A 72,089-nucleotide genomic window follows, 5' to 3' on the forward strand; every position below is an offset into this window, starting at 1 on the left:
CATTCTTAGGGGTTAAGGTATGGTCCCGGCTTCTCTATTAATTGTTAATAGTATCTATTTGATTGATTTACTATTTAAAGTTTGTATTCTTTTAAACAACAGCATATGCCTTAATAAAGAATGTCATATCTCGCAATCTCAAGTTGAAATGCAAAAATCTTTGTGAAAAGGATTGTTTTCTTAAGAAGGTCACATGGATTCGAGTCCTATGGTTTAGTTGAGTAAATGGATTATTATCTTGGTTAAATTAAGGTACAGGTACAACTTCTCCCTGCCTTGACGCTGCCCCGTCCTTGTGCTTGTGTAGCCGGACGACGGAGACGTTAGTAAGGCCCGGAGTTGGCCCATGGTATCCCTCATACCATTGGGAGAATGAGGTTTTCCGATTGAGGCGAGTGATTGTGATGCTGCCTAGTTCTGAGGGCCCAGGCTAGTGTGGTGAATTAGCCCACCCTAGTGCACAGACATCCCTCTGAGGGGCGGGAGGATCGAGCGATGGAGGCCTGAGAGGGCGACAGGCCGGCTTAAGTCCTCGCCAGCGGGCCGACGATGAGGTGTATGGTCCTGTAGGGTTTTGCCCAGCATGTAGAGGCTGGAAGGCCAAATTCTATAAGAGAGCCGGTATGGCTTGTATGAAATTGATCCATGTTTAAACTTTATTTTTATAAATCTTGTCTTTGACATTATTGTATGGTGGAAAAAGGCTGTTTTAACAAACCTTGTGAAAAGGGCCTTAATTAAGGAACATGTTTATTTATGTCAAACAGTGTGGTAGGATTAATTAGAAAACAAATTGACGCGTGAGTAGGGTAGAAAGTGGGAGGATGGAATGCCCCGACGGCACCATCCTACGGACGGGTGGACCCGATTAGTCGGGTAGCTTTCCAACATATTAAGTGAAAGCCCTACATTAGATAAATAGGTTCTCGGGCAATTCTATTCTAGAAGACTAGGCCAGCGGGGGCTGTGCCTTGCATGGATGAGGAAAAAAGCGTTGCCTCTAGAAATCAAGTCTTGTAGTTGCCCAATTTATGATGAATTACCCTATGGGTGATTTGATTTTTAGAAGACCACGCTCCCCCCTGCAGGATAGAACTAGGTCTTACCTATGAATCGTATCCTTGAATCTCTGCATGGCCAAGGTGTCGATGAGTAGGAAATTTTTCGCTAAGATAAGACTTAGTGGACTATCTTAAGTGTTTCCCCTATTTTTGGAAGGGGGAACCTTACAAGTGGTATCAGAGCCGATCTTAGTTCCTAGGATTTGTTTTTCAAAGGTTAACTATCAAGGGATTAAAACAAGTGATTATTTATCATAAGAGGACAAATCAATCATCTCTACTGGCCATAGAAGTGATCTGAATATCCTCACATGTTGAGACAATCATCCTATGAAATTGTGCTTGTATCTTGGGGGTGCATACGCAAGATATTTGTACAATAAATTTGAGAAATAAGATTGGAGAGAAAACCTTTTGTGAGGAAAACATAGGGTGATCAAATTAAGAAACTAGTGAGAGACTGAATGACTAGAAGGATAAACCGAAACTTTGTTTAGAGAAATTTTTAGGATATCTCATTAATTTGTATATTATAAATTATTAAGATTATAACTCCATTAAGATTTGAATAGTTGACATGTGAATGCCATCCATTGGATGCTTTACACTAGCACGATCATCCAAGATCTAGAACCCATCTTAGACAACATGGATCTCACATGTGTAATTCCTAGAGGATCATGCTCTTAGAGGTGTTAATCCCAAGATACTAGATGTGTAATTTTCAGAAAACTAATCATCTCAGATGTGTCAATCCCAAGGCACCAGATGTGTAATTCTCAAAAAAATGAAGATCTCACATATATTAATCGAGAGTACCTTTAGAAGTAGCGCTATTAAAAGTATTTGATAGTTTTGAATTTTTAATGGATATAATGAAAGAAGCAAGCTCACCCTTTCTCGCATTTAAAGATCGTCGTAAGAAATGCCAAATTAGTTGGAAGCCTTGTTGTCAATCTAACCCACTAGAACCAGAATCAATTTATGAGATGCCATGAAATTACACCTTCGTGAAAGGTTTTGTCCTCCAAGATTTCGAGAGGATAAAATGAATGAATTTTTGGAGCTAACCCAAGAAAGGAAGACCCTAAAAGAATACCACCAAACTTTTGTTAAACTTCTCCGATTTGCTCTAGAGATGGATGAGGTAACTCTTCTCCATCGATTCATTTGGAAGCTTAATCTATCTTTGAATAACCTCATCAAGAATATAAAACTATCCTCTATTTTAGCAGCCATAATTATAGCCAGAGACTGTGATAAAGTTTTTTGATATAGAAAGTGTCGAGAAGGACATGAGTCCTTCTCATGTTTAATCAAGAAGAGGTCTCCTAATTCAAGAGGAACATCAAGCCCACCCCTGGCTACAAGGAATCATGAGCTAGAGCAAAAATTAGGTCAAGAAATAGGGATAGCAGGGTTAAAGATAACCAAATTCAACAAGTATTTCTATGAGTAAATAGAAGAGGATTGGTGCAAGATTCATGTGAAGTAATGTGCATGATGAATAGAGGTATTCTACAAGACGATACTAAGATTATGAAATTGCTATCATAGGCTAGATTGCATAAAGGATTGATTCCCTTACGTTTCTCCATGATAATTTGTTAAGTACTATATTACATGGAGGTATAGAATAAGGAATTCGAAGGTTCATATCATATGAGAGGTATATGGATGCATGAAGTTAGGATAATAAGGCCAATTAACTTTAGAATAATAAAGATCTTTTGGAGGCACAACAAAACGAGCCAAGCACATGAAATAAAGGACTCTTTAAGAACAATGTTTAGATAAAAGAAGATTTTTACCTAGTAGTGGGGACACCACTTTGGATGAGACAGGAGGATTTACTTAGATACTACCCCAGCTCGCGAGATGAGGACATCTCGAATCTTTTAAGTGGGAGAGATTGTAAGATCCCCTCCCAAGCCATGTATGTATGTGTCTCTTTTAATATAAATTTCAATAAGGAAAGAGAGTGTAATTAGAGAAGAGTGAGACAACAAGGTTAGAAACATTAGGAAAGTGTTAGAATAAAAATATTAGCTCCAAAAATCCTAAAAGAAATAAGAACATAAGAATAGTTCTATTAAGAGATAAGTATCTCCAAAAATAGAATTTCGAGTTTAGGTGATAAGAGGTCATATTTAGAGTACTTTTACACATTTAGAGTCCATGCATACTAAAAATGTAGAAAAACAACATGTTTCTAAAGATGGCACGTTTATGGCTATATACAGACGTTTTTGTCCATTTTGCCCGTGCTAGCTGGTTGACCAGATGCTTTCCCGTTCTTTTGACTGGTTATATGACCATATTCTGAGTTTTAATCAGAGAGTTATGGCCGAAACAATTTGCTATTTCTGTCAGGGTCTCTACAAAGAGAAAACTGTGAGAAGGCAGCAAGTAGCCTCAAGGTAATCCTAGAGTTTAAGATGTATATATCCCTTCATTCTTATCTAATATCTTAGAAAAGAAGCTTAGATTGCTATGGTCTATCGGAGGAAGAGACCAAAACTCCATAGCTTTTCTTTTAGAGAAAGAATAGTATGCCATAGTCCTGTATAAGAGAAGGCTATTTTGCCATAGACCTTAGAAAGAGAGAAGAGTCACAGTACGAGTAAGAGGAGATAAAGCTTGGGGATGATTGGATGATTTCAATCATAAGACAAGGTATTAGAAGACTCTATTCTCATATGTCAAGTTCTAAAGCTCTTGTTAATGAGCAAAGGCAGCGATAAACGATAAATTTCTATAAGGTATATACATATTTTGTTTTTCAATTATATATCATTCTTAGGGATTGAGGTATGGCCCCGACTTCTCTATTAATTATTAATAGTGATCTATTTGATTGATTTACTATTTAAAGTTTGTATTCTTTTGAACAACAGCATATGCCTTAATAAAGAATGTCATATCTCGCAATCTCAAGTTGAAATGCAAAAATCTTTGTGAAAAGGATTGTTTTCTTAAGAAGGTCACATGGATTCTAGTCCTATGGTTTAGTTGAGTAAATAGATTGTTATCTTGGTTAAATTAAGGTACAGGTACAACTTCTCCCAGCCTTGACGATGTCTCGTTCTTGTGCTTGTGTAGCCGGACAGCGGAGACGTTAGTAAGGCCCGGAGTTGGCCCATGGTATCCCTCATACCATTGGGAGAATGAGGTTTGCCGATTGAGGCGAGTGATTGTGATGCTGCCTAGTTCTAAGGGCCCAGGCTAGTGCGGTGAATTAGCCTACCCTAGTGCACAGACATCCCTTTGAGGGGTAGGAGGATCGAGCGATGGAGCCTGAGAGGGCGACAGGCCGGCTTGAGTCCTCGCCATGAGGTGTATGGTCCCGTAGGGTTTTGCGTAGCATGTAGAGGTTGAAAGGCCGAATTCTAGATCATCGGCAGTATAAAGGAAAAGAATAAGAGAGCCGGTATGGCTTGTATGAAATTGATCCATGTTTAAACTTTGTTTTTATAAATCTTGTCTTTGGTATTATTGTATGGTGGAAAAAGGCTGTTTTAACAAACCTTGTGAAAAGGGCCTTAATTAAGGAACATGTTTATTTATGTCAAACAGTGTGGTAGGATTAATTAGAAAACAAATTGACGCGTGAGTAGGGTGGAAAGTGGGAGGATGGAATGCCCCGACGGCACCATCCTACGGACGGGTGGACCCGATTAGTCGGGTAGCTTTCCAACATATTAAGTGAAAGCCCTACGTTAGATAAATATTAAGTGAAAGCCCTACGTTAGATAAATAGGTTCTCGAGCAATTCTATTCTAGGCCAGCGGGGCGGCTGTGCCTTGCATATGGATGAGGAAAAAAGCGTTGCCTCTAGAAATCAAGTCTTGTAGTTGCCCAATTTATGATGAATTACCCTATGGGTGATTTGATTTTTAGAAGACCACGCTCCCCCTGCAGGATAGAACTAGGTCTTACCTATGAATCGTATCCTTGAATCTCTGCATGGCCAAGGTGTCGATGAGTAGGAAATTTTCCTCTAAGATAAGACTTAGTGGACTATCTTAAGTGTTTCCCCTATTTTTGGAAGGGGGAACCTTACATCTTGACTCTCCGTTGAAGACCAACCGGCCAACCAACGAGATCCAGTATCAAAATTTGATTCACAAACATCTTTCCTTTTAGTCCATCCGAATCTTCCTTGACGCACGCATGGGTGTCCTAGCAACCGCGAGCCCGTGCATCACCTAGTCAGAACCCTCTAGGATCCTCCTTAGATGTCCTAGCACTTCACTCAGGGACCGCTTCGTCGTGGTCCTCGCCCATCGTATCGAAAACGTACCATTTTATTCGTACCGAGGTTGGTCAAGACCTCGGCAGGCTTTGTCGCGAGCGACGTCCCTCGACGACTCCCCGCCAGCTGTTCCAACGAGCCTTCTCTTAGTAAAACACATGCCAGATGTTTCCTCCAACATTCTAGCATAAAACAATCCTTTAAATGAAAACAGAGGTTCTAATGCAAGTAAAATTCCCAGTTTGATATTGGTTCCACAAAACCTCTTTTTCCATAATTCTCAATTTCATAATGAGGATCCTTGATCTCTCATCAGGGTAATCTACCCATCATTTGACTGATTGTCCAACTAGATTCTTGGTGAGTTTGGTCAAAGAAAAACTAGTTTATTCAACGGTAGTCTATTCTTTGTATTTAGGAACTAGAATTGGTCACGAAGTTTTTGCTTGAATCAGATCGAGAGATAGACAAGTAGGTTTATTGTCCGGCCCTCTCGTAGTCTAACCAAATTCATTCGGTTTAGTTCTAGCAAGGATTCCTTCAGATAAACATCTAGTTTTAGGTAAATACGAATTTAGTGATTTAACCACATAAAATATCTAAAGATATTCTTTCTACCATTTAATTTCTTAACCTTAATACCCTAGGTAGAATTATGGTGGAAATTCATCTTTTGACACTAAAAATTAATTCAAATCCTTCTTTTCTTAAATATCATAAAAATTCTTCTTTTAACTAAATACCAATATCTATTTTTTTGAATAAACTTGAAATACCTCCTTTTCTCATTTAATGAGTGCAATCCAAATGTCATGGGAATTTCTCTTTTATCATAAATTAAATCTATCTAAAATTTCTCTTTAAATTAAATAAAATATTTAATATTCCAAATATACCAATAGTTCTTCTTTTTCCATTTAATGATTGAATTCCAAATATGATGGAAATTCCTCTTTCATCATTTAAATCTATTCATGCATAAAATAATTTTAACTAAAATTTCTCTTAAAAATTACATAAAAATATCCATTAATCCTAACATGACAATAATTCCACTTTTTCCATTTAAATGGTTGAATTCCAAATATGGTGGGAATTCCTCTTTCATCATTTAAATTTATTCATGCATAAAAATAAATTTAACTAAATTTTCTCTTAAAAATTAAATAAAAATATCCATTAATTCCATTATATTAGAAATTCCAATTTTCTCATTTAAATGATTGAATTACAAATATGGTGGAAATTCCTCTTTCATCATTTAAAATTAATTTATGTATAAAAATAAATTTAACTAAAGTTCTTCTTTAATCTTAAATAAAATATCCATTATTTTTATATTCTAATTTTCCTCTTTCTCCATTGGAATAAATGGATCTCCATTATCATGGGAATTTCTCTTTTATCATAAAAATAAAATTACTAGAAATTTCTTTTTTTCTCTAATTAACTATTTAGCATAAACATTAAAAATTAATTTTCCATGAATATGATAAGAATTATTCATTTAACCTAAGATGACTAATCCTAGAATATGGTAGGAAGTCCTCTTTTCACATTATGCATAAAAATGATTTATGTGTTAATTTTCAAAAATTTCACCATAGCTTCGTTTGCTATTACTGATAATTTTTAATAATTTTGAAAAGCATAAGGTTTAGTAATACAATATGATAGAATAACTATCATTTGGACTAATATCCAATTTATGGACTTAATCCCTAAGTTTATCATAATTTAAGTAACATAAATGCATTAAAAAGCCATTTCTTTGGCCTCTAATTTGACTAGCATAGAGTTTACTTTTAGAATTAAGAATTGCTCCATGAGAAGCATCATTTGAATATAGAATTGGTCATACGAATGACCATTCTTTGGGGGAGAGAGAGAGAGAGAGATATATATGCTTAAAAAAATATTTTAATTTAAGAATAAATGTAAATTTTATGTGATTAATCATTAAAATTCATTACAGAGCTTCATTTGCATTGAAGAACCATTCAATTGAATACTTCTCAAGCTTGAGAGGGGTTGAGAAGTGAAAAACATTTAGAAGATTAAGAAAAATCATAAAGTCACACCTTACCTCTTGTTTTGCTTGATTCTTTAGTCTTAGGAGAGGCCCCCAACCAATCAATTGGTTAGTATGTTGAGGAAGGCTCCAAAGAAGGTTGAAGAGAGAGAGAAGCTCCAATCTCTCCAAATTGTAGAGGATTTTTCGAGGATAATAGAAAATATGCTTATTGTAGAGTAATACTGGCATGGTCTAGTTCACATATGAGAATACAAAAGAATGAGCGTCTATTTATAGGTGAGGGAGGCCACTAACTGAGTCCAACTAAGTTCTAGAATTTTCCAGCTTCAGTTTGGCTGAATTTGGATAAGATTTGGACCAGTTTGGCTCCCTTTTTTATTTGGTTTGATCCAAGAGAGAGGAGAGATAAAAATATCTTAATATTTTTGAGTTTAAAACTCATTCACATGTGTAAAATAGGCACCTCCTTGAAGGCTCCCCCTTTCCTTACCAAGGTGTCAAAATGGTATGATTACTCCAAAATATCTCATTTTTTTAGTAATATTTCATAATTTTTAACTAATAAATCTTGTACTCAGTCAACTCTTCGTCTTATGTGGGCATTTACTCATTTTTGGGTATTTTCTTTTATTCGTTGGATTTATCTCATCCCAACACTTGGATTAATCTTATTGGTCCATAGGGACCTTAATTGGACCATAATCTAAAAATTTCAGAAAATCTTGACCCTTAGGCTAAGGTCTTTTAAATTATTTTTAATTGATTCCTAATGCACCTTGGAAAATTTATTTTGATTTTCTATTTCAAGGAAACATATTTTTGATATTTATAGACTTTATATATCCAAAAATATCTCAATATTGAATTACCACTCTCTAGAAATTTTTATCTCACTAGACAAAAACAAGGAAAAATAATATTTTCTTGTATTCTGAAATAGGGAATGATTACAGGGGATTGAAGTAAAAGCTTATTCATTATTCAGGCTGAGGAGGAATCTTACATCCTCTCCCACTTGAAAAACGCGAGATGTCCTCATCTTACAAAGTGGGGGTAATCTTTCGCCAACTCTTCTTCTTTCTCCTAGGTGGCGTCTTCTAGAGGGAAGAACTTTCACTTTACTAAAAATTCTCTGAGGACTCTGCTCCTGAGAATCTTCTCCCGAATGTCAAGGTTTTCCTTAGGTTGGAGTACCATCTGGCCTTAAGTCGGAGAAATCAATTGTTCATCATCAAGCACTTGAGTCGGGCTGGGTACATACTTCTTAAGCAAACTGACATGGAATACATTATGTACCTTGAGATGGGGAGGCAGAAGAAGTTTATAGGCTAGATCGCCCACTTTCTTAATAAGAGCATATGGCCCATAGTATCTAGGAGAGGGCTTCTTGTACTTCACTAAGGATAAAGAACTTTTTGGTCGTACTTGAATGAAGACCATATCTCATTCTTCAAACTCTCTCTCTCATCTCTTTTTATCTGCATACTACTTTTGCCTATCTTGGGCTACCTTTATATCTTTACGAATTGATTACATTTGCTGGTCCATGTCATCAAGCATTTGTTTGGACATTTCGACTCTGATCAATGGGTCAGACCAAGTCAACAGTGTAAGGCAATCTTGTCCATATAAAGCTTTGAAAGGACTCATCCCAATGCTTCGATGTGATAAGAAGCATTGTAAGCAAGTTCGACTAGATGCAAATGGCTTAACCACTTCTTGGGTTCCTTGCCATTCCACAACATGACCGAATGATATCTTCTATTACCTGATTCACTCTTTCAGTCTGGCCATCTGTTTTGGGGTGATAGGCTGTGCTGAGATCCAAGAAAGTTCCTACTGTTTCGAAGAATGCAGTTCAGAATTTCGATGTGAATTTGGGATCTCTGTCACTTACTATCCTCCTGGTGGGTAACCCATGCAATCTAAAGATCTCTTTAAGGAAAACTCTGGCAACATCCACTGCAGTGTATGTTTCTTTCACTGGAATCAGATGGGCAACTTTGGTTAGTCTGTCAACTACTACAAAAATAGAGTTGTAACCTGATTGCACTGAAGGTAATCCAGTGACAAAGTCCATACTGATACATTCTCGCTTTATTTGTGGAATGTCTAGAGGCTATAGTTTCCCTGGCATCTTGACTCTCTCTGCCTTGACTCTTTGACACATTAAGCATTTTCGCACATGATCAAGTATATCCTTTTTGAGTCCTAGCTAGAAGAAGATTTTCCATAGACATATAGGTTTTTATAAACACTAGATGTCCACCTATAAGGCTATCATGGGCTCCTCTCAAAATTCTTCCCTTTATTCCCTCATCATTGGGGATACATAGCTGATTATTATAATACATGCATCCTTCATGCAATTTGTACCCAAGAACTCGACTCATTTCTTGAGGAGTCTTGCTTTCTTGCATAATCAGAAGGTAGCAATAGGGGCAAAGAATTTGTCCTGTATGATTTTCTCCTTTGCTTCACTGATCAATGGATTTGACACCACTGTAATTGCAAGCAAGGAGGCTTTTCTGCTGAGCGCATCTACAACCACATTTGCTTTCCCTGGTTGATACTTAATTTCAAAATCAAATTCCTACAGGGTCTGCATCCATCTCCTTTGACGCATGTTAAGATCCCTTTGGGTGAAGATCCACTTCAGACTTTGATGATATGTCATCAAGGTGAACCTCTGTCCCAAAAGATAATGTCTCCACAACTTCAGAGCATACACTACTGAGAGTAACTCCAAGTCATGGATGGCATAATTTCTCTGATGTGTTCTGAGTTTTCTAGATTCATAGGCCACTGCATGACCTTCCTGCATAAGAGCACTGCCTAAGGCAAACCCATTGGCATCAGCAATAGCTACCTCAAAGGGTTTGGTAAAATCTGGCAATTTAAGGACAGGGCTGATTACTAAGGTTGTTTTTAGCTTGTCAAAGGAACTCTGACACATTGCAGTCCACTGAAAAAGTGTACTCTTCTTGAGAAGGTTAGTTAAAGGGGATGCTATCTAAGCATACTTAGGTATAAAGATCCTATACCATCTGGTTAATCCTAGGAATCCTCTAACTTCCTTTACTGTCTTGGGTTCCAGCCATTCTATGACTGCTTGGATCTTTGCGGGGTCAGGAGAAATCCCATCCTTTGACACTATGAATCCCAAGTATTCCACCTGGTCAACAGAGAAAGAACACTTGCCCTTTTTGTCAAAGAGTTGGTGTTTCCCTTAGAATTTCTAGGACCTTGTGCACATGATCTTCATGATTTGCAGCATTCTTTGAGTATACCAAGATATCATCAAAGAAGACAAGAACAAAATCATCCAAGTATTCTCTAAGAATATCCTGCATAAGACGATTAAATGTTGCCAGGGCATTAGTCAATCCAAACGGCATGACTGTGAACTCATAATGCCTATAACGAGTATTGAATGCTATCTTTGGGATGTCTTGGTCCTTGATTCTGATCTGGTAGTACCCAGATTTGAGATCTATCTTTGTGAACATTTGGGTCCCACTTAACCGATCCAGAAGTTCATCAATGGGACTACTAGTTCCGGTGGTCCTTTCCCTTTTTTAGGTGCTTTCTTAGCCCTTGAGGTTTGATCCTTTGGCTTCTAAGTTAGTTGCTTTAAAGTTTAAGCTTGAGATTTTTGCTTTTGTGCAGCCTTGGATGCTTCTTGTGCTATAGCTCTTATCTTGTCTTGGAGCCTTTTTAAAGTTTAGTTGCTTGAGAGTTTAGCTCTTATCTTGTCTTGGAGCCTTTTTAAAGTTTAGTTGCTTTAAAGTTTAAGCTTGAGATTTTTGCTTTTGTGCAGCCTTGGATGCTTCTTGTGCTATAGCTCTTATCTTGCCTTGGAGCCTTTGAGGTTTGATCCTTTGGCTTCTAAGTTAGTTGCTTTAAAGTTTAAGCTTGAGATTTTTGCTTTCGTGCAACCTTGGATGCTTCTTGTGCTATAGCTCTCTTATCTTGTCTTGGAGCCTTTTTATAGTAGTATTAAAAGGGAGCATTAATAAAGGGGATCGTATTATGAACAAGTTCTCCTTGCACACTTAATATTTTAAGGCTTGTTGATACTTTCCTCACCATCCTCACAACATGTCTTCTGCATATTTACATGACGGCTAGACATACATGACATTAGTTGCACATGACCCTCTATTCTAAAGTTTGGATTGTCATGCCCCATGGGGTTGAGCGGTGCCATACCCACCATGACACTTGTCCTTTGCCTACATGCCCCATGGATTTGGGCAATACAGTACCCATGGCACCCCTTTGCCTACATGGCCGAGATGGCAGGTGTTCTATGAGCTTGTGTGCCTATTAAGCGGTTACCCTCATGGATTAGTGGTTTGAGGAGTAATTCTTGGAGCTCTTCCTTAACTCAGATGACATGCATTCCTTGCTTCTCCTCCATATCAAACCTACATTCCTTGGTCCTCCTCCATACGAAGTGAGTGGAGCTAGAACTTTGTTTTATGGTAAAAGAAGTAGAGAGGAGAGAGGAGAGAGCTCAAGCATATTCTATTGCAAAAGAGAGAGGAGAGAGCTCAAGCATATTCTATTGCAAAAGAGAATGATAGTTTGTTGCTTAATGTAAAAATTGCCTAATATACATGTGGCTAGTGTTCTCATCATCACACTTGTGAATATTCCATGGAAACTATATCTAGCCTAAGCAAGTATATACACGAAGTCCAAGACTTCCCCTACTTAGAATTAAAGCACACTAGTAAGACCACTTTATATAGTCTAGCATTGTCTTACAAAAGATAACCTTCGGCTATGAAATAATAAGATGGTGCAACACCTTACAAAAGTAGGATAGGGTAGGCCATGTTATAATCAAAGTGGTTAGCAACTAACTAAATGAGTTGAAAGATTATTGCTTGAAGGGTAGATCACTAAGTGGGATGCCATACAAGCTATCATTCAAGGACAAAGAAACAAGCTCCTATAAAGCCATACATATGTTGCATAAATGTCTCCATATAGAGGAGCCAAGTATAGTAACTTGGAGACCCTAGCTCCAAGCAAGCAAATGATGGCCCTACTCATCCCAGATGAGAAGTCAGCAATCTTGCCATAAGGTTCTGCAATCCTTTATGTGATTGCCATAAGGTTCTGTAATCCTTTATGTGATTGCTTTTCCAAGCACCAAGAAAAACATTAAAAAACATTTAAAAATCAGTCTTAAGGCACCTCACAGACAATAGGCATGCATGTTGTTTCGATGAAAAAGAGTTGAGTATAATAGCTTGCAGACCCTTTCTCAAAGCAAGCAAATTCCCCTGCTCATCCCAGACAAGAAGTCAACCCTTGCCCCATTAGTGAGCTCTTGGTAAGTTTATGCAACCCTTTATGTAATTGCTTTTCCAAGCATGCAATCTTAAGCAAGAAAATTTTAGGCTAGCAACACTATTGGGAAGTAGATGGGTTATTGTTGTGCTACCCTGAGGATGTTGAGATTATCAACACCATTGGGAAGTAGATAGGTTATTACTACCTTTAAGATTATCATCACCATAATAGGAAAAGAAAAGGTTAGTAATTTATTAAAAATAATGCAAATAGAATTACAAAAGGTGAGCTTAAGAAGTAGCTAGATTATTGCTACCTCCAGGATGTTAAGGTTTCCAAGCATGGAGTCATAAAGTAAGAAAATTTTAGGCTAACAACACCATTGGGAAGGACGTGAGTTATTATTGTGCTACCTTAGATGTTGAGATTATCAACACCATTGGGAAGTAGATGGGTTATTACTACCGTCAAGAATATCATCACCATAATAGGCAAAGCAAAGGCTAGTACTATATTAAAAATAATGCAAATAGAATTACAAAAGGTGAGCTTAAGAAGTAGCTACCTTCAGGATGTTAAGGTTATCATCATCACCATAATAGGAAAATGCCTCTATGCAACTGGGTTTTCACTTTTCATGGGGAAACTCCTCCTTTGTATGGGAGGATGAAATGTGGGACCTAGTATGTGATTTGCTGAATAGGAAATGGGACTTAAGTTTCTGCAAAGTTTTTGATGTAAAAAAAGAAGAAGAAGGGATAGGGCTGTTAATATTAATTAATATATGTAACTATTGTTCCAAAAAAAAGATTTTATTCATTAATAAGATGGCTTAATTAATTATAGTAGAAGTATAGGCTGCCACCCTTCGCACGAGGGGTCACCACGTACGATTTCGCAAATTCGGTACAAACCCACATTTTGGCTTTCCTCTCGCCATGCGTGATGCAGCTCCTCTTCATTATTCTGAGAACACAGACGATGAGTTAGAAAGAAGCCTTTTCTGAGGCCTCCATGGATTCTTCCAGATCACTCTCCAGAACCGTCTCGAGCAGACCAGACACCCATCATCAAGCAGCCGAGCAATCGTACAACTCAGAATACAACGCATTTGAACAGGTGAAAAATCTAATCCTGAACGCTTACCTGAGACCGAAATCCGTGATCCTAATGCTAGCCCTAACCTTATCCCTAGCCCTGCAGTGTCAGAAAATTTCACTTATTTTTGGCATCTATGGCCATCTGACAGTACATTTTTGCGTTGTAAACTTTGCAGGATGCTGATGCATACGGGGAAATGGGTAAGTACATTATTGGAAAATTATACATTAGGGTTTTTGCAGATAAGAGTGCCAGTTAGGGTTTTAACAGATAAGACTACCATTAGGTTTTTCGTACAGTTAAGTTTCCGCAGACAAAAATAGCATTAGGGTTCTCAACAGATGTGTACACCACGTTTTGCAAGAAAAGTGTGCAGTTAGGATTTTTTACAGATAAAATTCTACTAGGGTTTTGCAAAAATATGGTTTCAAGAAAAGATTGCCTTCAGTGGCTTCAGAAAAGCATGGAGTTGAGGAAAATGCAGTTTCACTAGCTTTTAGGAAAGGATAACATTAGGCTTTTCTTGGGAAAAGCTTACCATTCAATTTGGGGTTTTCATTGGATATCACTGCAACTCTTTAAGGTTTTTCTTCAACATTTTGGATTGTGTAAGACATTCAAGTGTATGCAGATGAACGGCGAGTACTTCTGGCGATTACTGTGGAGATAGAGGAGGGTCGTATGGAGTTGATTGCTGTGCGGGAAGGGGATTGTGCAGAAGATGTGGCAACAAAGTTTTGCAAAGAGCACTCTATCCCCGACCGATATGTTTCCCCTTTGACAGAGCATATTGTCAGCAAGCTTCAAGACGTCAGGTACGTGCCATCACCATAACGAGTATTGGCCCCTAGCAGATCCAGTTGATGTCAAATGCATTATGAGTAGACAGTTGATGTCAAATGCATTATGAGTAGACATTTGATGTCAAATGTGAGATATAAGACGACTACATAATAAGCACGAGTTTTAACAATATCTAAATGATTTGAGATCCTTCATTAATATAACACTTATTGAATCAGAATAGAACAAGATCAGGTGCCCTTATCATGGGTACCGCATGCCTCATTGTTTTGATGGACCTGAATATCAGCCCTTTGTCAAAAATTGCGGTCCTCTGGGGCCAGCTTTAATGTTTCTAAGAAGGCTTGTGGGGCTTTTGAAATGTTTTTTTGCAGCAGCTTGGATGATGCCATTGTCAATCATGATGTTACTAGCTCAATGGTTGACGAAGCTAGGCCTCAGAAGAACTTGGACATGGGTCGTGGGGAGGACATTTCCCCGACCAGCATATCCCAAAGGCATAACCAGGCCCATTCTCTGTTTGAGAGGACCCAACCAAAACTGTGTGATCACAAACTATGTTCTCTCAAGTCTTTGCTTGATCAAGAAACCCCCAAAGTGAAAACAAGGAAACCAACTGGTCACCATGTGTTACCTTCCTTTGCAAGTTTGGCCAAGTTTCAAAAGGTTGAGCCATTGTTTGAAAAGAAAATGGAAGCACAAAAATCTTCCCAACTCTCTCCAAAATCGGTAAAATTGTCAGAAGATGAAGAAAAAGAAGAATAGTAATAGTAATAGTAGCAGTAGCAGTAGTAGTAATAATAATAATACGAGACATCAGGGTCTGTTCATGTAAAACCAATTTAATTGAGGAATTTTGAGAGGTTTGTTTGTAAGCAGACCACTTATGGACATTGTTGGACTTTGAACAGAAGGCAGTGTATACAAGACTCTATGTGGAGTTTCTGCGGCACAAGCAGCGAATAGAGGAAGAGAAAAAAGTGTGCTTAGAACAGTACCGGGAGAGGCTGGAAAGGAATAAGCCTACATACACAAAGGTGAAAACTATTGAGGTTCTTTGATTAGCCATGCCTTATGAGGCTTCTACGTTTGAATTTCTATAAATGCTTCAGTTTGAAGGGAGAAACACTTTGCCACAGGAGCCTAAGCTTGGGCTACACAACACAAAAATATAGATTTGATGCCAGCTCTAAGCATGGACACCACTAAAACAAGTGGACTCTTAGCTTTGACACGGCAAAGCATAAACCAAACAAAATGCACGAAACAAGAAACCTCTTCACTTCACATTCATCTCTACAGCAGTATGTCACAGGCCTCTTCTCTCTCTCTCTCTCTCTCTCTCTCAATGCAGGTGGAAGCTTCCGAGGCATTCCACAGGACAAGTCCGAAGCAAGTTGAACTGGTGTCCGTTTGTTTCAGGTAGCCTTATGTCGGTTCGTTTCAGGTGGCTTTATGTCAACAAGGAGCAAGTTGCTGTATGATTTCAAGGCTTGGCCTGAATCAGACTAGCAAAATTTGTACCAGGGATGTTTGCAGAGAGTGTTACCCCCATCTTGCTGGTCTCGCAAAAGCTCTTGCCCCCCTTTTTGAAAGCCATCCTGTTTGACTTCAGAATCTCTCTGAAGCCCAACTTCTGCGCTTTTTTTTTCAGCACTAAAAACTGATTGAAAGAGTCTCTGCACCTACAAGCTGTGGGAGGTTGACATGTAAGAGATTGCCTAAGCTGGAAAAAGTTAATGTAAGCAACATCTGAACCTTCAGAAAGCTCTCTTAAGTTATTGGTTTGGGATATAATCCGATGCGGAGTGAAAGAAGTCAGTTGGTATCTCCGTGAATGAGATACTACTGACTTCCGGAATTCTGTTGAGGGTATCTGCAACCTGATTTGCCACCCTCTCCAATAAGGGATCTCAAACATTGAACCTGCATGTGCTCGACCCATTTGGCTTTCGTCTCGGGCTGTTACACACATATTTCAACAAATGGTGATCTGTTTATGCATCAAACCTTGCACCATACGAAAAGTGTCTCTAGATTTTCAATTCATGAACCACCACCAGAAGTTCCTTTTCTTGCGTAGGATATTGTAACTTTACTTCTTAAAGTTTCTTACTTCAGATCTCCCATCCTTGTACAAAGCCAAACCTATTGCAAGATTATTGGTATCCGTTTTACCATGAAATGTTTCTTTCAGATTCATAATTTGCAACATAGGTGCTGAGGTAACTAGCTGTTTTAACCCTCTAAAGCACCAATCTAGTTCCCCATTCCAGGTCACCTTCACAACTATCCAAAACACAACTAACCTTGCCTTTCTGGCTTCGGTTGCAACCTTGGTGTGAATTTCTAGGAAATCCTATTTCACTTGTCTGATAGTCTTGGGGACAAGCCACTCAAGAAGTTTTCAAGCTTTGTATGGGTCTATCCTCATACCACTAAATTGTAACGACGTGCCCCATATATAAAAGTTCTTATTTAAGAAATCACACAAAGACTCATTTGCTGTTCACATGCACCCTGCATTGTGGTGCTATGTGACACATTCGCTAAGGATTCACTCCAACATTATAGAGTATTAATGCCCTCTAGGAATATTTGTTGTATGCCATGGTCCCATTGTGAGCCTAGTTTGGGACAAGTCAGGCACGAGCTATGTAGGTCACTCTTCTTGTAACTATTTGGTCCTTCTAGCTCTATTTCACATGATGAAACCCATGCCCGACACCAGATAGGTGGAAGAAGACATGGGGACAGGGTCCATGAAACCGATCCCGTCAAGTGGGAAAGACTCCGTTGGACACCCACACGCTTAATAGCACAACTTTAAAACCACAAATATGAAATGGACAACTTAAAACAACTTGAAATTTAAATGAAATGAAATGGAAAGATGGACACCAGCACTGGGGCCGGAACGGGCCGACCCCCCCCCTCAATATATGATATATTTATTGGGAGTATTTAATAAATACAATGCTCCATGGGTTCAAAGAACCAGATAATGTCCATGTACATATGAAAACAGTACCAAACAAGTAGGCTCGAATTTCGATGTAGAAGCTCGAAGCAGAACGACCACTAGTGTGGTCCAATCTCTGCGGTCCTGTGCTTTCACTGGGCTCCGCGGAGAGCGCCTCACTGGTGTTCCGAGACCACGCACAAACAGGCGCTCTCGTACTAACGCCTGGCTCTCCCGATCTCAGCACCTTTGGACGGAGGTTCGCCAATACAGCTTGGACAACCCGGCACCGAACGGGTGTGGCCGTAGAGGGATGAATCCCTTATCAGATTTAAACATATAATACTTTACTCAAATCTGAAAGTCACTTACTTGTAGATGGTTGATAGAAGACCAAAACTTGTGGTGTTTGTGCAGAAGATGAAACCACCCACGAGATGTGAAGTTCCTCAGATGAAAACTCAATCGCCTCGTGGTGAACCTAGTGCTGCTGTGGGTAGGCGCAACTAGCTGTAAACAAGGCGCAGAGCCTGTTGAAGGTGGCCCACGACTGTGTGTAGAAGAGGAAAAACAGCGCAGCCTTCAAGTTTGCAGCCAGCTGTAGGAGTAGGACAATAGGGTAGTCTGCTGGTGAAAAATGCGCAGCCTGCAGAGCCAAGAGAGTCGCCTGCAAAAGGGTCCTGGAGTGCAGCCTATCAGCAACCGCCAGGGAGATGTGGAGGGGCTTGGCTGCAGAGGAGGTACAGCCGTACAGAGGGAGAGTCGCCTCCTGTAGGTGGTACAGCTGCACAGAGGGAGCCGCCTGTGAGAGCAGCTGCAGCACTTCAGTGTCACCTGGAGTTGCCTGTAGGAGATGGCGTGGAGGAGCAGCCGATTAGACCCCAGCCGCCTGGTTGTATGCAGCCATAAACAGCCGCCTGCTGGGTGTGTAGTTCAGCTACACCTGGCTGCAAATCTGCGCAGCCCACCTGTAGGAGAGGTGATGGGATAGGCGCCTGTAGAAGATTATGCGCAGCCTGTTATATAGGAGGCAGCAGCGAAGAGGTGGTAGTGATGATCGCCGGTTGATAAACATGCGCCAGATAGAAGTGATTCCTGCCACGATTGATGAAGAGGGTCCCTTGATATAAAATATTAAGGTGTAGTTAACTCTTGATACCCACGCATGCATGTGGGGGGATTAGTGGGGGTTGGTGACCATGCCCACCCCCACACTCACTTAAAAGTGGGGCTCCCCACCTTGGCCCCTAAGTGGGTGCCCAAAGGGGGTGCCCACTTTTAAATAAGTGTGAACCCCTAACCTTATAAATCAAAGGGTTAGAATATAAAACATTAAAACAATAATACGTCAAGCAGGCAAACACACGAATACATGTCATGCGAAAACAGTTTCAAGCATGCAAAATATGTGTGCATGTGCAAAAAGTAACATGGACATATCTCCCGTTCATGGAACATGTACAAAATATCTGTCGGCACAAAACTGGCACGACATAAAAACATAAAAACCTGGTCTTCCTATGGAGTGACAGTCCCATAGGTAAGACACAGTTCCAAGCACGAGTTTCCCTATGGTGTGACAGTCCCATAGGTAAAACACGGCACGAATACTGGCTCTTCCATGGCGTGACAGTCCCATGGATCGAGCACAGTCCAGGTCATACACGGGTGGCACTGATCTGGCTCCCGTCCATACGACACCATCCTGTTAACACACGGGTGGCACCAGTCTGGCTCCCGTCCATGTCAGCAAAATACTGGCCTCTTCACACGAGACACCGGCCTGGCCTCAAGTGAACGAGACGCAAAATCTAGGAATGGACCAAATGGTCGGCCAATTGGTGACATCCCCCCGGGCTTCTAAAGAGTTGACCTCAACTGAAAAGCCTGAAGATATGCCTGCAACAATTGCGGATAATCTGCAAAATAATCTTCATTTACCCATTTGGCATCAATAGGCAAATAATTTTTAAACTTCACAAGGTATCTCCTGGAAAGCTTTCCTGCAGGTAGCTTTCTCTCCTTGTGAAAAACAATCTGTTCTGGCTGGAGGATCTCCTCAAGCTCTTCAATTTCTGGCGGATCTTCTGTGACAGGCTTATCAGGATCTGGCCCCACATATTTCCGAAATAGACTCACATGAAAAGCATTGTGAATCTTCCAATGGCTAGGTAAAGCAAACCTGTAGGACACTTCATTGATCTTGTGAATCACCTTGAAGGGTCCATAATAGCGAGGAGAAAGCTTAGGATATGATCCTTCTCGTCCTGGCCTCTTCCGAAGCCTAGCCTTCTCAAATTTCAGCAATACCCAATCACCTTCTTTGACTTCCATGTCCCTTCTATGCTTGTCAGCAGCCATTTTATGCTTATCCTGAGATCTTGCAATGGCTGTCCGCACCTGACCAAAGGCAACATCCAAGTCACGAACATATTCATCAGCTGCAAAAATCTCATCCTTAGTACGAAGGATGGGTGGCAAGACCACTCTGCCATAAATAATTTCAAACGGAGCCTTTCCTGTGGAAGCATGGATCGTATTGTTGTAGGCAAACTCAACAAGTGGAAGATACTTCTCCCATGCACTCTTTTGATCTGCCACATAACACTTCAACAAATCCAACACGGCCGAATTTGCAGCTTCACTTTGGCCATCCGTTTGGGGATGATAAGCTGATGAAAACTCAAGCTTAGTACCCATATTATCAAACAAAGCCCTCCAAAATAGGCTTGTAGTCCTGGGATCTCTATCCCCAACAATGGATTTAGGCATACCATGATGCTTGAAAATATTAGCAAGAAAAAGCTTTACCATATGATCAGCTTTAATGGTTTTCTTGACAGGCAAGAAATGAGCTTGCTTGCTAAACCTGTCCACAATAGTCCAAATAGCATCATTCCCATGCTGGGATCTAGGCAAATCCATAATAAAATCCATCGTGATACTTTTCCAAGGTTGCGAGGGAATAGGCAATGGCTGAAGCAAACCTGGAGGCTTTTGCCTGTCAAATTTCACCTTTTGGCAAGTAATACATGCACGCACATAAGTCTCAATGTCTTTACGCATGCTTGGCCAAAAGAAATACCTCTGAATCATGCGAGTAGTAGGCATGATACCTCTATGACCAGCATATGGTGGAGCGTGACATTCGTCCATAACCTTTGGACGCAAATTCTTCACCACACATAGGCAATTGTCCTTCATGAGATAACCCTCGTTGATAACATAAGAGGCATGTGAATGACCAGCCATCAAATCAGTCCATATATGGCAAAAATCAGCATCCAAATGATACAAATCTCTCATAGCAGATAGATCTCCATGAGAGGCCACTGAGACTGCAGCAACATAAGGCCTCCTAGATAGTGCATCGGCCACCACATTTTTCTTTCCTGGAGTATGCACAATCTGAAAATGAAACATGGAAAGAAAATTTGCCATTCTCATCTGCTTCTCTGAAAGCTTGGTTTGAGATAGAAAGTATCTCAAGCTTTGATGATCTGTCTTGACTACAAATTCAGCCCCAAGAAGGTAGTGTTTCCAAATCTTTAAGGCGTGAATTACAGCCAAGAGCTCTTTCTCATAGATATCCATATGAAGCTCAGCATCATGCAAACGACGGCTCTCGTATGCAATTGCATGCCCTTCTTGATTTAGGACAGCTCCTATGCAATCACCACAAGCATCACATTCAACCACGAATGACTTGTGCAAGTTAGGAACAATCAATACTGGACCACATATGATCGCATGCTTGAGCTGCAAGAAAGCATCCTGTTCCTTTGAAGTCCATTTAAAAGCAGTTTTCTTCTTCGTGAGATCATGTAGAGGAGTGGCAATCATAGCAAAATGCCTTATGAAACGCCTGTAGTATGAACATAATCCCAGAAAACTACGTACTTGATGTACGTTTTGCAATTCGGGCCAATTCCGAATGGTCTCTATCTTTGCAGGATCCATTGTAACTCCATCCTTGGATACAATATGTCCCAGATAATGAATCTCTGAAAGGAAAAACTCACTTTTCTTGGCATTGACGAAAAGTTTATGCTTCCGTAACTCTTCGAACACTGTGACCAAATGAGTTCTGTGTTCCTGCTCATTCTTGGAGAAAACCAAGATATCATCAAAGAAGACTCCTGTAAACTTGCGATGGGGTCGGAATATCCTATCCATCATACGATTAAAGGTAGCAGGAGCATTGGTGAGACCAAAAGGCATTACCAAGAATTCATATAATCCGAAAGCTGTCCTGAATGCAGTCTTATGGACATCTTGTGGCACCACGCGTATCTGGTGATAACCACTCTTCAAATCAAGTCTGCTAAAGCAAGCTGAACCATCAAGCTTATCCAAGATATCATCAATACGTGGAATTGGAAATCTGTTCTTGATGGTAAGCTTGTTCAAAGCTCTATAGTCCACACACATACGGAATGATCCGTCCTTCTTTTGAACAAGAAGCACAGGAGAGCAGTAAGGTGAGGAACTGGGCTGAACCAAACCTTTCTCTAAAAGCTCGTTTACCTGCTTCATAATTTCTTCTTGTTGTGCGGCACTCACTCGGTATGCGGGTTTGTTAGGAGGAGAACTACCTGGCACAAGATCTATGCGGTGATCTTCGGGCCTTTGGGGAGGTAATTCACCTGGCAATGAGTCAGCAAAACAGTCGTTGAATGCATTAAGAAAATTCAGCCTATCATTAGACATAGCATCCACATTTTGTTGATTTGGCACAAGACTATCACGCACAAAAACCAAGTACGCTGAAAGACTCTTTTTCATTGCTTTATTAATTTGGATGTGTGATACAACTGGGATAGAATCCCCTTCTTTGCCAGCATCAATAAAATGCATGCGGCCTTTATGCATAAAGGAAATCATATTAGACTTGTAGTCTTTGCGGGGCTCAAGCCTATGGTGCCACGGCTTGCCCAACAATACATCACATCCATTCAGTGGAGCAACTAGAAAATGCTCATTATCAAGATAGCCCTGTATATGGATACGCAACTTCCCAATCAAAGGGGTAACCTGCACCTCTTTACCAATAAATGCAGCTTCGGCTTCAATCTGAGGTCCCATGTTTTCAACCTCAATACCCAATGCAGCTGCCATTTGCATAGAGATGAAATTGTCAGTTGCACAGTCATCAAACATAAAAAGTGCGGGCTGATCCTTGATTTGCCCCCAAGCCTTGCAAACCATACGCTCTTTTGCATCATGACCTGTATTACCTTGCACATCAGGAACTGCATGAACATTTGCTTTGGTGTGCTTGTCCTCGTGCTTTGGTTTGCGATCTGGGCATTGCCGAAACATGTGGTCTTTGCTACCACAAGAAAAGCATTTTCCATCCTTAGCATATTGCTCTCTTTGCTCCGGGGTTAAGCCGAATTTGTTCTTCCTTGGGCCCTGTTCTTTAGATGTGTTATTTTCAGCTTTACCACCCTTGTAGGACTCCCGGAAGTTCTTTTTAGGTGGCTGTCCGCCCTTTTGCTGATTTGGGGCAGCCTTGTCCTTCGCCTTGGAACCTCCTTGATCCTGCTTGATCTTGAGCACCAATTGCTCTGTAGCAAGGGCAGAAGCTGTGAGTTGTTGCAACGTATGTTTTGGGTGCAATTCAATACCCGATCTATATGCTGGTTGCAATCCAGAACGAAACTTCCTCTTTCTTTCATCCTCTGTGATTAGCATGAAGGGAGTCACTTCCAGCAACACTTTCCAGAATTTGTTAACATACTGTTGCACACTCTCATTATCTTTTTGTTCCAGCCTGTCCCACTTTTGAGTGAGAGTTTGCTCCGCATTGGGTGGCAAGAACTGAGCATAAAATCTATCTTTGAATTCCTTCCAAGTAGAGATGGGATCCTTGGTGATCTTTTCAGTGATCCACCAATGGGCAGCAGTCCCTTTCAGAAACATGCTAGCATGGCGCACCTTTGATTTTTCTGTGAATTCCTCATCGCTAAAAGCAATGTCGAACCGTGCCACAAACGCTAGCACCTTAGAAGCATCATGTTCACCATGAAAGACATCAAATTTGACAGATTTATCACCTGCTTTGAACTCCTTGAGCTTCCTGGCATGAGGCTCATGGTCCTCTCTTTTTCTTTTCCCCTTATCCAACGGGGTAGCCCTGTCTGCATGGGCTCCATGGGCCATCATAGAAGCTTCATGGGGCACGGTGGCATGTGCTCCACGAACTCGAAGCTCAGATGCATGTGACTTACCTGCATGTGGCATGGTCTCTCCATGAGACAACTCAGAAGGCAAAATTTTTCTGGAAGTAGACCTGTCACCATGAGATACATATCTTGCATGCATGTGACTTTCGTGCCCTCCATGAGCACTGGCATACATATATCTGTCAGGCTTAGTGCCTTGGGGAGAGGATGCATGTCGAGAGGTGACAGTCACCTCTTCCTTTTGCATAAAAGATTTCAGCCTCTGGGATGCGGGATCTCCATGCTTCAAACGAGGTGGATTTCTGAATTTCAGTTCTCCGTCATCCCCCTCTTTGATATCACCTTTGCGAAGGAGATAGGCAAGTGCCAACTCCCTTGGTTTCTTGCCCACTTCACGAGCCATTGATTCAAAGGTTACATCAACCATAGCATCAGCCTTCCTGGCTTCAATAGCACTTTGTAGATGGGGATCTTCATGCAAAAACTTCAATTCTTGCTCTTGAGCCTGCAAAAGTTTTCTCATATGTTCCATTTCAGCCCTCATAGCTTCAGGCTCTTGTTCAAGCATAACTGTCTTTCCTGGAGACAGTTGACCCTTGGATTCACTATCCATAACCCTTTCAAGGGGCTTGTGCCTACCACGCAGGGCATCAGACCCACGAGAAGCACTAGATGGACCCCTCGAATTTGGTACTTCCAAAGGGTTGCCTTGGCTGTCCATTGTGTTCAAAGTTTGCTAAAAGCGGGATGTCCAGTACACAGGTTCGTTTCCCCACTAGGAAGAGGGAAACAACCGTGCTCTGATACCAATGAAACCGATCCCGTCAAGTGGGAAAGACTCCGTTGGACACCCACACGCTTAATAGCACAACTTTAAAACCACAAATATGAAATGGACAACTTAAAACAACTTGAAATTTAAATGAAATGAAATGGAAAGATGGACACCAGCACTGGGGCCGGAACGGGCCGACCCCCCCCTCAATATATGATATATTTATTGGGAGTATTTAATAAATACAATGCTCCATGGGTTCAAAGAACCAGATAATGTCCATGTACATATGAAAACAGTACCAAACAAGTAGGCTCGAATTTCGATGTAGAAGCTCGAAGCAGAACGACCACTAGTGTGGTCCAATCTCTGCGGTCCTGTGCTTTCACTGGGCTCCGCGGAGAGCGCCTCACTGGTGTTCCGAGACCACGCACAAACAGGCGCTCTCGTACTAACGCCTGGCTCTCCCGATCTCAGCACCTTTGGACGGAGGTTCGCCAATACAGCTTGGACAACCCGGCACCGAACGGGTGTGGCCGTAGAGGGATGAATCCCTTATCAGATTTAAACATATAATACTTTACTCAAATCTGAAAGTCACTTACTTGTAGATGGTTGATAGAAGACCAAAACTTGTGGTGTTTGTGCAGAAGATGAAACCACCCACGAGATGTGAAGTTCCTCAGATGAAAACTCAATCGCCTCGTGGTGAACCTAGTGCTGCTGTGGGTAGGCGCAACTAGCTGTAAACAAGGCGCAGAGCCTGTTGAAGGTGGCCCACGACTGTGTGTAGAAGAGGAAAAACAGCGCAGCCTTCAAGTTTGCAGCCAGCTGTAGGAGTAGGACAATAGGGTAGTCTGCTGGTGAAAAATGCGCAGCCTGCAGAGCCAAGAGAGTCGCCTGCAAAAGGGTCCTGGAGTGCAGCCTATCAGCAACCGCCAGGGAGATGTGGAGGGGCTTGGCTGCAGAGGAGGTACAGCCGTACAGAGGGAGAGTCGCCTCCTGTAGGTGGTACAGCTGCACAGAGGGAGCCGCCTGTGAGAGCAGCTGCAGCACTTCAGTGTCACCTGGAGTTGCCGCAGGAGATGGCGTGGAGGAGCAGCCGATTAGACCCCAGCCGCCTGGTTGTATGCAGCCATAAACAGCCGCCTGCTGGGTGTGTAGTTCAGCTACACCTGGCTGCAAATCTGCGCAGCCCACCTGTAGGAGAGGTGATGGGATAGGCGCCTGTAGAAGATTATGCGCAGCCTGTTATATAGGAGGCAGCAGCGAAGAGGTGGTAGTGATGATCGCCGGTTGATAAACATGCGCCAGATAGAAGTGATTCCTGCCACGCTTGATGAAGAGGGTCCCTTGATATAAAATATTAAGGTGTAGTTAACTCTTGATACCCACGCATGCATGTGGGGGGATTAGTGGGGGTTGGTGACCATGCCCACCCCCACACTCACTTAAAAGTGGGGCTCCCCACCTTGGCCCCTAAGTGGGTGCCCAAAGGGGGTGCCCACTTTTAAATAAGTGTGAACCCCTAACCTTATAAATCAAAGGGTTAGAATATAAAACATTAAAACAACATGTACCATATACTTACCACCTGTTCACATGCACTGAAACTTGTCAGAATACAGGGCAAACTTCACGACTCACTGGCAGGCGTCCCCGCTCAGTAAGTAATACGTCAAGCAGGCAAACACACGAATACATGTCATGCGAAAACAGTTTCAAGCATGCAAAATATGTGTGCATGTGCAAAAAGTAACATGGACATATCTCCCGTTCATGGGACATGTACAAAATATCTGTCGGCACAAAACTGGCACGACATAAAAACATAAAAACCTGGTCTTCCTATGGAGTGACAGTCCCATAGGTAAGACACAGTTCCAGGCACGAGTTTCCCTATGGTGTGACAGTCCCATAGGTAAAACACGGCACGAATACTGGCTCTTCCATGGCGTGACAGTCCCATGGATCGAGCACAGTCCAGGTCATACACGGGTGGCACTGATCTGGCTCCCGTCCATACGACACCATCCTGTTAACACACGGGTGGCACCAGTCTGGCTCCCGTCCATGTCAGCAAAATACTGGCCTCTTCACACGAGACACCGGCCTGGCCTCAAGTGAACGAGACGCAAAATCTAGGAATGGACCAAATGGTCGGCCAATTGGTGACAGTCCATAAGGTTGATTAAGAAAAAGCAGTAGTTTTGGTCAAGAAGCAAAAAGTCAAACTAGGTTGACGGCAAGCTAGGGGCACCACTGGCAAGAGGAGACTGAGCCGGACCAAAAATCTAAAAGCCGCTTTTCCAAAAAGTAGCTCCAGGGCCAAAAAGCAAGGCCTTGAAGTTAGAAAAGCAAAAGCTAAATAACTTTGACAAAAGTTTATCATTGAAAAGCAAAAGAGAAAAGCAAAGAGTAAAAAGGCAAAAGCAAAGCATGGATAAGCTTTTGGCAAAAAGCAAGGCCCTCTTCAAGTATAAAAGAAGAATGAGCCTCTTTTGAGCATCAAGTTGGAGAACAACCTCTTCATCTTTAAGGTGTTGCCATCTCCATTGAAGCTTGGAAATCATCTTCTTGATCATGAACCAAACCATGGAGTTTTTCATCGTTGCCCACTGGTGTAGAGCGCCTTCATCGGTTGTAGTGCCACATCATCACTGCTCGCACGACTGTATGGATTTGTATAGTCGTATGGAACTATACGGACATGTGCGGAGCTGTACGGATTGAAAATTTCAAAAATCCGAAAAATTTCTAAAACCCTAAAATTGCTCCAAAAATCCAAAAAACTATTTTTTGGAGGTTTTTATTTCCCGAAAACGATTAAAACAAGTTTTATATTAGTTTTCTTGTCAGAAAGAGCTTTTTCATGTTTTTTTTCATCAAGGCTGTAGGAGTTGTGGAGATTGGATGAGCAAGTGATTCTTGGACTTGGACTTGGGTCTGAATATTGGATCTGGTACTAGCCCGGTGAGAGATTCTTGTGGGTCATCCCCATGGTGTGCTCAGCATCAGAGATCTTGTGGCTCGACACCGACTTCGACTTAGGGATTCTGCATTGGCATATTTGTTTGCTTTTGTATTCATCGATTGTATTGATCCTCGCCAACGTGCCCATGGATTATTTCTGAATAAATTCCTGAAAGGGAGCAGGACCTGTTCCGTGCTCAGTGTGGTATAGTGTGCAAGATCCCTATTCCCTTCTCTCTCTCCCCTCTCTCTATCATTATCTTTTGGATACGTGGTTTGAGTTTGTCAGGGCATGCTCTGTTGGACTTACAGTGGTATCAGAGCAAGATTTCTCTTGAAGAAACTTTCTTGGGATGGCAGAGCCATGTGGAGAGCAGAGGGAGACCAAAGGCCTATTGAAGGGAACAACTATCAGGCCAATACAGGACTTCAAGATGGGAACCAGGGTCGTTGATCCATTACTCATGAGAAGAGTACCATGACTTTTAATGGTTAAGACAGTTTCTCCAAGATGAAGAATCCCTAGCTTGGAGAGCCACGAAGGAAAAGGACCAAAGAAGGGCTCGAATGTTTGAAGATTTCATCAAGGATCGAGCCATAGAAGCCGAAGGAGTTGAAGCTGTTAAATCCTATCTCTGGGCCAACGGAGTTACCATTGCAGAGCTACCTGTTCTATTTCTCATGGAGGAGACAAGGAAGCTACTCCTAGGTCTGTTTTCTCAGATGTAGTTTCCTCGGGAAAAGGAAGGCAAAGAAGCCGGAGAGATCGGAAGATCATCAAATTGACATCATGCCAGGAAGTTCGACGAATGATTTGCAGTGGTGCTTAGCCCATTGCACGTGTCGACAAATAAATGTCAGAATGCACAGCGGAAGACTAACGCACGTAGGAGACGCATCACCATCGAGCTCCATGAACACCCCCAACGGGCACTGCAGCATCCCTCCACCGGGCTCCCATCTCCCAGTGAGCTGCCTCCCAAAACACCGGCCGGAGGAGATGACTATGACAAGGTGCCACTCTAGCCTATATATGGCTCTTCAACTTCCCATGCTTCCACTTATGGGATAATCCAAGGCACCTTCTAGCCATAGATCACATGCTCGAAATCGCCAACCTTCCAACACCCTCCCTCGATTCGAGCTCCGCAAGCCACCGAGGCGCGAGGGGGTCGCCCCCAGGACCTCACGCCTGAGCCGCCCAGGACCACACACGCCCGGGCTCTGATACCATGTCAGAATGCGCACCGGAAGACTAACGCACGTAGGAGACGCATCACCATCGAGCTCCATGAACACCCCCAACGGGCACTGCAGCATCCCTCCACCGGGCTCCCATCTCCCGGTGAGTTGCCTCCCAAAACACCGGCCGGAGGAGATGACTATGACAAAGTGCCACTCTAGCCTATATATGGCTCTTCAACTTCCCATGCTTCCACTTATGGGATAATCCAAGGCACCTTCTAGCCATAGATCACGTGCTCGAAATCGCCAACCTTCCAACAATAAAACCGTGGAATCTTTGCGGACCAAAGCTGAAACAGAATTCTTTTGAAGTATCAAGACTTTATGCTAGCAAAGGACCGGAGTTAGTTATTCTAGAATTTTTTCTGGTTGAACATGATGAGATTGCATTGGAGCAGTCTTGTACCAAGCAAGCCATGTTGTGGCCTATGAATGGCAAAGACAACAAGTAAGTAGATGCATTATCTCGGAGACCCTTGAGTCATGCGGTTTCTATGGGTTACCATATGGATTTCATTTTGATGAAGGATCCTTATGCTACCAAAGAGGATTTCAAAGATGTTTTGGAACAGATTGTAGAATAGAGATTTGGTGACTTTCTATGTCATCAAGTAGGGTTTTTTTATGATGCAAACCCAAGTTATGTGTGACACAAGGAATTGAGGCTAAAGTAATGGAAGTGCCATGCTCCTCCCTATATGAGGCATAGAGACACCTTGACTACAATTCAAGCTTTGGAGAGCTACTTCTATTAGCCTACTATGAGAAAGGAAATTGAACTTTATGATTTGAGAATGTTTGGTTTGTCAGAAGGTCAAGTTTGATCGACAAACACCAGCAGGACTATTGCACCCATTGAATGCTCTATGGGAAAACATTTCTATAGATTTTATCTTTGGATTGCCAAAGTTAGGAATCAGGAATGATGAAATATGGACTATTATTGATAGATTCAGTAAGCAAGTCCACTTTATTCCCGTGAAGAAGACTATCCGCACGGAGCATATGGTGAGATTGTTTATTCAGCAGATCATGGATTATCCAAATCCATTATAAGGGATAGAGATCCTGGACTACTAGATTCTTTTGGAGAGCGCTTTTTGACAACATGAGGACCTTATCATCCTCAAACAGATGGTCAAAGTGAGATTACAAACCTTACCATTTTGGATATACTAAAGTGTTATGCTCTTGAAGCAAAGGAACAATGGGAGAAGTACTTGCCATTGGTTGAGTTTGCTTACAACACCATTCACTCCTCTGCAGGCGAAGCTTCTTTTGAGATTATCTATGGAAAACCATTGATGTTGCCCATTCTAAAGACCAAGGAAGAGATCTTCCATGTGGACGAGTTTGTTTGAGATTTGGATATAGCCTTTGCACAGGTTCGAAAGGCTATTGAGACATCTCAAGCCAAGCAAAAGAAAGCTGCAGATAAGCAGAGAAGGAAGGTCACCTTTGAAGAAGGGGATTGGGTTTTATTGCGATTTGAAAAAGCCAGACTTAGAAAGTCTAAAGCTAAGGAGCACAAGGAACCCAAGCTTGCCCCAGATACTATGGATCTTTTCAGGTTACCGAGAAGATCAACGATCTATGCTATCGATTGGACCTTCCATATCATTGGAGGATACATATGCCTTCCATGCCAACTTATAGAAGCCATATACAGGATTATCTCCAGTGGAACTTGGTTTGGAGGATCCACAAGAAGTGGAAGAACAAGAAGAAATCTTGTAGCTAGAACAGATTGTATTCCATTCCGTGAGAAAAAGAGGAAAGAAAGTGGTCAAGAATTTTCTCTTGAAGTTTAAGAATTATTCGCCTATGGATGCGAAATGGTGGATGCCAGAAGAGTACTTCTAGGTATACTTCAAGTTTATAAGGAAGTGGTTGGTTCAGATATATTTGAAGTACAGGTACTCCGACGTCTTGCGATCAAGATAGATTTAAGAGGGAGGGATTGAACCTCTAGCCCTCTTCATTATACATACATACATACATACAGGACTGAAATTGATTGTTATTTTGCTTATAATGATTACTTGGACATGCTCTAATTTGGGTGGCAACGATGCCTGATAGCCTGAGAAGCAAGACTTGTATTTGGGTGGCAATGATGCTAGATGACCCATTGACGACAACGATGTTAGAACGAGATTTGTATATGTGAGACAATGATGCCAGATGATCCATTGGACGGCAATGATGCCAGATATCTTGGACTTTGTAGTCGGGCGGTCATTGCGACCAGATGGCCCAGATGACTGTATTGGATTTCGTAGTCGGACGGTCATTGGGACGAGATGGCCCAGATGACTGTATTGGATTTCGCAGTCTGGCGGTCATTGTGACCATCTGTCTAGATGATCGTATTGGATTTCATAGTCGAGCGATCAATGCGACTGGATGGCCTAGATGACTGTTGATGAATTCTCGGGCGGTCCTAGTGACCAGATGGCCTTGAGCGATAGTTTGAGCGGTGTCCCTCGGGAGCCAAATAGCTCAGCACATTCGATGAAACCAGACAGGACAATCCATGAACAGGAGGATCATTACTTGTGCATTGCATATTGATGTATGTTTGAATTTATTTGACTTTGTGTGCTGTTTTTGATGTGTGAACAATGCTTGGATTTTATGGCATGTGATAGTCCACTGGGCTCCAGACTACTTGGCCAGTACCTAGTAGACGCAAATGATGCATACTTGTTTATTGACTAGCTTCTGTCTAGTTTTTGCGCAAGGTAAGTACGCATTTATTACACCTAACACATGTGATAGGCCATGAAGAAGTACCGTCAAGAATAAAGCTATTGGTCAAAGAAAAGGCACTGAGATGTTGCCAGATGAGCAGATGACACCACAGATATGGGAAAAGACCAGATGCGCAAGCTCACCAGATGGGGCTAGTACCTTGAAACATATGGAGGTACATGATGTACTTGGAACACATGGATATACATGGAACATATGGATGTTCTTGGAACACTTGCAGTCCGCAGTTGAGGACAACTGCAATATAAGACGGACGGAATGTAACTATTTGGTCCTCCTAGCTCTATTTCACATGATGAAACCCATGCCCGGACATCAGACATGTGGAAGAAGACATGGGAACAGGATCCATAAGGTTTGATTAAGAAAAAGGACCAGTTTTGATCAAAAAGCAAGAAAAAGCAAAAAGTCAAACTAGATTGACTGCTGCAAGCGAGGGGCATCACTGGCAAGAGGAGACTGAGCTAGATCAAAAAGCTAAAAGCAACTCCAGGGCCAAAAAGCAAGGCCCTGAAGTTAGAAAAGGAAAAGCTAAATAACTTTGACAAAAGTTGAGTAATATTTTATTATTGAAAAGCAAAAAGGGAAAAGCAAGGAGTAAAAAAGCAAAAGCAAAGCATGGATAAGCTTTTGGTAAAAAGCAGGGCCTTGTTCAAGTATAAAAGAAGAATGAGTCCCTCTTGAGCATCAAGTTGGAGAACAATCTCTTCATCTTTAAGGTGTTGCCATCTCTGTTGAAGCTTGGAAATCATCTTCTTGATCATGAACCAAACCATGGAGTTTTTCATCGTTGCCCACTGGTGTAGAGCGCCTTCATCGGTTGTAGTGCCACATCATCACTGCTCGCACGACTGTATGGATTTGTACAGTCGTATGGAACTATACAGACATGTGCGGAGCTGTACGGACTGAAAATTAAAAAACCCTAAAAATTTTAAAAACCCTAAAATTGCTCCAAAAACCCTAAGAACTGCTTTTTGGAGGTTTTTATCGTGTGAAAACTATTAAAACAGGTTTTATATCAGTTTTGTTGCCAGAAAGTGCTTTTCCATGGTTTTCTTCATCGACAAGGCTGTAGGAGCTGTGGAGTTTACTTATGGGATGAGTGAGTGATTCTTGAACTTGGACTTGGATGTGGATATAGCTCGGTGAGAGATTCTTGTGGGTCATCCCGTGGTGTGCTCGGCATCAAAGATCTCGTGCCTCAAGTCTCGACACCGACTTCGACTTAGGGATTCTACATCGGCATATTTGTTTGCCTTTGTATTCATTGATTGTATTGATCCTGGCCAACGTGCCCGTGGATTGTTCTCGAATAAATTCTTGAAAGGCGGTGGGGCTTGTTCCCGGCTCAGTGCAGTGTATTGTGCAAGATCCCTATTCCCTTCCCTCTGTCGTTATCTTTTGGATACGTGGTTGAGTCTGTCACGGCACGCCCTGGCTGGGCTTACACTCCCAGCCTGAGGTGTCAGGCTTAACCCACTTGGAGAACAAGCATGTAGAGTCATTTGAGGTTAGGGCATGTCTAAGTCAGTCCATAGATGCATTACACAAGTATATAAGAACCTGGACATGGGCCAGCCCATGGGGCTATCAAAGGCATGTATATGCCTTAGCATGTGGTGGCAAGCATCATATTGCAGCCAAGTCTCTTTTCGTCTAGCATTTAGGGCTGATAGAAGTCGTATCCAGCATCCTACAGCAGTCGACCAGCAGCCATTAGTACTAAGCAGTCGGCCATTATTCGTTCAAGTAGTCAAGAGAACATGTGTGCTCAAGTTCCCTTGGGTTCTTGGAGCATACAAGTCAGCCTCAAGCACTCCATGATTCAGTCCAAGGCAGCATAGGAGATCCTCTCATCTTCAGCCAGCATAGGTGCATATCCTCAGCAGTTCTGGATTTGCATAGGTGGCTTCATGGAGTCTTCTACAGTGCTATTGGTTCAGCCTGTGTTCGGTCTTCCTTGTCCTTGCGTTTGGCAGTCCACAGTCATCATTCATATCACTGTACAAAGTGTGTGAAAATATGCCCAACGTGCTATTTTATCGAGCCCAAAAGGGTTATTTTTTGGCATTTATTTGTCTTTGCTGCTGGCCGACAGCTCTCCCTGGCCGACCAGCAGCCCTACAGCATATATAAGAAACTTCTCATAATTCAGCAAAAAACACAGAATAATACAGCTCCGAGTTTTGCTGCAGCCGGTGCTTCTTCATCTACAGGCAGTGCATTGTTACCTTCTGCTGCTGCTGGTGTTTTCGCATCTACAGGCTGAGCATCCTCTTCAGGCTGCGTTTTTACCTACAGCTACTGTTCTGTCATCGTTAATCTACAGCACATGGGACAGCAGCCCTTTCTGCTACAGTAGAGCTTTCCAGCAGTTTTACCTCAGCATCTACTACCTTGGGATCACGGCCCTCTCCGCCCTCATCCATCATCACCAGGACAGCAGCCCTCTCTGCTCCTTTACCTCGACATCGGGACGGCAGCCCTCTGTGCTCATTTCTTCGGGACAACAACCTACCATGTGTCTTGGATTGTGGCCTTCTCCACCCTCAGCATTATCACAGGACAGCAGCCCTCTTTGCTCCTTTAGAGTCTCACACTGAGCTCTTGTACTGGATTTCATCATATATACACTCACTCATTTCATATTGTGTTGATTTGCTCTGATCTCTCATACATTTGGTCCTTTCATCCTTTTTCCCTCACATGGTATTAGAGCTATCATGAGCAAAGGGATTGAAGACCTTGAGCGCACATAGCATGGATCGTCTACCCACGATTCCGGAGGACCAACCTTTCTTACCAGATGTTGATTTTCCTTATTTAGATATAGATCACACGGAGGATGGTACTTTTTATTCACTAGAGACCCCCGTTCGAGGTCTTTCATCGCGAGACGACCAACCCATTTACACCTATTCACCCTCTACACCCTTGGCATCTCGTCTTTCTTCTCCGAGCTTATCAAACTTCTCTTCCAGAGCAGGATACATGCCTATAGCCAGTGTGCCAGAACTGGACTCCGGTATCCAGCGTCATTTGGAGAGCCTGCTGCTCAGTCTAGCCGACAGCTTGGACTTCGGTATGGGACACTTTCTCATGAAGGACAGGTACCTCTTCGATCGTTCGGAGATCCATTGTCATCAACCTTGCCAGTGACCACGTTAGGTTCGTATGTGCCTTTGAGTACTTATGCTCCTAATTCTTCGTGGGTGTCTTCTTCTGTAGCACAGGTTCAACATATGGTACCATCAACTACCCGCGATCCCTGGAATTATGTGAACCCAAATAGAGGAGGGTCTAGGAGCACAATTCACTCCCTCTTATGGAGTACCCTCGCCAGGTCTTACACCTATGCTTGGTATTAGTGGATTTTCTGGAGTTCCTCGTCAATCTTTACACTCCAGATATGGATACCAGCCATCTTGGACCCCCCCACCTCCATCCTTTCACGTCTCTATGTCTAGAAATGCTTTCATAGAAAAGACTCGTTTCAATGGGTCCAATTACCCCACCTGGGCTAATCTTATGGAACAAGTTTTCACCTCTCAAGGTTCCTGGAACCTGTTGAAGGGACTTGAAACAAAACCCCACCCTTTACTAGCACCTCGTGAAGTTATCCACTATTGGGAGACTAGGAGTGCCATTGCCATAGTGGAGCTTATGCAAGATCTTCTGTCGGAGTTTCATTCACAAGTCCAGCAATTCCCTTATGTCTCTGACAGATGGACACACCTTGCAGAGATATGCAGCACGTGATCGCACACGTCGCATTGATCTCGAGCATCAAATCCAAATTTTCTCTAAAAAAGAGCGTGATGACCTGACCGTCAAGGTTGATGAATACCGACGCTTTAATGCGGAGTACGTCACCATTGGCTCTGCCAAGTCTCAGGAAGACCAGGTTATCACTTTATTGAACAAGTTGCCTCCTAGTTTCTTTACTTTTGTCACACAGACCATTAGTCTAGAACCTATGCCTAACCTATATGAGTGTGAGTGCCAACTCCTGCGCTTCGCTCGGTTGCATGCCCAATTTCATCCCAAGAAATCTTCCTTCTCTACTCAAGAAGGGGTCCTTGTGTCCAATACCACCTCTACTCAAAAAGGGCAGCAAGGGAATGGAAACAACAACTTAACTAATCAAGGCAAATCTCAAGGCAACAATACTGATCCCAAAAACCTTGCCTCAACATCCACTCCCTACTGGTAGAATATTTCCAAAAAGAATAGATTCTTTACTCATTGTCAAATGCCCGGACATGTTGATGATGCAAGGAAAGTAGAGGTAACAATTCCACTAACTCGAATCGCCAACACAACCAAGGTGGCAGCAATGCCTGTAAGTGGCGGTCAAGAGGGGGTAATAATCCAACACCTACTTTGCAGGGTTTCCCACCAAGGAACTAGCAACAAGGCAATGGTACGAATTGACCTACATCATCTCTGTGGCGACCCACTGGTCAAGTCCCTCAAGGCCCCCCCACCCAGTCAGTTTCCTTTGCTACCTCGGAAGAGATGTCTGATTGGTCCTCTCTTACATCACATCCCGACCCCTCGGCCAATGTCGCTCAGGTCACATTTGAGGTTGATTTTGGCCACTCTTTCGGAAGGAATAAGAAACAATGTACTAGACGAGGCAATCAACGTGTGGAAGCATCCGCCCTCGTGATGATCTTTCTGTGCCCATTACTGAAGCCCACCCAACACTTCCCTGTGGCCATCCGGTCACTTGGGTAGTTGACAATGGAGCTACACACCATATGGCACACAATGCTGACATTTTCATCTCTTAGCGACGTGCTAAGGGTGAAGTTCGATGTGGCAACAACACCCTGATGCCCATCAAATCTGTTGGCACCGTTTTATTTGACGCCAACACAGGCCCCAATCAGGCAACATTGGACAATGTCTATCTTGTTCCTAACTTGGGCCTCCATTTACTTTCTGTATCCCAGCTGACCCAACTCGATTGTGGAGTTTACTTCAACAAGCGAGTTGTAGAGGTGATTGATGAGACTACCGATCTCGTTGTTGCCCGGGGTCAAGCACAAAAGGATGGCTTATACCGGGTGTCTACTTTTTTATCTGAGCCAGCTTCTGAGGATCCTGAGTTTCATCGGGTTCGTGCCTATGTGACCAGAGCTCCTTAGGACACTGAACGACTATGGCACTTTCGCTATGGTCACCTGAGTTTCATCGGGTTCGTGCCTATGTGACCAAAGCTCCTTAGGACACTGAATGACTATGGCACTTCGCTATGGTCACCTGCCATATGACACACTCTATGAGTCTTCTAGAGACGAGTTGGTTGAAGGCATATCCAGCCTCAAACTGACAAAGGATGTTTGCCAGCCATGTCAAATGGGTAAGCATCATCGTTCACCGTTTCCACATCATGCTACTCATCATGCTCGGGGTATCCTCAAGTTGATTCACTTCGACTTGAGTGTGCAATCCCCAACTCTCTCCTTGAATGGGTCCCTCTACTACATGCTGATTGTAGATGATTATTCGAGGTACATGTGGGTGTATTTCCTGAAGCATAAAAGATGCCTTTCAATACTTTTCCACGTGGGTTCGGTTAGTCACTAATCAAATGGGCATCTCGATTGGGATTGCTCCCAGTGACAATGGTGGCGAGTTTATCTCCCATCAATTTACCGAGCTCCTGCAAGAATAGGGCATTCAATGCTAACTCACCTCCACCAACTCCGCCTCACAAAATGGAGTGGTAGAGCACAAGAACCGAACTGTGATGGATATGGCGCACTCCATGCTCTTTGCAGCTGAGTTGCCTGAACGCCTTTGGTCAGAATCGGTCAACATTGCGGTGTACCTTCTGAACTGTTGCCCCACGGTCGCTATTCCTCACAGAACCCCGTTTGAGGCATTTTATGGCAAAAAATTGATTGTTTCCCATTTCCGTGTCTTTGGGTGTCGTGCGTACACTCACACTATGAATGACACAAAGGGCAAGCTTGGACCAAGGAGTGAGTTGCTCATTTTTGTGGGCTACTCTTCTGAATCAAAGGCTTACAAAGTTTTTGATCCAAGATCGAACAAAGTCTTCGTTCGTCGAGACATTGTCTTTGATGAGTGGGATTCCCTTAGCCTTCCGTTGTCCATACCATCCGAACATGAATCTCTGATTGTGCCACATGAACCCAATCAATCAACTATTACTCCGTCTCTTGAGGAGCCTTCCTCCCCTTGACAGCGACCCAGGGACCCTTTACCCCGCTAGTATTAACAGACCATGCGTGATTCTGGGACGCTTTCCCATGATACCCCTTTGGACGGTCCTCGTCGGTTCACCGGGCTTACTCCTCGTGCCTCATTTGCCTTTGTTTCTACGCAGACTATGTGGCACATGATGAGCCAACATCGTGGAAAGATGCTATCCAACAGCCACCCTGGAAACATGCTATGGAACAAGAACTCAAAAGCATTGATCGTAATGGCATGTGGTCCCTTGTGAATCGCCCCCTGTTGGAATTAGGGTTAGGGTTTCAACAATGCACACACACAAGATAGAGAAGCTTGAGAGCACACAAACTCACTAGAATAGAATAAACAAATGTGTGCCAGATACAAAAGATAAGTACACACCCCAAAATGAGTAGATAAGAGGGTGTATATACGCACGGGGGAAAAAACCTCCTAGTGAGGGAAAAAATGCCCCGGCGGTCCTAAGTGTGTTCACACACATCACTACCATATAATGCTACAAATCCCCCCTGGAGTGATGATGTGAACATGTACAGGGTATGGTTGATCAATCCTGAAAAGGCAGTAAGCCCAAAGCTTTACGAAAAGCTTCGAACTTTTCACGAGGAAGAGCCTTCGTGAATCAATCTGCCATGTTGTTATGTGTAGACACATAGATCAAGCTGATCTCTGCTGCAGAGAGTCTTTCCCTGACATAGTGGTAATGCATCTCAATGTGCTTAGTGCGAGCATGAAACACTGGGTTCCTCGCAACTGCTAATGCGCTCTGGCTGTCAGTGAAAATGGTAGTGCTAGACGACTGTCCAACACCCAAATCAGCCATAAGATGTCTGAGCCACACACTCTCAACTGTAGTTGTAAAAGCTGCCCTGTACTTAGCTTCATAGCTGGAAGTAGGTTGCTTCTTGCTGAGCCATGATATACACGAATCACCAAGGTGAAAGCAAAACCCACTAGTGGACACTCGTGTGTCATAACATCCAATCTGAATCACTAAAAGCAGGCAGCTGTGACTCACCCTCCTTGGGATAAAACAATCCAAAATACTGAGTGCCCTGCAAATAGCGGAAAACGCGTTTGACAGCCTGCCAATGCTTTCTACCTGGGCTATGCATAAATTTGCTCAACTGTGAGACTACATAGTGTATATCTGGCCTCGTGTTGCATACATAAAGAGGGATCCAACAACCTGCTGATACAAACTAGCATAAAAAGAGTCTCTTGCATCTTGAAGACTAAGTCGAGTACCTGTCTCCATAGGTGTAGCCACAGGTTTACAGTCTTCAAGATTAAACCTCTTCAATAGCTTCTGTATATATTTAGATTGTAGCATAACAATGCCATCATTGCGCTACATAAAGTGAATCCCCAAATAATAATGCAAGGGTCCCAAATCTGACATCTCAAACGGTGACTGCAAATCAGCCTTTAAGGCTGAAATCTGATCTATATTGCGTCCCGTAAGCAGCATGTCATCAACGTATAGAACGACGACCAAAAATGTGTCCTTACTCCTCTTCACATAGAGGGTACTCTCTGTTGGACTGTTGCAAAAATCATTTGCAACCAAGTATATGCATGAATCTTCTCATACCATGCTCTAGGAGCTTGCTTAAGGCCATAAAGAGCCTTTTTCAACGTGCATACTTTAGACTCTTTCCCTTTCATATCAAAACTAGGAGGTTGCGATACATACACCTCCTCATGTAAATCACCATTCAAGAATGCAGTCTTAATGTCCAACTGATGTACATTCCACCCATGATGTGCTCATCGCATTGACAAATTTTTACGAGCCAAGGTTTTCAACCATCTCATTGTGATCCCAACATCTATATCCAGACAGATCAGGGGATGGTTTGCTATCTAGTACTGTATGTCGATGATCTCATCATCTCTGGATCACATCACGCCAAAGTGGCTGATATCATGGCACAGCTGAGATGAACTTTTGAGATGACTGATCATGGTGTTCTCTCATATTTCCTTGGGATGGAGGTGGTCCAATATCCTAATGGTATTTTTGTGTCACAACAAGAGTATTGTCTTCAACTCATTACTTCCTACTATTCTTATGGTGCTATCCTTGTGGCTACCCCATTGGATCCAACCATCAAACTATCAAAGGAAGAGGACTCACCTCCATATGAAGAGCGATTCTACCACCAAGTGGTTGAGAAACTCGTATGGCTCACAAATTCTCGACCTGACATTTCCTATTGCACATCCATTTTAAGTCAGTATTTCAATGCTCCTAAGGGGCCACATTGGAGTTCAGTGATGAGGGTTGTTCGCTATCTAGTAGGTACCTATATGTTTGGACTTCACTATAGTCGTGGGATCACCCTACGTGGTTACACGGACTCCGACTGGGTTGGTGATATCGATTCCCAGCGTTCTCATGGTGGTTATTTATACTCCCTTAGATCTGCCCCTTTCTCTTGGTCTAGCAAGAAGCAGGATACCATTGCAGGTTCTTCCGATGAGGCTGAGTACCGGGCCCTCTATGACACCACCACTGAGGCTATGTATCTTCGTCAGCTTCTTGCGGAGATGCGCTTTACCATTGACACCGCTTCTACCATCTTCGTCAATAGTCACAGTGCGATTGTCCTTGCTGGCAATCCTATTTTTTCTAACCGTACCAAGCATGTGGGTGTCCATTTTCATTTAACCAGGGAACAGGTTGAGCTTGGTACCATTAGGCTCCAGTACATTCCTACGGTAGACAACCATGCTGACATCCTTACAAAGTCCGTCAACCGGCCCATCCTCCAGCGTCTTCGCGAATGGATCGGCATCGGTCCTCCACCATCACCCTCTGCACATTGAGAGGGGGACCATCCTCTCCTTTTAGTGTTTTATCATTGTTGTATCGGGCACATGAGTCAGCGAAAACCCCATGAGGGCACGGCTCATGTGAAAACCCACTGCAGAGCATTTACCATCTTGCATTCCCTTTGCATAGCATTCTGTTTTTTGTGTTTGGGGCTCATGTGTGAATGAAAACCCAAAAATGGGCATTCATGAATGTGAAAACCTCTTGCATTGTGGCATTTATCTAGTACCGCCCACACTCAAAAAGACTACTCTCATGTCAAAGAGCCCATGATCAACACCCTCCACAAACCAAATCCAACTTTTTCGTAATGTTCCTCTTCAACCCCTTTTTCATCCTTTTTTCATCTTCTCTCATGGTCCCCTTTTGGCCTGAGAGGGGGTGTGTGAAAATATGCCCAACTTGCTATTTTAGCCAGCCCAAAAGGGTTATTTTTTTGGCATTTATTTGTCTTTGCTGCTGGCCGACAGCTCTCCCTGGCCGACCAGCAGCCCTACAGCATATATAAGAAACTTCTCATAATTCAGCAAAAAACACAGAATAATACAGCTCCGAGTCTTGCTGCAGCCGGTGCTTCTTCATCTACAAGAAGTGCATCGTTACCTTCCGCTGCTGCTGGTGTTTTCGCATCTACAGTCTGAGCATCCTCTTCAGGCTGCGTTATTACCTATAGCTACTGTTCTGCAGTAGCCTTCGTCTACAGCACTTGCGTTTCTCAGGAGTTGTTCTGCAGTAGCTTTTGCCTACAGTATATCATCGTTTATCTACAGCACATGGGACAGCAGCCCTCTCTGCTACAGTAGAGCTTTCCAGCAGTTTTACTTCAGCATCTACTACCTCGGGATCGTGGCCCTCTCTGCCCTCATCCATCATCACCGGGACAGCAGCCCTCTCTGCTCCTTTACCTCGACATTGGGATGGCAGCCTTCTCTGCTTATTTCTTCGCGACAGCAGCCTACCATCTGCCTGGGATTGTGGCCTTCTCGAATCTCCACCCTAAGCATTATCATGGGACAGCAGCCCTCTCTGCTCCTTCAGAGTCTCACACTGCGCTCTTGTACTGGATTTCATCATATATACACTCACTCATTACATGCTGTGTTGATTTGCTTTGATCTCTCATACATTTGGTCCTTTCGTCCTTTTTCCCTCACACAAAGTTCTCCCAAGTAATACAAGCAAATACTCCTGCATGTAGGGGGGGCCCTTCAGTGGGTAATTGGGACCCAATCTGATGTCGATTCTTATCTTCTCTCTCAACTCTTCTCTCTTAAGTAAAGTGGATTGCATAAACTCAATAGTTTAAAGAAGGCTTTGTTGTGTGTTATGATGGTCAACCTATTGCATGCTACAAGTATGTAACCTAGAAAGACCATGGTTCACTTTCCCAAATATGGCGTGTCCAACACACAACCTTAGGAACATCCTCCAACACACAACCTTAGGAACATCCTCCAATTTAATCCTTATCTGATGGTAGTGTGGCTTTAAATAAGTCTTTGTGAAATACTTAGCACCTTGAAGATGATCCACTAGGTCACCTATCTTCAATAAAGGATTCCAATTTATAATCTTGAGCTGTAGTATCAGGAGACGGCCATTCCCTAGCTAAAAGTTGCAGAAACTCTGTTTCTCGGGAGTTTTGTCTTTGTTTCTCCATTTCCTAATCTCACTGAGAATTTCCCCACAATTTTCTTCTAGTAAGTTTTGATTTTCCTCAATTTTCCTTGTTATATTATGATTTATCCTAAGTTTCTCCTCTATATCTCTTAACAATTTTCATCATTTCTATTTGTATCTCTACTATATAGTGTTAAAGGCATGCTGTTTCCCTAGCCATTTCCATTTCCTACTCTCAAGCCATTTTTGTTGCTCAGTGCGTGGACATCATCTGTTTCTGTTGCATCAACGATGTTTTGAGCTCATTCAGCCCCTTGTAATCTACACAAAACACATACTATTGTACTTCTTTGAAAGAAGAAGAGGCGTGTCCCATGGAGACTTACTTGATTGAATTAACCGTATCTTGGAGCTATCTAGCAATCCTATTTTCCTCTTTCTAACTTAACTGACACAGTTTCCTAAAGACGGGTTGCTACCAAGGAGGAACTCAATTTGATGGTCTTGGTTGCATGGCTTTTGCACCTTCGTTGTGTTTCTTGCTTGGAGTAGGCAGCCCTCGGCATGCACACAAGCTATGGATTCTTGCAAGAATGATAGATGATCAGAATGACTTGTGGAGCACCTATATATAGTGGCTAGGAGGTAGGAGCATCTGACCGATTGGAGCTTAATAAGTGTGAACTACTAAGGTTATAAAACCTTTACAATAATAAACGAGGGTTAAATGAATACTTACCACCTGTTCACATGCTGCAAACCATGTTAGAATACAAGGTGTTAACACGGCTCACGGGTGGACGTGCCCTGCCCGTGAACTGGACATGTCATAGCAGGCATTCACACGAAAACAAGTCACGCGAAATCATTTTCAGGAAAGCAGAGATGCGTACACATGGATTATGCAATGGCTATATATTCCGTTCTTGGAACCTGTAAATAGCAGGTCTTCCTGAGCACGGAACTGGCTTAGTGGGAAGCCTAAACTGAGATCCTTGACAGGGGTCCTGGCCACACTACGGGTGGCACGAGGCTTGGCCTCTCATAGGTGACACAAGTCCTGGTCTTAGTACAGGCGACACGAAACTTCTTGGCATAAATCGATTAATCTATTTTTCTTTGTAGATTTCACCATCTTGGCTTGTGTGGTTTACAAGAGTAGAGGTGTTGGTTAATGACTTTTTAGAATGCCCAATCAGTAACTAGGTTAGCCTCATTAGTTGAGGCTTTCTCCTCCTTTGTTCCTGTGGCTTATGCTTTCTTCTTTAAGTAATAACCTTTGTTGTTGATGTGATTGGTTCTTCCACAGAAGCTGCACTTCATTTTGGATTTCTTCTTGAAGGAACAATCTTTTTAGAATGCCCAATCAGTAACTAGATTCGCCTCATTAGTTGAGGCTTTCTCCTCCTCTGTTTCTGCAAGGTTGGCCTTTGCTTTCTTCTTGAAGTAACAATCTTTGTTGTTGATGTGATAGGTTCTTCCACAAAAGTTGCACTTCATTTTGGATTTGTCTTTGGGTATGGAACCCTTGTTGTAGGAAGCTACCTTTGATGGTGAAGTAAGCTTAGGTCCTCCATTGAAAAGCTTTGCTTTGATCTTCTTGTCCTCTTCAAGTAGAGAACTTTCCACACCTTCCAAGGTTGGCTATGGAATGTTCTTCAAGGTGCTCACAATGTGGTCAAACACTTCAAGCATGCTCTTTAGGAACATTGCAATAGCATCATCTTCCCCTATTGGTGCTTTGAGGGTTGCCGGTTGAGATATGCTGCAAAGGATTCTTCAACCTTCAAATTTAATTCATATCATTGTACTTTAAGATTGATCTTAGAGTTCTTGCCTTGAGCATTAAAGAGTTTATCTAAATCATTCCATGCATCAAGAGAGTTTTGTGCACTTGCAACATGATGAATTGTCATTAAGCCCTAGTTCTATGATGACAAACTCCTTCTCATCTTTTGCACTCCATAATGCATCTCCTTCTCTAGTATTAGGCTTCTTTACATCACCATTAACAATACCCCATAACCCTCTCTCATGAGTAAGAACTTGACCGTAACTTGCCATGTATGGAAGTGATGACCATCAAACTTGTCTATATTGAGGTTTGAGGTGGATGCCATGATGCAAGCGAAGGTTCAACACTTGAAAATACTTCAAATGTTAGTGTCTAATCCCTAATACAAAAAATGCTTAGATTCCTTCTCCATAGATATACATAATAGTGTTAAGAATTCAAAGAATCCGAGAGATTTGACATAGTGATAATGGTGAGGCTTTGCTTTGTTGATTTCCTTCTTGCTTTTGAGGGTAGCCTTTTTAGCTTTTGCTTTATGTGAAGAAGGCATTGTAAATGACTCTCAAAGCTAATGGGGTCTTAACACTTGATTAGATTTAATCATGGTCAGTGTCTTAGCCCTTGTACAAAGTGATTTGGTAACACATTTAGTGCTAAACCCAAGATTAAGCAAGAAACATCAAGAATACGCTCTCTAGTTTTTATGCAAAAAAACACCGTGTTTTGGAGTGACCAATTGGAGGCTCCAAGGAAGGGGAAAATGCAAATTGATTGCACACAAGAGCTCAGCCACATCCAAAATATTAATTTTGAACCCTTAATGGTCCAAAAATACCATCAACATTAGCATTAGTCTCTCTGTCAATCAAAGTTAGCAGAAAACGAAGATAAAGGTTAGTGCTCACCAGCTGGCCGACCAGTATATTTCAGGATTTATGAGCATGTTTAGATGAGTCGTGGACAAGAAGAATTGGCTGACAGCAGTATACTGGCCGACTTGTGATGAAGATAGAGCCCTATAAAAGGCTAGGCCCAAACATGGTCATATTCATCTGATCCCTTGGGGGCAAGTCAAGCCAGTCAATAGGCAGTCTAGACATGCACATCTTTTTGTACCATATCAATATACTGAAAATGCAGTTCATCTCTCTCTTCTCTCTGCTGTCTATTCATTGCTATTGCATTAGTGTTTCTAATCAGTAGGCTTAGGACTGGATTGATTACATCAATGCAACATTGGTATCAAAGCATTCAGGCTTACCATCTAAGCACTAAGCTGTCGCAAGAAAGGTGTACAGATCCATGGAAGAATGTGACCAGGGTAGCATTTATGAGGTGGTCTTCTGTCTTCAGAAGGCAAAGGCAGAGGAAAGCATTCCTTGGGAGTTGTGTGCTCAAAGGAGCATACCATTCCAAAGGTGGAGCATCAGGAATGATCATTCTGAGGAGGTGACCATAGCTTATGTTAAGGGAAGAGGATTGGAGGCATGGGAGCAAAGTGGAATAGATGCACAGTTCTCAAACTAGACTTGGAGTGGAATTAGAGGAATGACATAGTTTTCAGTGAAAGTGTCAGAAGTCAAGCAGTAGGGAGGAAGGATGATAGGTTTCCAACCCATCAACAAGTTTAGCAGGAGGGAATGTCAGTCAATAGGCAGGTCATAGTCAGTCAATAGGCAGTCTTTTGGTCAAGAATTCCTTCCTTTTTGGAAGGCCAAAGGCCATGGAAGCTGTACAGACATATACATCTTTTAGTACCATATCAATATACTGAAAATGTAGTTCATCTCTCTTCTCTCTGTTGTCTATTCATTGCTATTTTATTCGTGTTCCTACTCTGTAGTCTTAGGGCTGGATCAAGTGCAGCAAGGTTTCCGCATGCAACATCTGGTGCAACACTTTAACTTTTTGACAAACTGGGTAGTCTTTCGCATAAGTGAACTTCCATTCGTGGCCAGTAGAAATGCCTTTCCAACTTCTCCAAAGTGGAGTTCATGCCCCTGTGTCTACTGCTAGCAATGGTGTCGTGGAGAAGAGGTTCCCTCATGTTGTTTCTTCAAGATATAGAGGCAGGCTTTGGAGAAAAGCTAGCCATCTCGTATCAAGGAATGGCATGGTCCTATGGCATCTATACGGCATCTTCAAAAACATAAAAATGTGAAGTAATCATACCAATTTGCCATGTGAAAAATCATGATAGGGCTATATTACCATGTGACTATCTCCTGTGATGATCCTATGAGATTAAAAAAAAGGGGTCAACTGTGCCGTTGGGCATATCTCATTCTGATCATGATATCTAGTAGTGGATCTGATGAGAGGCCTTCTCCGGATCTGAGGTCTATGACATGTAGTAAAAGTCATCTTTGGGTGCCTAGAGGCAGCTAGGTCCATGAAGCAGTGAGGGAGCCTTGTGATCATGGTTGCTCTAGAGGTGCTTTTATAGATTGATGCTGGAATTCCTTGTTTCTTTGCCTCTGTTGATCTGCTCTTTGAAAAAAGGATGTGATAAGTGCCTTGCTATGCTGTTTTTGCCTCCCCATTTGTCTTGTGAGTTTGTCTCAATTTCTATTATCTCCAGTAAGAAGAGGGCCACACATCTCTGATCCTCATACTCACACGGTGGAGGGGACTGCATCCCTTGTGATACAAGGATTGGAATCTACCTCTAATCTCATAGTAAGTTGGGCATCAGAGGACTGCATGCTCCTCTGAAGAGAGAGAAAGAGAGAGATCTCTGGTCCTCATACTACAGCACCCATGGTATAGTGGCCCAAAACTCTCCTGCAAGAGGCAATGAAATCTCCACTGTAACTGATAATATGTTGGGCATCTGAACATATAGTGAGCCTCGTCCTCTACCTCCCCTATGGTGCATACTGTGCATATCCGCTCCTCTGGTGGGATGTTCTCAGCTCTCCCAGTCTCTACTCGGAGGCAGTGGGAGGATCTCTTAGCTGACCAATCGCCATGTGCATAGCATTGTGACATGTGGATCTGCATGTAACTCGGGATCTCAAAGAATCCATCCCTGTTGAGTCTCAAAAAATGCTACTTGTAGAACTCATGTTTCGTCCCTCTCTCTGATGATAACACCGAAGTCTGATGTATGTGTAGGCGGAGTATATCCAACCAGATGATCCGGTTGATCTTCTTTCATGAAAGGTCAAGGTGTGGGGAGTCTAGGCTGTACTGAAATGGGGGGAGACGAACCATATGCAATCCATGTGCATGAAACCATTCAACTACCTCCGGGTACCATACCTGCTTTGGTAAGGGTGGTGGCTGTCTTCTCCGTGAGATGTTGGGCAGTTTGGCCTGTCTCTCTTGCTCCCTTTCCCTTTCCTTCTCACTAGTGCTAGGGGGGGGGGAGATGGTAGGCAGTTTGGCCTGTCTCTGTCGCTCCCTTTCCCTTTCCTTCTCACTAGTGCTAGGGGAGAGAGAGAGAGAGAGAGAGAGAGAGAGAGAGAGAGAGAGAGAATGTTTGGTACCTAATTCTGTGCAATTTATGGATTCATTTGTGTAATGCAAGCATGCATGTTTGCAGAATTCTGATGCATTGCACAAAGCAACTGTTTGTGTTGGTTTTGATTCTTGCAGCTTTATTTTAAAAAGTTTTCTTTTATAGTTCAAGGGTTTTTTGTGTGGAAGGACAAGGGTTGTGAACTTCTGATTATTTTTAGAGAACAAGGAGGATAATGCTGATGAGAGGAAGAGCCGCGAAGCAGTTCAAAAACTATGGTGAGCTTCTCTATCAGGAGGCATTGAGCAAGGACGCAGAAAGGAAAAGGATTGCAGAACAGAAGCATTTAGAGGATCAATCTCATGAGTTGAGAGGGCTCACTGCAAAACCTGAAATTAGGTGATCACGATGTGGCTGGTGAATTGTAAATGCATAAAGTGAAACCCCTCAAATAGGCATCGTGTAAGCTTGATTTAAGTAGTTACATGCCTCAAGTGGCCCTTAAAAGCATTCAAAGAGTGATGCCAAGTTTCTTACTAAACAAACACAAAACATGTCTTATATTTTAAATGGTATTTTCAAGGTTGTGATGTATTTGGATAAGTGTTGATGGACTTGTCTTGTAGTAAATACGCGAAACAACTGAAACGGTCTGATAAGTTTTGGGAGAGGCTTTCAACTGACAACTCAAAGCATCATCTCCGTGAATTACAGCATGAGGTATGAACATGATTGCTGTAGAGATTTTTACCTTTTGAGTTGTTCGTATCTGACACTTTTCTATCTGTTTGTAGTCTTTGGAGATGAAACTCATGGAGTGCACCTTCAGACCAAGGATTAATAGGAATTTTTTTGGGGATCAGGATGCAAGCAATTCAAACCGCTTTGATCAGTTGTTTTGGGATGCGGAAAACCGCCGGCGTCGCCAAGCTGAGTACATGCAATGGTATCCTGAAGGGTAATAAAAACATCTTTGTAGCTCTTTCATGATGTATTTCTTGGTCTTGCTATGACGTAGTATTCTCCTTAGATTTTTTGGAGTCAAATCACCTTTAGTCAAAGTTATGGCCTTGTTAACTTGAGGGTGGCCAAGGTAAATTGATCTTTGCATGTGTGAAAGTTCTTGTTAGTTTCTTTAGATTTATTGATGGTGAATAAGACACATTTTTGGCTTTTGGATACAGGCCCTTGATATATTTATGTAAGTAGAGATTTTGACCATGATTGTAAGGTCTTCACAAGAGCATGCCCATGGATTATCTAACATAGAACCACTATGGATGAGCATAGAGGACATATGTGAGAAACCCTAGCACGGTTTCCATAGACCTGAATGTCGAATACATCGCGTGACCGTGATAGATTGTGGCTAGCAACTCACCACCCAACCACAGGTTTGGTACCTTAAACCACCCCCGAGCCTGAGATGAGATTGCCGCGTGCTTGCTAGTCACCCCCAACCTGGCGTCCCATACCACCAAGCTTAAGCCACCCGTTGATAGCTCTGTGGCCGAGAGATCCTACGTGCTCCATAGTATCCCCAGGCTACCGCATGGTTCCTTGATTGCTTGTGTCTAGTAAGTGACCCTAGGTCCCTTATTTAGTAATAACCGTGCTATAAGCGGCTTGCTTTTATTTATAAAGCTTCCTTGCTTTATTTATAAGCTTTTAGCCATTATTAGCCCTACGCTATTAATTAGAAGCTCTTAGCCAATTTAGACCTCTTCTTGCTAGCGTTCTTAGTCCACGTGTGAACCCTCCAAGTCCCCACCCCCTTGGCTAAGCCTTAACCCTAATTTTGACCGGTCGTAGGCACTCAGTCCTAGATGGAGAAGTTCCAAACTTCTTATCTCTTGCATGTACGATTCATGCATCGATATCACTTGGCCATCACGAGAGAGAGTGTGAGAAATCAACGTACGTGTAACATGTCATGCACAATCAACCAAGAAAGTTCCTTATCTCGTTGTCACTTAGAGACTAGCACTACCCCTCATAGTTACCATAGATTAACTATGCCGAAGCATAGAGCATTCTAGATCAGAAACCCGCGAAGCCTCAAGAGATCTATATGAGAATACACTCTGGTGTCCCATACCACCAGAGCACACCCCACATAAAACCCTCGTTAAGCATTTGATCATAGGTGGAATGGCCAACTTTCCCCCCATATATCGTAGCCTTGAAGCAACCGAATTTCTCCCTGAACACCAAGGTCAAACCTTAGGTCAACTTGAGGGTCAATCTTATCCATGCAAAGTCAAGGATAAAAGATACCACCACACCTCAATCTGTCATGGGCTCCTGTAGTCAGCGCAACTGGCTGTCTATGAGCTGTCTGAAAACCTTGGCCTAGGCATCTAGGAGTATGATCAACTCCGCAAGACTGATTGACTCGGCACTATGTCTTGGGTTATGCCAACTCCGGACAAGACTGACTACCACTAGCCACCTAGTGGCTATCCGGATAACACCAAGGGTTCATGGTAAATCTTGGTATCCTTCCCACATCCTTTAAAAATGCCATGTCTACTCATGTAGAAAGCATGCAAGACAATAAATTCCATCATAGTTCGGCAAAAGACCTCTAAAAATGAAATATTATTAATGAGGGGTTTTACAAAAAATACAGTAAATACTAAAATCATGACTTAAGGTCTATGAAGTCAAATCCATTGAGCTATTCTTGGACCCACCAATGTGTGTTGGAATTTTGACCTGAATCCCACGTTGCAATAACCTCCAGACACCACCGGACAACCTCATGGTCATCTGCTGGTGAAGGCACAGAGCACCCATCAACCTGGGTTTTGACATCATCCACCCTTGTGGGATATTGGATAACATGCTCTTGACTGGTGATCTCACTGTCATCATCCCATTTGGGACCCTCGACAAAGCTTTCGTGATCATTGTGCAACATTTCTACTGGTGGAGGACATGGTCCAAGCCAACCCAGTGGCTTTACGTGCTCAAAGTCCTTTGACTTCACGAAATTACTATCCACTTTGATTCCGCATAAATACTACCCTTTTGAGTCCATGAAGTTGTGCCAAACTTGCGTACTTTCCTTTGGAAAAAGCAGTACTTTCCTTGGAAAAGTGGCAGTAAAAGTTGAGGTTTACGGGTAAAGAAGTGAAAGAGTAAAGAAAGGTTTGGGAAGAGGCAAGCAAATCCCATGTGAACAGGGGTCTGATGGATACGGGCACCAAAACTGTGCTCCGTGTACCTGGAGAACCTCGATAGAGATGCTTGAGAGAGTTTCTTGTGCAACCCTAAGGCACATGAGAATGTAAACCCCTTTTTATAGAGTACCATGAAAAAAACTTCATGCATTTCTCGAAAGCTTGCCCTTAAAAAAGAAAAAAGAAAAACAGAAAAAAAGAAGAGGTTAAGAAAGCTGGAAGTCTAGCTTTTTTAAGCTTTTAATACTTTGCCTTTTTTACAGCATGGTCCTTAGTTTTTTAAAGAAAAAACTTAACCCTATGCTTTTATAAGGCTCAGGCCTTAGCTTTTTAAAAGCTTTGCTTTCTTAAATAAAAACGTGGCCTCGTGCTTATTTCAAGGACACAAAAAATAACTGGCTTTTTTATTCACTCTCTCTCTCTACCTGTGTATGCATTTCAACGCTCTGGGTGCTGACCACAGAGGATATTGAGGAGATCCGCCAGTGTCCGATGCGGCACATACTATGAGATGGAGGCACCTCCATAGTGTACCCCTCCGTCCCACATGATATTGTATCCCCTCACTATATTCCACTCACCTCCATAGCGTACCCCCCCCCTCGCTATATTCCAGTTCCAGTTTCATTTTCTAGGTACCAGTAGTATCATCTTTATTTTTCATTTTTTGGGTTTTTTTATCCAGACATTGTATCAGATCCACCATGATGTAACTTTTGGTCTCATAGGTCATTATGGCCTTTTGAAGACGTTAATATAACATTTCATTTCATTTCATTTCTCTCTCTCTCTCTCTCTTTGGTGTATGAAAGCACCATATGTCTAGTGCTTTGCCCTCTTCTCCTTGCGTGTACTCTGCCATGGCATGGGCGTTGACCTTGGGGCCCCTTGTTGGCCTGCTGCCCATGCCTGGGCTGCTTGGGTGCCCTGCGTACCCTGCTGTGCACACAGGCTTTGATAGAATGTGCAGCGGAAGAAGGGAAAGTGGAAACACAGGAGAGAGAGTGATGGAGAGGAAACACAGGTGAGAACTTGCTCTCAATATCATCATCCAAAGGAATACATGTCCCGAGCAAGAGGGGAGAAGACCTCGTATGTGAGGGACTGTAGCAAACAATGCTAAGCAAGCAGTGAAGAATGAGGGAGGCAAGCTAGCTATATATATGCCCATATGTAGGCAGCCGACTAGGGAATAAATCCTCCAGGACTGGGAAAAATACCCAAGACTCCATAAAATGGGGAATAATATGGGAAAACATATGTGAGGGGTGACCAGCCCCTCTAGCTAACATGGTCAGCCCTAGAGGCTAAAATAGGACACGAAACAGGAAGCCAACAAAAAGGAGATGATGTCTAAGAGGCTTCACGTCCCTTGTGGCCCTGTTCGCGTGCGCTCTCTATTATTGTGCACAGCCCTACTGGCTGGCCACCGATTGGCCGGTCCAGCTGTCCCTCTGGGGGTGGTCAAAGAACCTTTACCCATTGGTTGTGGCCACTCAGAACCGGCTGCCAGGGCCAAGGCCACTTGAGGCATTACCATGGGTGTCTGGCCACCTTCGCTGGCCACCTTGGCTGAATGGCCTACTGTACCTGAGCCATCCCATACTAGATGCTAGCTTAACTTGCCACCGGGCTGGCTACTACCATCGGTGACTTCTCCTCCATGCTTTCCCGGACTGCTTCTTCGCCAACCTTGGCTACCAAACATAGACAAAACCGAGGGGTGAAGAGAAGCTCAGTCTCTTTCCTTGCAGACGAGAAGAATCACTCCCAGCCATACGCTTTTTGTCCCTTGCTTTCTTCTTGCGTGCTTTTCTTGCACACCCATGTGAGAGTACTTTCTTGTACATCCCACACCTCGGGCTCATGCTTTGTTAGACCCAGGCTTTGATACCAATGTAAGGTCTTCACAAGACCATACCTATGGATTATCTTACACAGAACCACTGTGGATCGGGATAGAGGACATACTTGAGAAACCCTAGCAAGGTTTCCATAGACCTGAACGTCAAACACGTCGCGTGATGGCGATAGATTGTGGCTAGCAACTCACCACCCAACCATAGGTTCGGTACCTCGAACCACCCCCGAGCCTGAGGTAGATTGCTGCGAGCATGCCAATCATTGATGACCGCAACCCGGCGTCCCATACCACCAAGCTTAAGCCACCCGTTGACAGCTCCATGGCCGAGAGACCATGCACGCTCCATAGTAGCCCCATGCTACTGTGTGGCTCCTTGATCTCGTGTGTCTAATAAGTGATCCTAGGTCCCTTACATAGTAATAACCCCGCTATAAGTGGCTGGCTTTTATTTATAAAGCTTTCTTGCTTTATTTGTAAGTATTAGCCTTAGGTTATTAGTTAGAAGGTCTTAGCCAATCTAGACCTCTTCTTGCTAGCGCCCTTAGCCCACGTGTGAACCCTCCAAGTTCCCATGCCCTTGGCTAAGCCCTAACCCTAATCTTGGGTTAGTCCACGTGTTAATTCCGCGTGTTCCCCGCCCTAGCCCTAGGTCAGTCGTGACATAACAATGACCCACTTTATGTAGGCCAGTATTTATATTCTTTTGTGCAATGGCAATTAGACTTAACTTCATGGTGCAAGAGGGAACCAATTAGGGTCAGTTGGTCACGTTTGCATAAAGCAATGCATGAGCTAGCAGGACCAAAATTTGCATGTTAGATCTATACTAATAAAAAAATCCTACTGGTTTGTAATAAATATTTTTCCATCCCTTTCCCGAGTGGCTATAGTACACTCTACTGGCACGAGAAGTCAGTTCAAATCCCAACCTCTCTCCCTCTCTCTCTCTCTCTCTCTCTCTCTGTGTGTCTCTACTGGGGGCTGATGCTGCTCTCATGTTTCTATGTTCCTAGTATTCCATGATGCGTTTCCATGGACAGCTTTGTATCACCCAATGAGATAACTATGTTTATGTTTTGTTTCTGTTTTATTTTCCATTCCATGATGAGATATGCCATGGACATTATTGTATCACTTTGGTCTCATAGGCCCATTGGGTCTTTAGTAGACGCTTAATATATCTTTCTTTCTTTCTTCTCTCTCTCTCATACACACACGTGTATGTGACATACGCATATACATGTGTGTGTGGGGGGGGGGGGGGGGGGGGGGGGGGCGGCAATAGTTTCTACTTGTTTTGGTTGTAATGAATAATCTTTGCAATGTTTACCTACTTTTTTAGATTGATCATGATTTTTTATCATGATGTTGACAGTGTCACTTTCCGACCCATGATCAATCCGCAATGGAATCCAGGCAATGTCTATGGCCATGACGGGCCTCATAAAGGCAATGTATTCAGTCGACTTTTACAGTATGCCGCAAAACTAGCTGAAAAGAAGCAGAAGTGGCAGGACGATGAGGTGAAACTCGTTGATCCTACAACAGGGCAAGAGCTCTTCCGGCCTCAAACAGGGCGCAAACCTTACGCTGAGGTGGTGGATCGAATGACGGTTCATGTATTTATCAGTTGATGTTTTATTGATGGAATGGATGGAAACTCAAAATATATGTTGCTTTGCAGAGAAATTCAGATGCTATACCCATAGGTGACTTTCTGTATCAACTCAAGTTCACACTTGATAGCAAGAAGCGCACACTTGTGGACAGAAACATCCAAAAAGCAAAAGAGCTGGCTAATTGTCAATATGTTAGCTCGAAGTCATCCAAGCTACTTGACAGGATAAAAACGCGAAGCGTTCAAGAGATTTTTGATTATCTTGATACAGATAAGGTGTGCATATGTGGATTTAGTTCTCAATTTCTCCAATGTGGGAGTTATTAGTGGTATGCTAGAAGATCAAATTTAGAAGTTTGAAACCTTCTGCGTTAGACTCAACATCATCATCAATGATACTGAGACATCGAATCACTCACTAATTGTTAATTTTAAATGGTTAGTTTTAGGAATAGCTGTGTTCCTGATTGTTCAGTAATTAACCTGAGAATCAATCTCTCTCTCTCTCTCTCAATCAACAAAATCATCAAGTTTCCATTTCCATCAAACACATTGAACAAGATCATAAAAATGTTGGATGTGCAGGATGGTTATATTGATTTAACCCAAGCTGATACTAATAAGTTATCAAATGAAGTTGCGGAGGATATAAATGAAGTAAGGGAGCTTGGCTCTGCCTTTGAAAGGCGTCTTTCTTATGATAAATTTGCAACTCTCATGATGTCTGTTCAGGTATGTTATTGACCCTCTTCTTTGCCTCTGCTTGCATGCACGTGCACGTCGGGGCGCCTGAAGTGATTGATTAGCTTGGCACCTGATCTCTCATCACTCAACCTTGGGGGCTATTTGCCTAACTAGAAAGAAAGTCCACGCCCTCGTCCCTCTTTTCCCACACTAATGTTATGATTCATGCAAAAGAACAATTTATACAAGTTGATTGCCATATACTTAGCTTCATTCTTTGTTGCACATCAAATATACGCTGTTCATGGTTTTTGGTTCCATTTTTACCATTATTGTTGCAGATGAAGAAAAAAAGGGGAACTCATTTGGTGCTTAAGCCTTGCAAAAAGCATTCAGAGGCAGAAAAGTTTCCATTCAAGTTTAAAGTGGATCGCCATTCTTGTCAATTAGCACCTTGTCGAAGAAAACCAGGGTATGATGTTTTTGGGATGTAGGTCTGAGCTCAGGTATAGAACCATTGCATGCTTAGCCATTACAACTGTTAAGAGCTTACGAGATTAAAAGTTGAATGCTCTTTTCAGCAATAGCAGCCATTGGTATAGATTGGTGTTATCAGACAGAGAGAGAAGACAAGCCAAGATAGAAGCCTTAAGGAAGGAAAAGGAGAATCAGGAACTTGGGGAGTGTACTTTTAGACCTTCACTACACAAGGACTGTAAAGGACCAGCTAGGGTATGGTTTCCTTGTCTGTATGTTTTCTTTTTTGGACTTACGATGCACACATTGACATAACACACATGCTTGTTTTCTGGCTCTTGAAAAGTTTATTCATGGGGGCCCAATTAGCAGTCATATTTCTCCTCAGTCTACTGTTGTGGAAAAGGAGCAACAGGAGATTCATGGCTTTATATTCCAAGAAGTTGATATGGAAGGGCCTGGTATGTCATTTCGAATTCTCAAAGCCAATCATATTAGTAAGCATGGACATAAACATCTGTCTCAGGGTCTTCACAGGCATCTCCCCCACCCACCATTGGACAGGGGAGATCCCCCTGCCCATTAGGTGACATCTCTTCTTACTGTACACGATATAATTCTTTGCTTTTGCTTATCATTCCCTGTATCCAAGAGACCAATTCAAGCTTAGTTCAAAACTCAAGCTTCTAACATCAATTTTTGTGCCTCTTTGTGCAGTACATACAGAATCAGCAGCCGCTGCCGATTCACCTTCACCATTAAGCTTGCTGAAATCATTAAAACGAATGGTTTCAAGATCAACAGAACGCCAAGAGGAGAAGCCCTCATCCACCAGCGATGGTAAAGGTAATGGATTTTATTTGAGTGATATGCCTGAGGTGTAGCCAGCCATTAACGAACTTACAAGCTGGGCTATTCACGTGGAGCTTGTTGACATTAAAAAGGCGACTCACAAGTTTTTGAACAAGGTCCTTGTCCAGCAGGTTGATTTAGAAGGGCAAGAACTGGTTTGTATACTACCATACTGAATGGCTCCCTTGGGCCTTGTGTAAAAGTCTATTGAGGGGCATCCTGTCAGCAGATTATGCTAAAGGAAACAAAGAAATGTAGTTGTTTGCCCCTTGGCTGCAGCTTTCTCAACCACTTTCTTTCTGATCTTATTATTTTGAGCCTTAATGGTGGGGCATCCCTCATGTCAACAATCAGACCAGCTGCTCTCTCTCTCTCTCTCTCTCTCTCTCTCACACACACACACACCCACCCACCGCCACCCTTTTTCTGTCAAAGTATGCAGCCTGAGTGCGACACAATGATGCCTCATTTCAGCTCATCTTATACTTACAAACGATGTGTTCTCAATAGAAAACAGATAACTGTTTCCATGATTAGCCTTGTCTTCATCCATGCATCTAGCACCACAAGGGGTAGAGAATTGCTGCGACAACACAAGGCATATTCTCAGTTGGATGACAATCCTTGGCCTCTCCCAAGGACTTGTTCGGATGAGAGCGGTCCCCAAAAAGCTGTCCAGGCGGAAATCTACCCGAAACCATGTGCGTCTGTATGGTGTGTTCAGAAGGGGCAGAAACTGACGGCGAACACACTGAGCAGAAAAATGGCGGGGCATACCAAGCCATGCTTTGAATGACAGAGGAAACGTAGGTAGATATCATTGTTGGCGCACATGGCTTGTCTGATTGGTTGGCTGGCAGTGGGCACACCAGCTCAGCAATCCAGCGGCAGTTCTGCTGGACGGTAGTGAACTACACGTTGCAGGAGGAGCGATTTGATTTGATGATTGCAGTTTTCTTTATTTCCCAGCCTTAGATGCAAATTGCAATGCCATTTTTTCTTTTAAAAAATAAAATAAAATTGCGCAACTAATTCCTAGTTGATGCCAGGACTCCTCTCAGGGCCCCCATGCCCTTTTACAAACTCCACACCCCACACACACCCACGGGCAACATTACAAGGTAGCATCATTCGAGGTAGCCACCAGGGTTTGAACCCATAACCTCGAGGATGCGGGGTCAGTCCCGTGGCACTATAAGAGGTGGAAATTGAATGGAGTCTTTACAGATGGCATTTGGTAGATATATAGCATAGGACACGGCATTTTTTCAATACTTGGGTCAGTCCCATGCACTATAAGAGGTGGAAATTGAATGGAGTCTTTACAAATGGCATTTGGTAGATATATAGCATAGGTCATGGATAAATTGGATTGGTTATCGTGAATGGTTTTATCCAAATGCTAAACTACCTTAGGATTCATGTCACATGTACTAACGATTTTCATGGGTGAGTTCAAAGTGTCATCACAAAGACTTTAAAATGATGCCAAAAGAGAGGTGCTTCCATGCAAGAGCTTTGAGCATGCAAAGCACGTGATATGCAACATATTGAAACCAAGGAGCATGCCATTCTTTGATGCTCACCAAGCTGCTTTCATTGCCTATTGAGAGGGATTTGGTCCTCTTTGCGGATTGATGTAGTGTAAGGACCACAAAATGTGGCACTTTTCGTGCAACAAACGTAAAGCCATGGTGGCAAACTCACGAGGGGGCAAAGAAGTTGAGGACCACGGACAGACACTCGTTGCATCGTTTTTCTAGAATGTTGGGAATCCTTTTTCTAGAATGTTGGGAATGCTCAGTTGGAGTCTGATGATGAGGAGGAGATGCAAGGATGCCCAATCAAAGCACACCTACCAAGACCCCCACCCTAGGGATACCTCATTAAGATCGCTAGACAATGGGTTGCATTTTGATGCCCAATGACTTTCCTCAGGTACACACATCCGCCACTAGATCTAGAAGTCATGGACAAAATGTCCAATGACTTTCTGCAGGTACACACATCCGCCACTAGATCTAGGAGTCATGGATTAACATCCACTACCCAAAGGAGTCCACATGAGGGTCATGGACATGTTCCATGAATATAGTTCACCCCATAGCCCCTTGAAGGACAAGGTCCTCACCCCCCTCTTCAAAACTTTAAGGTCTACACAGAGTGAACTTGATGTGCAAGCAATGCAGTGCTTGGCAATGAGGCCTAACATCCTTGACGCTCGTTGTTGACATTCGAGTTTAAAAAAAACAATTTTGATTGTTAAATGTTAAGGAAGTGGAAGCAAAATGGTATGGGGAAGTGAAATGGATTGTCGACATGGCAAAGACCCAAAGCTCAACAAAGAGACCACCCTCCATACAACACCACCCCCAAGCACATTCCTTTGAAGAAATGGACCATTTTCAATCTAGTGGTGATCCATGAGTTTGCATGCTTTGGCATATCATACCTTCTTTGTCCATCGATGGCTTCTCTTTTGCATACGTCTTAGTTTCCATATGATTTTCATTCTCAATCTAGTGGTGATCCATGAGTTTGCATGCTGTGGCATATCATACCTTTATTGTCCATTGATGGCTTCTCTTTTGCATACCTCTTTGTTCCATATAATTTTCATTTTCTTTATGTTGTTTAGGTCATATGTGATGCCTTGTGCATCTCCCACAATAGTATTGTATGTTATGTTATCATTGGTCTCATGGGCCATTCAACCCTCTAAAGACGTTAACCCCCTCCCCCCACCCCCCCAAAAAAAAGAAAAGAAAAAGAAAACACTTCTCTCTCTCTCTCTCTCTCTCTCTCTCTCTCTCTCTCTCTCTCTCCCCCCCCCCCACCCACTTTACTTAGTCATTTCTACATCCTTGGTTTGTTTTACATTCTATAGTCATGGCTTGGGTTCTCCTCTCTTACTAGTGTGTTATCAACATGAGTTCCATATACTAGCACTTACGTATGTAATTGATGAATTGTTTGTTTATTTCCATACTTTTTCCAACCTAATCTATTCGGACCAAGGCCTAACCTTATCTACTTGATTTGAACACCTTTTCCCTAGCCTATTTCAATGCAACTCAATCAACTCTAACTTGAGTCCTCACCTAATGCTTGATGCTATTTTAATATGACCTTAGGTACTTCGACCATAGGCATAACCTACTCTAATCTAGCTCAAGGCATAACTAATCTACTTTAACTTTATATCCAATACATAACCTACTATAATCTAGTCTAATATGCTTTGATCCTATGTGCTTTTTTGTTTGGATGGTTTTTCACCACGGGTTATTCAGCGTGTCATTTTATTCAATGGTTGCTTTTGGTTGCAAACGAAAGGGGTTGAACCCATCACCTTGGTGTTGGGACTTCAATTCCCTAACAAGATCTGCATAGTACCAATTGTACTCTAACATCATGTCTAATGCCTACTTCAAGCTAGTGTGTAAAACACCTAATGCTTGCTTCAACCTAACCTAAGGCCTTACCTAATGTGGTCTAACCTAGTTTAGTCTAACCTAGTACTACATATGCTATCATATTACGTATTGCCTAGCCTAATGCCTAATCTACTCTAACCTATTTCTACATCTGCTCTAATGTATTACTTAATGCTTAGTCTGTCATTTTATTCAATGGTTGCTTTTGGTTGCAAATGGAAGGGGTTGAACCCACCACCTTGGTGTTGGGACTTCGATTCCCTAACAAGATCTGCATAGTACCAATTGTAATGTAACATCATGTCTAATGCCTACTTCAAGATAGTGTGTAAAACACCTAATACTCTAACATCATGTCTAATGCCTACTTCAAGCTAGTGTGTAAAACACCTAATGCTTGCTTCAACCTAACCTAAGGCCTTACCTAATGTGGTCTAGCCTAAGGCCTATTTAGTCTAACCTAGTACTACATATGCTATCATATTACGTATTGCCTAGCCTAATGCCTAATCTGTTCTAACCTATTTCTACATCTACTCTAATGTATTACTTAATGCTTAGTCTATCATTTTATTTAGTACCTAATCTAATTTTACGTTGTGTAATGCCAATATCTAATGCCTACTTTAATCTAACATAAGACCTAGTTTAATCTCCTCTAACCTAATTTGGCATAATACCTAACTTAATCTACTCTAGCATAATACCTAACTTAATCTAGTCTATCACAAAGCCCAACCTTATCTACTTTAGCCCAATGGCTAGCCAAATGAGGTTAGGATATAATGCCTCATCCAATGAGGTTGTGAGCAAGCTTTCTCAAAAGGCAAGGGAGAGACAATGGTAGAGATGGAAGAGGAGAAAGAGGTTGATGTATGTGGAGATGGATTTGGGCAACAAAATGCTTTAGATAGCCAAATCCAGGACTAGTCCAATTAGCAAGGGGCTAGTTATCAAGCTTAAAACTAGGGTTAACAACATGGTTAACATGGCTAGAGAGGTAAAGTTGGCTATGGAAAAGGTAGAGGTAACAACATAGAGACAACATAAAGGCCTAGAAGTTGCAATTATTGTGCCAAAGTTAGGCATTGGGCAAAGGAATGTAGAAAGAAGCAACAAGAAATTCAAACTAGGAAGTTCTCATAATGATGCTTGGACGGATGATTATTTGTTTGCCATGACACACGGGATGGGTAGCATGATCAACTCATGGCAAATTGCATGTTACATTGATTCTGTTGTTGTTGTCTTAGCCATGTGACCACTCATGGTGAACATTTCTCAAGCTTAAAAAGATGATGAGAGTCCATTTGTGGTTATCATTGGTGATGGTACTTATCATGAGATTTCACACCTTGGAAAAGTGATAATTAAATTACATAATTGTTATCATTGGTGATGATACTCATCATGAGATTCCACACTTTGGAAAAGTACTTATTAGATTACATAATGGGCAAGTCAAAAGCTTAGGTGATGTGTATTGCATGTGCTAGGTATTACCAAGAATTCATTTTTCTTTCTTGGGAAAAATGGAGTGTTCTACCTAGCAAGGATACATGTAGAAGACCACAAGGCATGGTAGTAGGTTTGTTTTGCAAACATGCCCAAGGGTTGGAAGGATTTTCGAATTGGATGCACATATGCTTGAGATAAATGAAGTGATGTATGCCTTAAGAGAAGGTTTCAATGTCTTTTTTGAAAAGCAAAAGTGCATGCATATTCAATTTTTAAAGGTTTGAATGGGGGTGATAAATATATGTAAAAGGAGTTTCATGCCTACTTAAAGCACATGACATCAGAGGGAGACCACAAGCAAGTACACTCCTAAATGAAGTTGTTGAGAGAGAAAGAATTGTATCATTTGAATAAGTCCAATAGCCATGTTGAATGAAAAGAATATGTTTGATTTCTATTGGGCAAAGTCAATTGCGTATGCTTAGTTTACATCATGAATGGGATTCCCACCATGACAAAAACTAGACGTGTCACACTTTGAAGGTTTTGGGTGTATATGCTATGTACATACTCTAGATGAGAAAAGGACCAAAGTGATTTCATATGACCAAAAAGTGCACCTTTCTTGGATACCCCCAAGAAGCAAGATCCACAAACGTTGCAATCCATCTACCCCAAGGATATATATTAGTAGGGATGCGGTGTTTGATGAGCTCAACACATGCTATATGGTAGATGGTTAGGGTAGATGTCATATGGATGCCTGAATACATATAGATGGATCCAAATCTTCCTTTTAGAAGATATAAAAATGGCCAATGTAGGTTGAAATTTAATGAAAATGGTCAAAAAAAACCTACAGAATACTCATGGCAAAAGCAACAAGCGAGCAACCAACAACATGTATTTATGAAATGAGTCTCAAAACTCATCATTTTCACCTACTCCTACAACTAGTTTTTACTCCAAAATCAAGACCAAATATGAGGGAAAATGTCGGCTCCCAAAAGAAAATTAACTCTCCATTAATTACCCTTCACCCTCGAGACCTACCCTCAAGATCTTTCCTTATCACATTAATAATCTTCGCAAGCAATTAAGCCCTACTTTCCAAACTTGTCAATGCCAAAACTTGCCAATAGGAGACGAAGCTTCTATGTCCTAAGAACCTTAATTAAAAGCCTCACCATTTGGATAAAAGCCTACCCTTGTACACACACACACACACACACACATTCTCTTGAGAGAAATATTCTCTTGTGAAAAGTAAAGACTAAATGAGAAATGTTGGTTGTTGAGAGCTAAGAGCCAAGAATTAAGAGCGTGGGGGGTCAAAGAGTTGAGGGCTTAGAACTAGGAGCATGGACTTAAGAAGCAAGAATAGGGAATTGAGAGCTAGGAACCTAGACCCAAGAGCCAATAATTGAGAGTTGAGAGACAAGGTCCACGAGATGGGCGCTAGGACACAAGAATATGGTGGGAAAGGTACCAAATATAGTAAAGGTGAGAGATATGAGTGGTCGCCATCTAGTCTATTGGGGCGGTGGGGTGGAGTTGTGAAATCTTGGATGTGGGTGGCCAAACCCGGGGAACCCATTGGATAATGCATTGTGCTAGATCCTCCACCATATGGAAAGCATGTGAGACTACCCAAGGATGGGTATCTCCCATGTCAAGGAGGTAAGATGTTGTGTTCCCTAGCTCTTGTGATTTCTTCTACATCCTTGTATCTTTAGGGTCTACCTCCTATATGAAGGTGGTTTCTCCAAAGTCCATTAAGTGCACTTGATGAGACTCTCTCCTAGTACTCATCCTAGTACTCATCCAATCTAGAACACTCCATGATATCGAGAGAGAGAGAGAGAGAGAGAGAGAGAGAGAGAGAGAGAGAGAGAGAGAGAGAGAGAGAGAGAGAGAGAGAGAGAGAGAGAGAGAGGAGGAGGAGGAGGAGGAATAAGAAGATATTACTAATGTCATGAAGGCTTGAAGGGTCTAGGAGACCAAAATGTTATTACATGTGATCCATGAGTAAACTTGATGTCAACTTAACATAAAATAAGTAAAACATTGGTTACCAAAAGGATAGACCTATGTGTACACAATAAAGTAGGCATCATAAGAACCCCATATGTCTAGATTCATTTTTTGTCATCTTTCATGTACCCTGAATATCCACAAGATATGGATTGCCTCTCTATATTGATGAAGCCCTAAATCTGGAGTTGGTGAGTGGAGGGTGTGGGTCATCACGGGAGTAGGAAAATCTAGCTCTCTCAAGAGATTTCCTCTCTAAATTATTGAAGTACCAAATTTGGAGCTAGCGAGTGGAGGACGTGGGTCATTGAGGGAATCTAGATCTCTCAAGAGACTGTGCTCAATCTAAGAGGATTCCTTGGGTGCATGTTGCCAGCCTGTTGTAGGAGTTTGTGGAGGGTGCTCACTTCATGGGGATGTCTAGCTCTCTCCTAGTCCATGTGTCTTGGTGAATCTTGTATAGGTGAGGTTTAGTAGCCGGGGCTTTCTGATGGGGAGGCCAAAGAAGTTAGTAAATATTTAGTTATAGTGCTCCAGTTCCATTGGTTAGTAATACATACATCCTCATTCAGTATTATTCAAGCGCTCTAGTTTAGATTGTTGCATGACCTCTATCCACATGCTTGGAACATGGTTGAAGGTAAGTCCATGGTGAAATTAATTACAATTCCAGTATCGCAACTATTTCATTCAATTTTTAAGTGGCATCTGTTGCATCTAAGTTTTCCACTAAATCAGAAGGCAACATGGTTTGATCCCTTATGATTCCTTTTTTGGGTTTTCCAAGTGAATATTCAATATTCGATGGAGCTATGAAAGCTACATATTTTTTTTATCATGTATTTTGGGGCCAATAGTACTTAAGGGTGAGTTTGTTCGGCTCTTGTAAACCTTTTCTTGCTTTTTCACTTTGGAACATGATGAATATATCAACTGATAATAAAATTGAGAATCTGGTTAGGAACAAAAATTGGAATGTTTAACATTTTATGTAGTGTGCATGCAAAGAGACATCTAAGATTTTTTTTAAAAAAGAGGTCATGATAAAGGTAGTGATATGGGGAAAATTTATCACTTGAATGTTTCTATATTCATTGTTGCCTGCCAAAAAGGGCATCATAACCTTGCCTTTTTACACATGATACATGTGTAACAAAGGTGGTTTGAAAACACGATTCCTTTTGCACATATCTTGCCACGTAGGTCGGTGTGTAGAATTATGTACATGAAACGACCTACCATGCTCTCAAATGCCACATGATATCCATGAGGGAAAAAATCTTTATATCAAGTATTTTAAATTGCTAGTTGGAGAAAACAAAGAAATTGAATGCCTTAAGGTCCTTTTCAAGGACAAATTTCAATGCTTCATAATTATGGATTCTGCTTCTCCAGATATGTATGCATCCTCTTGAGGAACTCTTAAAGTCTCTATATTTACATTCTATCCAAGCCTCAACAGGTTTGGCAGAGGGTTCTTTGCATCCTCAATTACTTGGGGCACAGTGGCTTGTGCCACCGAGGCTGAGATTGCCATGGCATATGAGGAGGATGGTGGGGGACACACTGCAGGTTGCTCATCATCGAATCTTGATAGCTCTAGCTCTAGTCCCCTCTATAGTTCACTAGATTCCAGGCTCTTGCTAGAGATGGGAGATATGCATGAGGGCACCCCCACTCCACCAACGAAGTTAATCCAGAGCATATGTCTTGACATCATTCACATTCTCCATGTGGACACTGGTGGGGGAAACTCTAGGGTGGGTGTGATTGCATGCAAAAGAACCATGAGGCCTTCATGTAGACTTGGCTACACAACCCATTTCTCATTATCAGTAGTGGTGAGCCCACCTGGCATTATAGACTGTCGATGTTGTTGTTCCCCAAACCCCCCAACCCACCAAAAATTTGTATGAGGTAGCCCCCTCCCCCTAGAGTGGCTAGGAGAGAACCACCCCTTTATTCATTTTGATTATTGCTCCCTTTATAGAGTCGAGGTTGTACTTTGCACGTGGTTGTTTTTGGGTAACTAATAGAATGATCTCTTTTCCCAAAAAAAAGTGTTGAGCAACTCTTAGAGTCTCTATATTTACATTTCTATCAAAGGTTAAAACAAAAGTGTTGCAACACGTTAAATAAACTTGAGTGTAGTATATTATATATTGATAATGACTCTCCTAATTACTACCATTTACTATGTTCACAGTTCTTTGTGCCTTGGTTATATAACCACTACTTCCGTGATTGAGTTGTACATGTATGTGATCTTTGTAAGTTAAATATGAACAAGATTTCCTCAGACTATTCAACATAACAACTTTTCCTCTTGGTTATATACCCACTACTTCCATAATCAAGCTATATATGTCTGTAATCTTTGCAAGTTAAATATCAACAAACTTTCCTTACCCTATCCAACATAACAATAACAATATGTTACTTAACCAAGCTCTCCTCTTGCTATATGTAGATGATATAGTGCTTATTTGAAATTCAATTGAGGAACTTTAAAGGCATGTGTGAATAGCATGATCTTTCCTTTTGTTGAACCAAAAATGTACTACCATTGTCACACGAAAGAATTAAAGTTAAAAGACCAAAAGTCTTAAGACTTTAATACAATAACACCACTTAAAGCATTAGCCTAACTAATAAATATGATAGATATGCTGTTTAAAATTTTTCATAGGAGCTATTTGAATGGTTATTATGGCTTTTGATGTCTGCACACACACACACACACACACACACAGAACCCTAACATCATTGACTCATTTACTATATACCATTTGATTTTATATTTTAATAATATCAATGTATTTTTACTTTACATATGGATTTTTAAACTAGATACACAAGTACTCTCTCTCTCTCTCTCTCTCTCTCTCTCTCTCTCTCTCTCTCTCTCTCTCTCTCTCTCTCTCTCTCTCTCTCTCATGCATACTCTCACTTCTTTACACTTTAATTTCATTGTATACATACTTAGCATTATAATTATTGCACACATACACAAGGGTCACGAGTGCTTTCATCCTCCTAAGCTGGCCTTTTATTTTCATTATTTTTAATACATTACTAACCTTTGATTTTCCTATTATGGTGATGATGATAACCTTAACATCTTGAAGGTAGCAATAACCTAGCTACTTCTTAAGGTCACCTTTTGTAATTCTATTTGCATTATTTTTAATAAAGTACTAGCCTTTGCTTTGCCTATTATGGTGATGATATTCTTGAAAGTAGTAATAACCCATCTACTTCCCAATGGTGTTGATAATCTCAACATCTAAGGTAGCACAATAAAAACTCATGTCCTTCCCAATGGTGTTGTTAGCCTAAAATTTTCTTACTTATGATTGCATGCTTGGAAACCTTAACATCCTGGAGGTAGCAATAACCTAGCTACTTCTTAAGCTCACCTTTTGTAATTCTATTTGCATTATTTTTAATAAATTACTAACCTTTTCTTTTCCTATTATGGTGATGATAATCTTAAAGGTAGTAATAACCCATCTACTTCCCAATGGTGTTAGTCTCAACATCCTCAAGGTAGCACAACAATAACCCATCTACTTCCCAATAGTGTTGCTAGCCTAAAGTTTTCTTACTTACGATTGCATGCTTGGAAAAGCAATTACATAAAGGGTTGCATAAACTTACCAAGAGCTCACTTGTGGCAAGGATTGACTTCTTCTCTGGGATTAGCAAGGGAATTTGCTTGCTTGGAGAAAGGGTCTCCAAGCTACTATACTCAACTCTTTTTCATCGAAATAAATTCTTCATGCATGCATATTTTCTATGAGGTCTCTTAAGACTTATTTTTAAATGTTTTTCTTGGTGCTTGGAAAAGCAGTCACATAAAGGATTACAGAAGCTTATGGCAATCACATAAAGGATTGTAGAACCTTATGGCAATCGCATAAAGGATTGTAGAACCTTATGGCAAGATTGATGACTTCTCATCTGGGATGAGTAGGGGCATCATTTGCTTGCTTGGAGCTAGGCTCTCCAAGCTACTATACCTAACTCTTCTAAATGGAGACATTTATGCAATATATGTATGGCTTTATATAGGAGCTTGTTTCTTTGTCCTTGCATGATGGTTTGTATAGCATCCCACTTAGTGGTCTACCCTTCAAGCAATAATCCTTCAACTCATTTAGTTATTTGCTAACCACTTTGATAATAGCATGGCCCACCCTATCCTCCTTTTGTAAGGTGTTGCACCATCTTATCATTTCATAGCAGAAGCTTATCTTTTGTAAGACAATGTTGGACTATATAAAGTGATCTTACTACCGTGCTTTAATTCTAAGTAGGGAAAGTCTTGGACTTCATGTATATACTTGCTTAGGCTAGATATAGTTTCCACGGAATATTCCCAAGTGTGATGATGAGAACAGTAGCCACTTGTATATAAGGCAATTTTGACACTAAGAAACAAACTATCATTCTCTTTTTTGCAATAGAATATGCTTGAGCTCTCTCCTCTCTCCACTCTAATTCTTGTACCATAAAACAAAGTTCTATCTCCACTTACTTCGTAGTATGGAGGAGGACCAAGGAATGTAGGTTTGATATGGAGGATAAGCAAGGAATGTATGTCATCTGAGTTAAGGAAGAGCTCCAAGAATTACTCCTCAAACCACTAATCCATAAGGGTAACCGCTTAATAGGCACATGAGCTCATAGAACACTTGCCATCCCGGCCATGTAGGCAAAGGGGTGCCATGGGTACTGTATCGCCCAAATCCATGGGGCATGTAGGTAAAGGACAAGTGTCATGGTGGGTATCGTACCGCTCAACCCCATGGGGCATCACAATCCAAACTTTAGAATAGAGGGTCATGTGCAACTAATGTCCTGTATGTCCAGCCGTCATGTAAATATGCAAAAGACATGTTGTGAGGATGGTGAGGAAAGTATCATCAAGCCTTAAAATATTAAGTGTGCAAGGATAACTTATTCATAATACGATCCCCTTAATTAATTCTCCCTTTTAATACTACTATAAAAAGGCTCCAAGACAAGATAAGAGCTATATCACAAGAAGCATCCAAGGCTACACAAAAAAGCAAAAATCTCAAGCTTAAACTTTAAAGCAACTAACTTAGAAGCCAAAGGAACAAACCTCAAAGGCTAAGAAAGCACCTAAAAAAGGGAAAGGACCATCGGAACTAGTAGTCCCAAAGAAGAAAATATCTAAGAGTATGCGAAAAAGCAATGCATAACAAAGATGATATCCATGGTTGAAAATGATTCAATTGAGAGTTTTGAAGATGGAATCAATTGGCTATCCCAACCTTAGAGAAAGTAAGAGTGAAACAAGCTCAAGAGCTTGTTTTAGGAAAGTATATGGGGTCTAAAATAGAGAGCTAGTTCTTGAGCAAGAAGTCAAGAACAAACCACAAACCCCACCTAAGCTGCATCCTAGAGACAAAAATCTTAGAATCAATATAAGGAAACCTTAGATCTTTCAAGAGGTTATGCCTTAACCAGTTCCTATCTTAGAAAAACATCAGGGACTAGTCCTCCCTCTTAGGAGAAAACCTGGGGAAAGAGCTGATTTTGAAGCCCCCAACCGATCCAACTAGATCGAACAGTGCTAGCACTATCAGATGCAAATCTGGAGATGAAAATTTATCAAGATGAAATTATAGAGGACTCAAAGGAAGTCCTCCAATAGGTCAAATGATATTCTACGATGACAATTATTTTTTTCATCCCCTTTACAGGCACTGCCTCAAAAGGGAGACTTAATGCACTGCCTCAGAAGGGAGACTTAATGCATATTTCTTATATGATTATAGGTCCAAGCTCACTTGCAAGTGAGTAAAAATATCACCTACAAGACATAGTAGGTCTAATAGCCTTCTTGTCCTTGGAAATCCATATTTTAATAAGTTCTCTTTTATAAGGAAATTCTTAGCTATGTGTAGATTCAGCCCAACAAGATAAATGGGAAATCTAGAACCCATGCCAAAGAGCAAGAAGAGATTGAGCCATGTCCGATTGAGTGCTCTCCTTCTGAGCCTAAACAAAAAAAAGATTACCTAAAGTGTCCATTAACAAGTCAGGACACTATTTTGAGAGCAATGAAATAAACATTGGACAATCTATCACGTCATCGTATACAAAGGAAATCATGTTACCACAATCTTGAATGACGATGGTACTAGAGTTAGGGGTTATAAGGAAGCCCACCATTTATAGACTCTAGTCTCATTGGTAATTGTTGCCAAAATGAGAACATAACTACACCAAAACCAAGATTTTGGGTTAAATTATCATCACTAATTCATGGTAATGGACTTCCAAAGGAGAGGAGCTTACATTAGAAGGCATTACATAAGAGAATGCAAGGATGGTTCATCGATCACATGGCTCATATTAGGCATCAAACTTGTAGTTTTCATGACCTCATCAAGTTCCTCATTTTGGACACCCAAATAACCAACCACATGCCTCATATTAGGCATCAAACGTGGTTTTCATGACCTCATCAAAATGGCCTTTCTTTTGTCTCCTTGAGGGGCTTGCTTCCCCTCATTGTGTAACAATAAGACACACTTTGTCCCTCCCACAATCTAGGAAGTGGTGAACTCTCATGCCCCCCTTCCATAGTAGTAAACCCTTCCCACTCTCAAAATAGTCAATAATAGGGAATACAACCCTCCCATAAACTAGCAAATGGTGTACTCTCATGCCCCCCCCTTTCCATAATAGTAAACCCTTTTTGCCCTCAAAATAGTGAATACAAGCCTCCCAACATAATAGAGAACACATGTCACATCATTTTTACATGCCACTTATGGGTTACACACACACATACAAGTGCCTCAACTTGGACACATTTAACACACCAAAATACTTGGACACACTTACATGCCACTTATGGGTGACACACACATATACAAGTGCCTCGACTTGGACACACTTAACACACCAAAATACTTGGACACACTTAACACACTGAAATAACCAAGATAAAAATAACCTTTCTTTGTTGTCTTAAGAAGTTTTCTTCCCCTCATCATTGTTTTTGATAAAGTGTGCATTTCCATCCATTCACTCTTCTTCCAACATTTTATGATGTAGCTTTTTATAATGAGTCATTTTTTCAAGTTCTTCTATGTAAACTATGGTTCTTCTCCTAGTGAACCTTAGAACTACTGTACCTTTGGATATTGTTTTGCTTGTTGCCTTTCTTCTTCTTCTTCTCCATATTATATTTAATGATTCCCTCAAGTGTGAGGAATAGTAAATTTCTCAACGTTTCCATGTAGGATGTTATGTCCCATACTTGGACATAATGAGATTAATGATTAAAGGCCGATCGGAGACAATTTTAATTGCAGTGTGACTAGGCTATATAGTTGGGAATATGACATAATGAGGTTAGTGATTAAAGGCCGATCAGAGACAATTTATATTGCAGTGTGACTAGGCTATATAGTTGGGATTATGGCTTATCTATAAGAGAGTTCATGTGCGAAACTCTACCTTAAGAGATGGGCCTCCCAAGGAACCCATCTTGTGCGAGTGAGTGCATGGGCACATATGCCTTGTGGGTGTGGGTTTGCTAGGGTTTATTTGACCTCTAGCTTGGGGGTGGCTTACCACAATATATATGTGTGGTTTGGAGCCTATGGTTGGATGGTGGCCTAGGTGGACCCTTTTACTTTCCCTTGTTCATGTGGTGCTCATTGGTGTGGTCATTTGATATGCATATTTATAGTGGCTTGGACATGCTTCTCAGGCATATATTTGTGAGTATCAATTTTGGGTGGACACACATGTAAGTTGACTCTCTTACTTGGGGTGTATCATTTGGTATTAGAGACATGATTAATGTAAGTGAACTCTCTCACTTAGGGTGTATCATTTGGTATCAGAGGTATGATTAATGTTTAATTATTTACCTTAAAGCATTGGTTTAATTAATGGTGAATGGAGAGAATTTGTGTGTATGTTTTTTATGAGTTAAACCCTTGAATCATATGCTTTGGTAAATCATTTTAATTCCCATGGTTTGGACATTTAAATGGTTATATAAGTAAAGACTATTAATGGTCATTATATATGGTTGTTAGCCTTAGTGAAAAATAAGGCTTAATGTGGGCGCACAGACCCTAAGAAACTCAGTAAAATTATGAACTTTTGGGAGGGAGAAAATTGTGGTTTAATAGGATGATTTTTGCAATGGAGAGAAATGTGGTTTAATAGGATGATGGTTTGTAAACCATAAAGATGGTTTGTAAACATAAAGTATGCTTGGTTTGAAATTTAAGGAGTTTAATGCTTTATTATCCTTATTGTGTGAGAGAAATGTTAATTTGAACATGGAGAAAATGAGCGTTAGTTTTCCCATGCCCCTTTTGCATTGGGAGAGCCAAATACTTATCTTTTTCATGGAAATATAACTACATGCTTGGTCTTGTCTAATGGTCCATAGGCTTCCTCCATGTTTGTCCAATGGCTAATTTTATGAATAAAAGATTTAGAAATTTTAAAAAATCACCATCTCTTGCGTACGTAGGCATGGAGTGCCCTTGAGTGAGATAAGGATGCTCCTACGTGTTGACAAGTGTCCATTTTAGGTAGCCTCATGTGTGGGGACTTGTCTATGCTTGAAAAGAGACATGTGTACTCACCTTTTTCTCCTTCTCCAACGCGAATCCATGCTTGCTTGAAGATAGCATACAAGGGTTGTTAAAAGGCCTTTTCAATTCTATCATATAAAAAGATTTCCACTCTAATCCTCTTGGATTCAGCGTGACACTTCTTGTACGATCACCTTTTTATATACTCTCATGATTTCCACAAAATCAACAGACAAACCTAATCATTTCTCACAAAGGTTCATGCCCACATCATACTTATGCCAAGAGCAACCACATGAACCTTAGTAAAATAAAGTATATAATCCAAAACTAGGCAATGAAATTCATTTTTGGAAAATAAACACCAAGATTTATACAAATCAAGGGCTCTCTTCTACTCTGAGCATGAAATCGGAGTTTCTCCAAGAAACCTCTTATCATCCTT

The 72,089-nt window shown here is 41.8% G+C and overlaps 1 protein-coding gene across 1 annotated transcript; it reads left to right on the forward strand.

Moving 5' to 3' along the window:
- Positions 1–14,371: 14,371 nt before the first annotated feature.
- Positions 14,372–56,400, forward strand: LOC147642322 (uncharacterized). The gene is made up of 14 exons (XM_086805148.1): positions 14,372–14,574; positions 14,938–15,292; positions 15,475–15,600; positions 47,653–47,831; positions 48,059–48,152; positions 48,227–48,390; positions 53,857–54,076; positions 54,166–54,375; positions 54,685–54,831; positions 55,125–55,255; positions 55,365–55,515; positions 55,607–55,721; positions 55,978–56,106; positions 56,244–56,400. Exons 1-14 carry the CDS (start codon positions 14,441–14,443, stop codon positions 56,246–56,248), a joined length of 2,160 nt encoding a protein of 719 aa, XP_086661274.1. The 5' UTR covers positions 14,372–14,440; the 3' UTR covers positions 56,249–56,400.
- Positions 56,401–72,089: the final 15,689 nt, after the last annotated feature.

Source organism: Cibotium barometz, chromosome 1, assembly GCF_041138505.1.
Source record: "Cibotium barometz isolate CiBa-2024 chromosome 1, ASM4113850v1, whole genome shotgun sequence".
Classification (NCBI taxonomy): domain Eukaryota; kingdom Viridiplantae; phylum Streptophyta; class Polypodiopsida; order Cyatheales; family Cibotiaceae; genus Cibotium; species Cibotium barometz.

What these genes read in the sequence shown, in the direction of transcription:
- LOC147642322 (XM_086805148.1), top strand. Translation starts at nt 14,441, where the DNA reads ATGGAGTTGATTGCTGTGCGGGAAGGGGATTGTGCAGAAGATGTGGCA. An exon ending in ATTATCTTGATACAGATAAG is followed by an intron (nt 54,376 to 54,684) that starts GTGTGCATATGT and finishes TTGGATGTGCAG; the next exon opens with GATGGTTATATTGATTTAAC. An exon ending in CCTTGTCGAAGAAAACCAGG is followed by an intron (nt 55,256 to 55,364) that starts GTATGATGTTTT and finishes TGCTCTTTTCAG; the next exon opens with CAATAGCAGCCATTGGTATA.